Consider the following 60,948-nt stretch of genomic DNA (forward strand, 5'->3'; position numbering starts at 1 on the left):
TTTAAAGTGAGTCAGGGGTTACATATAATTGCTTTCTATCTAATGTTTTCAATCAATTTCATGTACACATCCATGTCTTTATCTCTCACAGGAAAGTCAGAGAGTTTGTCCTGCACTCATCACTGTGTAGTCCTGGTCAAATACTCGTGTCAGCCAAATGTGTCTTTTATTCAACAAAATAACAAAATTGTCACCAGAGCACAAAGTATGAAGGAATGAATACAGTACAAAGTACAATAGTCCCTTACATGGTATTACCCCAGTGACAGCAATTACAATGGACCAGACAGTCAGTTAGTGTTTCTCTGTTCTCACTGACAATTTAACACATTTAGAACTATGAACCACATTTAACAATGTGGCTGTGAAGCAGTCTCAGGCTACGTTCACACTGCAGGCGAAAGCGCATCAAATCCGACTTTTTTGACCCTATGCGACCCATCTATCCGATCATGGCACAAATCCAATATTTTCAAATCTGACCTGGGTCACTTTCGTATGTGGTACTGAATCTGATACATATCCGAGGTTGTAGAAAGCGACTGCTGTTTGATGGTCACGTCGCATTAAATCCGTCTTTTACGTCACTGACACTAGACAGACGCCAATTATCAGAAGACAAACGAGAAAGCATGGCGGCCATTGTTAAAGCAAAGGCTCTTTTTTTTCTCAGTGTCTTTTCTTTAATTAATTTGTCAAAATTCTGTCGGTTACGACTGTGCAGAAATTGATCGACTGCTGCAACAACACCTACTAGCTCTGTAGCCGCCATTTTTACTTCTGTTGTGTGTGACGTCTTCTTTTGCGCACGTGTGACGCTTTGAGGGCCGTGAACCGTTCACACTGGAGCGCGTTTGCTGTCACATTTTATTCGTAGTGTGAAAAACAGACAAAGAAAATTTGGATTTGATCAAAAAATCAGAATTGAGCATTAAGACCTGCAGTGTGAACGTGGCCTAATTCATATGATTTAAAGAACTTTGCATCAGCATAAAACAATCTTTCCATCATCAGCTTGAAGACATAAAATAAAGTGCTGTGTGAATGGATCAATGCTTTGCAGCAGGAAGCACTTAGAAAGCAACTAACGTGCACTAAAGGGTGAATTGACCTTTTTCAGAACAATTATCCCTTCTTGACTTTGACCATTACAGATGATGTCAAACACGTTGCCCTCATCTCCTGGAACAATGGCATACTCCACCCGTGCGTTGCTGCCTACATCCAAATCCTGGGCTTGAATTCGTCCCACAGCTGCACCCAATGATGCTGACTCTGGTACATGAAGATTAAAAATACCTTAAAGAGTAAGAAAGATCAGTAAAAAGGGACAACCAAAACCAACAAACGAAAAACAGCACTTTTCGTTATGTATTTAAAAAGTTAAAAAAAAATTCCTTTCTAGGAAAATGCTTCCTAGAAAGTAGGTAGTGGTTATTTTCCAATTCAAGCTACACTTATACTTTTCCAGCCAAAGGTTAATTATAATTTCTTTAGAATGATCATTATTTTAACTTCTAATTAGAGTTGATTGGGATAAAGTGATCGATAGAGGAAATTCTACTTCAGTGGTTAAACAAAGTGGAGGAAAGGCGTTACACTCAGTAACTATCCAGCAGGTAAATAAAAGAAGATAAGATTTAATGTATAGACTATGGAGCAGTTATCCTGCACAGGTCAAATTATTATGGTGACGTATTCACAGGGTGATCTACTAGCAGTGTGGTGTAATTTAGACGCAAAGACCCAGCAAGTTCACGTCAGTAATGTACAGTGTTCTGCCAGGAGGAGCCCAAACTAACATCTCAAAACAATGAGCAGACCAGGTAAGGTCGCTGAGGGAGCAAGTAATAACCTATTAACAAAAAAAGGTTTAATTCAATTTGATTCAATTTTTTTATACAGCACCAAACCACAACGACAGTCATCTCAAGGCACTTTATATTGTAAGATCGACCCTACAATAATATAACACAGAAAACCTCAACAATCATATGACGCTATGAGCAACTATGACAAGTAATCATGGACTCATATTAATTTAGTGAATAAAGAAATGCAAAACACAGAAAATAAAAAATAAAAAGATTTATATAGCAAAAGAGAAAATGAAGGCTCAGTGACGCATTATAAGAAATCGTGCTCATTCATTTATATTTAGAAATTAAAAAGCTGTTGCGTACCCTTTTTGTTTATATGCACAATTGAACACAGGGTGTGGTAAAGTGCGCTAGCAGAATGATTTGACAATAGAGGAGATGAATGTCTGAATGTTCATGCTGTAAAAATGTAAACACACCCAATCCTGAGCTCACCTGTTCAATATATAAAGTGTAGGAGTGCTCCTGAGATTTAGTATCACAGTCCAAGGAAACTAATCTGCAGAACTGACCTGTTCATCACAATGAAGCTGACTGCTCTAATTGTCCTTTGGGCACTCTCCAGCACAGGTAACTGCTCTTTTCCTTATCATTCAGGATTTAATTTAAACATTTAAAGTCTAAATTTTACAATAAAAGAAAAAGAAAACCTTAAAGTTTATTTTATATAGATATTAAATGTCCTTTTCCAAGAACATCCAAGCAGTTTACAAGATTAGGTAACTACATGAGCATCACACCAAAAACATAACTAAGTTTTCTCTCAAAGCATTATCAGGAAACCAGATATCTGTCAGCATATATGTAGAGAAAATAGATCAATGAGCGTGATACAGCCAATTAAAAACAAAGAAACCCAAGAGGCTCTGAGAAAGATATGCCATACATTTTGTTTTAGTTTATAAATTCTGTTTCTGAATCTGTTTGGCAAACTGATGTGGAAATCTTTTACTTTCGCCAAATCATTTCACTGAGTGGATAAGTTCTACTTCATGCTGAGCAAAACTGGGAAGTGGACATTTCTTTCAGTGTGGACATCTTGATGGATGGCTTAACACTTTGTTCAGTTTGTGATGTGGATGTCACAACCTGTTATCACGTGAACTGTTTGTGATTGGGAAAACAGGTTTAACCCAGAGATAACTGGCGGTTAAAGTCCACCTTAAGATTTCATATTGCTGATCGCATCTAGTGGTCACATTCTTTTCTCACACTTTTCTCACACTTTTCTACACATGCCATAAAAATTATAACATTTTAAATATAGTTTCACATACTGTTAAATGTTGGAAGGTTTTTAGAGCAGGCCTCCATGGTGTAAATTACCCTTAATAGATTAACCTTAAATTAACTTTAATGTAGTGTTTCATGTCGACTTTATTAAAAATATTTATACACACACACATGTTAAAGAGATTAACTGCATTTTATCAATCTGTGTAACAGTGTAAAGAAATCAAAGAGATAACGATTCTTTAATTATGCCAGTATACTGGGGTATTTTAAAACCTTTCATTTTTCATTATAACTTCAATCCTTTTATTGTTTCTCTCCTGATTGCAGCTGGAGCCCTTGAGTGTCAAACCTGCACAGATCAGACGTGTTCAAGCACAGCACTACTTCCATGTTCTTCAGAGACCATGTGTGTTACAGCTACTATTTTAGGTAATCTTCTCTTCATATTATGAAATTTCCCCTTGTGGGACTAAAGGTATATCAAATCAAATCAAATCAAATATTATGTAATAAACTTCAGTAAATTTCAATGACTTTGAAATTATGTGTACTTTCCATCAACATTAATAAAATACACTTTGAATTTGCAGCTACTTCATCTGGAAATACGGCAACACAAATCTACAAGGCATGTGCATCTTCCTCCCTGTGTCCAGTTACGAGCTCTCAGATATTTTCAATTAACATGGGTGTTCAAAGTGCTCTTGCATCTGCCACGTGCTGCAACACAGATAACTGCAACTCACAAACTCTGGATGGTAAGTACAAATCTATAAGTGTTTTATTAAAGACGCAATAAGAAACAATATTCTGATATTTGCTGAAATGTTCTCAGTTCTGAAATGAAATGATGCTCTTTTCTTTTACAGCTCCTGCTCCTCAGTCAAGTAATGGCCGACTATGTAACATTTGTTCCACCCCTCTGTGCGACACTCCAATACAGTGTCAGGGAGTGGAGGACCAATGCTTTCAATCAATGAGTGAGTCTTCATCATATATACTTTAACAAAGATCATCTTTAAATTGGCTTTTATACCTAAAATAAATTCACAAACATATTATTCTTTTTTCTTTAAAAAATTAGTCAGTGGCAACATTATGAAGCATTTCATCAGTATGTGTAAGACATTTTATTTTGTACCTTAAATCTTTGAAGATGAAGGTCAGGATTTGATAATTAGTTCATGAAATTATATATATGTATTAGTTAACAAGTATTCCCCGCACGAAAATAGAACACCCAGTGTAGGTACACTATTCACTAAAAGGGAATCACAGTGGCTTCTGAAATTGTAACTACATGTTTTCATAAACGTGAAAGTCACTATAAAAATTGACTGAAAATCAGGCTCTGTTCTTCTCTCTGATTAAAAAATGTTTACCAGTGGCATTAGAAATGTTAAACAAACAACTACACCCTTTAGTGGTGTTCTCGGGTCACTGCAGTGAGATTTTGAGTTTCAGCAAACAGAACACAAACAGATTTTAGATTACTCTTTATGTGAAAGATATTGAAGATAGGTACAAAGCATTTCCCTAACCATTTGCAAACCAATAATGATGGTCAATGCCCACAACTCTACAGTTGATCTACAGTGTAGCGTCATGATTTTCTTTTGACTAAAAAATAATAAGAAGCTCTAAATAAAATGTAACAGAATATATTTATTAATAAATTGCTGTGACAGGAGTGTTAGTGCATAAAAAAGGAAACCATTTTAATTATAATACTCTGAGTGCATGTTTGGATTGTCACAGGCTACTACACAGGCATGTTTGTCTTCTTATACATTTTTTGGTTAGAATTCACATGTCAACATGAAAGATTCTGAACATCAAATTAACCTCATGCATTATAAGTGTTGCGCACAACAGTTAGAGAGCACAAAAAAGGCTAACTGTAAAACTGCTGTCTGAGTTTCAAGTTTTATTGTCATGTACATATAAACAGTGTAGCCACATTTACCTGTAGTGAAATTCTTTGGCTCGTGCTCCTCAGCTTTATATGAACATATATAAGTCTGCAGTTATATTTTAAAAGAAAATAACCACAACAACAGCAATAATAATAATAATGATAATAATAAAGATAACAAATAACAAAATACTAAAGTATTAATATTAACAGAATTTGAGACAGTTGTTCAGAATTTACAGTTTCGTATTTAGAGTTGTGCAAAAAGTATGCAGTGAGGATATAAAGTGGCAGTGTGTAAAGTCTAGTAATTGTAGGGAGTGTGTAATGGTCAGATATCAGAATCTTTATTGTCATTGTCACAGGTACAATAAAATTACAAATGGTTCCCAATCAATGCATCAACCCTAACAATATCAAAATATAAATAAAACAATAAAATTCAATAATAAAATAAATAGAATACTTAAAGTACTAATAAGAAGTATCAACAAACATTCACATACATTCCCACATACATGCTTCAGTCAGCGCATAGATTAATACAAGAGTGGCGTGATGGACATTTTTTTTGTAGCAGTATTCAGATGTGTTATTGCAGTTGGATAAAAGCTGTTTGAGTCTATTAGTCCTTACACTGATTGCTCTGTACCGTCTGCCTGGGGGCAACAGTTCAAACAGGGAGTGGCCAGGATGTGAGGTGTCTTTTATGATGTTTTGGGCTTTTTTAAGACAGCGGGTGCAGATCTTCCAGTGTGGGGAGAGGGCAGCCAGTGATCTTTTGGGCGGTGTTAATGATCCCTTGGAGTGCTTTCCTCTGAGCCACTGTGCAGCTAGTGTACCAGATGCATATGCAGTAAGTTAGAACACTCTCAATGGTGGCTCTGTAGAAGGACACCAGCAGTCTCTGTGTGATGTTATTCCTCCTGAGAATTCTCTGGAAGTACAGTCTCTGTTGGGCCTTTCTCAGCAGCTCGGAGGTGTTCACACTCCAGGAAAGGTTCTCCTCTATGTTGACTCCCAGGAAGCGGAAGCTTGCCACCCTTTCTACACAGTCCCCATTAATGAATAGTGGTTGGGTCTCCGCCTTTTTCCTTCTGAAGTCTATTATGAGTTCGTTGGTTGTTGTTGAGGAGGAGGTTATTGGCCTTACACCATGACGACAGCTGGTGTAAGAATGTCAGCAGTTCAAAAGCCTGGTGGCTTGTGGGTAAAAACTATCCCTGTATCTGCTAGTGCGGTTCTGAATGCTCCTGAACCATCTGCCGGACAGCAGGAGTGTGAAAAGGCTGGGGTGCTTGGGATCAGAGAGTATCCGCTGCGTCTTCCTCATGCAGGGCTATCTATTTAGATCCTGCAAAGCATGCAGCTCAGTCCTGGTGATGCGCTGTGCTGATCTCCCCACCCTCGGCAGAGCTTTGCGGTCGGGAGCGTTACATCTGCCATACCAGGTGGTGATGCAGCTGGTCAGAATACTTTCAATGGTGCATCAGTAGAAGTTTGTAAGTATTCTGGAGTTCATGCCAAATCTTCTCAGGCGCCGGAGGAAGAAGAGCTGTTGTCTTACTGCTTTTGTGATCACACCAACATGGTGTGACCAACTCAGATCCTTGCAAATGTAGATGCCTAGGAATCTGAAGAAGCTGACTCTTTCCACCTCTGCTCCTTCGATGTGAATGGGCGTGTGCCTTCTTCTCTGTAGTCTCCTGTAATCCACAATGAGCTCCTTGTTTTTGCTGACATTAAGCAGGAGGTTGTTGTCATGGCACCATGATGTCAGGGCTCTCACCCCTGCCCTGTATGCTGTCTCATCTCCATCAGAAATGCAGCCAATGATGGTGGTGTCGTCTGCAAATTTGATGATGGTGTTGGAGCTGTGTGTTGGTGTACAGTCGTGGGTGAACAGGGTTTAAGCAGGGGGCTAAGCACGCATCCCTGGGAGGCATCTGTGCTGAGTGTGAGTGTGGATTAGGTGATGCTGCTGATCCGAACCACCTGAGGTCTGTCTGTCAGGAAGTCCAGGATCCAGCTGCACAGGGAGGAGCTGATGTTCAGGTCACGGAGTTTCATGATGAGTCTGGATGGTATGATGGTGTTGAAGGCAGAGCTATAGTCTATGAACAGCATCCGCACATATGTGTTTTTCTGGTCCAAATGCGAGAGGGCAGTGTGGAATGCAATTGCTATTGGGTTGTCTGTAGATCTGTTTGGCCTGTAGGCAAACTGGAGGGGGTCGAGTGAAGCAGGGAGTAAAGGTGTGATGTGAGCTTTAACTATGCGCTCAAAACACTCACACAATGGATGTGAGTGCTACTGGGTGATAGTTATTTAGGCAGCTCACATTAGTTTTTCTTGGGACAGGGATGCTGGTGGCCCTCTTAAAACATTTTGGGACAACAGACTGGAGCAGGGAAAAGTAAATGTGTGTCTGAACTGGTAAATATGACTTGGTGGAAAAATTAAATTGGGGGCTTTATTAAAGTAGAAGACAACAATAAATGTATCAGTTGTTTTACCATTTACCATGACTTATGACTTACCAAAAGGCACTAAACCAACATAATAATGAATATTACTGGTGTAAGATTCTTATTTTATCATATGTTATCCTATCCCTATAATCGAACTGTGTGAATCATTATACTACTGTAAGCCACACCCTACTCCATATTATAGAGAGTATAATTAGTATGTAGTTTTAATTTGCATTATACCTCTGGATTAAGAAATTGTGAAAATCATTAGATTTATTAGATATGTCTATATTATCCTATACTGTTGATTTACTGTGAATGATTTACACTGTTTCATTGCATGTCATACTGCTGAGTTAAGAAGAGAATATTGTGCGCAGAAGGCCTTGTTTTCTGATAGTGGAGGAGACAGACCACATTCCAAAGAAGTTCTACCCCCACCTTTCTCTATGTCAGAAAGACAGGGAGCCAAGGTCATAATACAGGCTCACTGAGAGTTAGAGGGTATGTAAGTTTAGGCTTTTTGAGACTAGGTGGGTGTCAACAGAGGCTATAAAAGCTTTGGGTAACGCTCCACCATTTTGAGATTTGCTGTGCCCCTCTGCATGCATGTCTCCCCATCCGGATGGTTTGTGCTCATAAAGTGTTGAATTGTATGGAATAAAACATTGTTGATTGAACATTTATACACCGAGTATTGTCCTTCCTTCAGCCCAAAGAATAAAAGAATTGGGAGGATTTAACACTGGATATCAGAAAAATTATTTTTAAGATGTCTTAACTAATGCTTTAAATATGATATGTAATGACATCATGACAAACATTTTTCATCTGCAGTGACCGACAGCACCAGCACTTTCCCAGCTTACGGATGTGCATCTACAAACCTGTGTGCAGCTGCCTCAAGCTTGAAATCTCTACCTTTCATGAAGAGCATTGGTACGATAACAACAGGACCAACCTGTAATTCACCCTCGACCACTCCAGCACCAACCACAACCACCGCTGCTCCAACCACAACTACAGTGGCAACAACAACAGTTGCTCCAACCACAACAACAGCTGCTCCAACCACAACAACAGTTGCTCCAACAACAACAACTGTGGCACAAACCACAGCAACTGTGGCACCAGCAACAACAACTGCTGCTCCAACCACAACAACAGTTGCTCCAACAACAACAGCTGCTCCAACCACAACAACAGTTGCTCCAACAACAACCGCTGCTCCAACCACAACAACTGTGGCACAAACCACAACAACTGTGGCACCACCCACAACAACAGCTGCTCCAACAACAACAACAGCTGCTCCAACCACTACAACTGCTGCTCCAACAACAACAACAGCTGCTCCAACCACAACAACAGCTGCTCCAACCACAACAACAGCTGCTCCAACCACAACAACAGCTGTGCAACCAACAACAACAACTGCTCCAACCACAACCACAGCTGCTCCAACCACAACAACTGTGGCACCAACCACAACAACTGCGGCACCAACCACAACAACAGCTGCTCCAACCACAACAACAGCTGCTCCAACCACAACAACTGCTGCTCAAGCCACTACAACAGCTGCTCAAACCACAACAACTACAGCTGCTCCAACCACTGCTGCTCAAACCACAACAACAGCTTCTCCAACAACAACACCAGATGCTCCAACCACAACAACCGCTGCTCCAACCACAACAACAGTTGCTCCAACCACAACAACTGCTGCTCCAACAACAACAACAGCTGCTCCAACCACAACAACAGCTGCTCCAACCACAACAACTGTGGCACAAACCACAACAACTGTGGCACAAACCACAACAACTGTGGCACAAACCACAACAACAGCTGCTGCAACCACAACAACAGCTGCTCCAACCACTACAACTGCTGCTCCAACAACAACTGCTGCTCAAACAACAACAACAGTTACTCCAACCACTACAACTGCTGCTCCACCAACAACAACAGCTGCTCCAACCACAACAACAGCTGCTCAAGCCACTACAACAGCTGCTCCAACCACAACAACAGCTGCTCCAACAACAACAACAGCTGCTCCAACCACAACAACTGCTGCTCCAACCACAACAACAGCTGCTCCAACCACAACAACTGCTGCTCCAACAACAACAACAGCTGCTCCAACCACAACAACTGCTGCTCCAACAACAACCACTACTGCTCCAACCACAACAACTGCTGCTTCAACAACAACAACAGTTGGTCAAACCACAACAACAACTGCTCCAACAACAACAACAGCTGCTCCAACCACTACAACTGCTGCTCCAACAACAACTGCTGCTCAAACAACAACCACAGCTGCTCCAACAACAACACCAGATGCTCCAACCACTACAACCGCTGCTCCAACAACAACAACAGCTGCTCCAACCACTACAACTGCTGCTCCAACAACAACTGCTGCTCAAACAACAACCACAGCTGCTCCAACCACAACAACTGCTGCTTCAACAACAACAACAGTTGGTCAAACCACAACAACTGCTGCTCCAACAACAACACCAGGTGCACCAACCACAACAACAACTGCTCCAACCACAACAACAGCTGCTCCAACCACAACAACTGCTGCTCCAACAACAACAACAGCTGCTCCAACCACGACAACTGCTGCTCCAACAACAACAGCTGCTCCAACAACAACAACAGCTGCTCCAACCACGACAACAGCTGCTCCAACCACAACCACAGCTGCTCCAACCACAACAACTGCTACTCCAACAACAACAACAGCTGCTCCAACCACAACAACTGCTGCTCCAACAACAACAACAGTTGGTCAAACCACAACAACTGCTGCTCCAACAACAACCACAGCTGCTCCAACCACAACAACTGCTGCTCCAACCACAACCACAGCTGCTCCAACCACAACAACTGCTACTCCAACAACGACAACAGGTGCACCAACCACAACTACAGCTGCTCCAACAACAACAGCTGCTCCAACCACAACAACAGCTGCTCCAACCGAAACAACTGTGGCAACAACCACGACAACTGCTGCTCCAACAACAACTGCTGCTCAAACAACAACAACAGTTACTCCAACCACTACAACTGCTGCTCCACCAACAACAACAGCTGCTCAAACCACAACAACAGCTGCTCAAGCCACTACAACAGCTGCTCAAGCCACTACAACAGCTGCTCCAACCACAACAACAGCTGCTCCAACCACAACAACGGTGGCATCAACAACCACAACTGCTGCTCCATCCACAACAACAGCTGCTCCAACCACGACAACAGCTGCTCCAACCACAACAACAGCTGCTCCAACAACAGCCACTGTTGCTCCAACGACTACAACTGCTGCTCCAACAACAACCATAGCTGCTCCAACCACTACAACAGCTGCTCCAACAACAACAACAGCTGCTCAAACCACAACAACAGCTGCTCAAGCCACTACAACAGCTGCTCCGACCACAACAACAGCTGCTTCAACCACTACAACAGCTGCTCCAACAACAGCCACTGTTGCTCCAACGACTACAACTGCTGCTCCAACAACAACCACAGCTGCTCCAACCACTACAACAGCTGCTCCAACAACAACCACAGCTGCTCCAACCACTACAACTGCTGCTCCACCAACAACAACAGCTGCTCAAACCACAACAACAGCTGCTCAAGCCACTACAACAGCTGCTCAAGCCACTACAACCACTGCTCCAACCACAACAACAGCTGCTTCAACCACTACAACAGCTGCTCCAACAACAACAACAACAGCTGCTCCAACCACGACAACAGCTGCTCCAACCACAACAACTGCTACTCCAACAACGACAACAGGTGCACCAACCACAACCACAGCTGCTCCAACAACAACAGCTGCTCCAACCACAACAACAGCTGCTCCAACCACAACAACCGTGGCAACAACCACGACAACAGCTGCTCATACCACAACAACTGTGGCACCATCCACAACAACTGATGCTCCAACAACGACCACAACTGCTGCTCCAACAACAACAACAGTTGCTCCAACCACCACAACTGCTGCACAAATAACAACCACAGCTGCTCCAACCACAACAACTGTGGCACCAACCACAACAAATGCGGCTCCAACCACTACAAATGCTGCTCCAACCACCACAACAACAGCGGCTCCAACAACTACTGCTCCAACAACAACAACAGCTGCGCAAACCACAACAACTGTGGCACCAACCACAACAACAGCTGCTCCAACAACAACAACTGCTGCTCCAACAACAGTTGCTCCAACAACAACAACAACAGCTGCTCCAACCACTACAACTGCTGCTCCAACAACAACCACAGCCGCTCCAACCACAACAACTGCTGCTCCAACAACAACAACTGCTGATCGAACAACAACAACAGTTGCTCCAACCACTACAACTGCTGCTCCAACAACAACAACAGCTGCTGCAACCACAACAACAGTTTCTCCAACCACTACAACTGCATCTCCAACAACAACCACAGCTGCTCCAACCACAACAACTGCTGCTGCAACCACAACAACAGTTTCTCCAACCACAACAACTGCCGCTCCAACGACAACCACAGCTGCTCCAACCACAACAACAGCTGCTCCGACCACAACAACGGCTGCTACAACAACAACCACAGCTGCTCCAATCACTACAACTGCTGCTCCAACAACGACCACAGCTGCTCCAATCACTACAACTGCTGCTCGAACAACGACCACAGCTGCTCCAACCACAACAACTGCTGCTCCAACAACAACAACTGCAGGTCCAACAACAACCACAGCTGCTCCAATCACTACAACTGCTGCTCCAACAACAACCACAGCTTCTCCAACCACAACCACAGCTGCTCCAACCACCACAACAACGGCTGCTACAACAACAAAAACTGCTGCTCCAACAACAACAACAGCTGCGCAAACCACAACAAATGCGGCTCCAACCACAACCACAGCTGCTCCAACCACAACAACAGCTACTCAAGCCACAACAACTGCAGGTCCAACAACAACAACAGCTGCTCCAAAAACAACAGCAGCTGCTCCAACAACAACAGCAGCTGCTCCAACCACAACCACAGCTGGTCCAACCACAACAACTGCTGCTGCAACCACAACAACAGTTGCTTCAACCACTACAACTGGTGCTCCAACAACAGTGACACCTGCTCCAACCACAACAACAGCTGCTCCTCCAACAACAACAACAGCTGTTCCAACCACAACTCCAGTGGCAACAACAACAACAAAAACAGCTGCTACAATCACAACAACTGTGGCACCAACCACAACAGCTGCTCATCCAACAACAACTGCTCCTCCAACCACAACCACTGCTGCTCCAACAACAACAACAGCTGTTTCAACCACTACAACTGCTGGTCCAACAACAACCACAGCTGCTGCAACCACAACAACTGCTGTTAAAACCACAACAACAGGAGCTTCTCCACCCACCACAACAACAGCTGCTCCAACCACCACAACAACAGCTGCTCCAACCACAACAACAGCTGTTACAACCACAACAACAGCTGCTCAGAATGCAACAATATCTGCTCAGAAAACAACAACGGTTGATCCAACTACAACAGCAGCAACTCCAACCACAACCACAGCTGCTCCAACCACAACCACTGCTGCTCCAACCACAACAACTGCTGCTCCAACCACAACCACAGCTGCTCCAACCACAACAACGGTGGCAACAACAACCACAACAGCTGCTCCAACCACGACAACTGTGGCTCCAACAACAATAACAGCTACTCAAGCCACAACAACTGCAGATCCAACAACAACAACAGCTGCTCCAACAACAACAACAGCTGCTCCAACCACAACAACTGCTGTTACAACCAGAACAACAGCTGCTCAGAAAACAACAACGGTTGCTCCAACTACAACAGCAGCAACTCCAACCACAACCACAGCTGCTCCAACCACAACCACTGCTGCTCCAACCACAACAACTGTGGCACCAACCACTACAACTGATGCTCCAACAACAACAATAGCTGCTCAAGCCACAACAACTGCAGGTCCAACAACAACCACTGCTGCTCCAACAACAACAGCTGCTCCAACCACAACAACTGTGGCACCAACAACAACCACAGCTGCTCCAACCACAACAACAGCTGCTCCAACAACAACAACAGCAGCTGCTCCAACCATAACAACAACAGCTGCTTCAACCACCACAACAACAGCTGCTCCAACCACAACAACAGCTGCTCCAACCACAACAACTGCTATTACAACCACAACAACAGCTGCTCAGAAAACAACAACGGTTGCTCCAACTACAACAGCAGCAACTCCAACCACAACCACAGCTGCTCCAACCACAACCACAGCTGCTCCAACCACAACAACGGTGGCACCAACAACCACAACAGCTGCTCCAACCACAACAACAGCTGCTCCAACCATAACAACAACAGCTGCTCCAACCACAACAACAGCTGTGGCACCAACCACGACAACAGCTGCTCCAACAACAACAACAGCAGCTGCTCCAACAATAACAACAACAGCTGGTCCAACCACAACAACAGCTGTGGCACCAACCACGACAACAGCTGCTCCACCAACCACGACAACAGCTGCTCCAACCACAGCAACAGTGGCAACAACAACAACATCAGCGGCAACTCCAACAACAACAGCTACTCCAACCACTACAACTGATGCTACAACAACATCAGCTGCAACTCCAGCCACAACAACTGCTACTCCAACTACAACAACTGTGGCACCAACAACAACAACAGCTGCTCCAATCACAACTACAGTGGCAACAACAACAACATCAGCAGCAACTCCAACAGCAACAGCTACTCCAACCTCTACAACTGATGCTACAACAACATCAGCTGCAGCTCCAGCCACAACAACTGCTACTCCAACCACAACAACTCTGACACCAACCACAACAACCGTTGCTACAACAACAACTGTTCCAACCACAACAACTGCTGCTACAACAACATCAGCTGCTGCTCCAACAACAACAGCTTCTCCAACCACAATAACAACAGTTGGTCCAACCACAACGACTGCTTCCACAACAACATCAGCTGCAGCTCCAACAACAACAACAACAACAGCTACTTCAACCACAACAACAACTCCTCCAATCACAACTACCGTGGCAACAACCACGACAACAGTTGCTCCAATCACAACTACAGTGGCAACAACAACAACATCAGCGGCAGCTCCAACAACAACAGCTGCTCCAACCACTACAACTGATGCTACAACAACATCAGCTGCAGCTCCAGCCACAACAACTGTGACACCAACCACAACAACTGTGACACCAACCACAACAACAGTTGCTACAACAACAACTGCTCCAACCACTACAACTGCTACTCCAATCACAACAACAGTTGTTCCAACAACTATAACTGCTGCTCAAACAACAACCGTTCCAACCACAACAACAGCTGCTACAACAACATCAGCTGCTGCAACAACAACAACAGCTTCTCCAACCACAACAACAACAGTTGGTCCAACCACAACGACTGCTTCTACAACAACATCAGCTGCAGCTCCAACAACAACAGCAACAACAGCTACTTCAACCACAACAACAACTGCTCCAATTACAACTACCGTGGCAACAACCACGACAACAGCTGCTCCAATTACAACTACAGTGGCAACAACAACAACATCAGCTGCATCTCCAACAACAACAACAACAACAACAGCTACTTCAACCAAAACAACAACTGCTCCAATCACAACTACCGTGGCATCAACAACAACAACTGCTCGAACAACTACAACTGCTGGTACAACAGCAACAACAACAACAGTTGCTCCAACCACAACGACTGCTGCTACAACAACAATAACTGCTGCTCCACCACCACCAACAGCTGCTCCAACCATGACAACAGCCGCAACAACAACCACTAAAATGCCTTCAACAGCTATATCATCCACGACAACAACAAGTAACGCATCTTCTGTCAGAATTAATGTAATCCCTCTATTAGTCGCACTCTTTGTCTTTACCATCTATTAAATGGTAAATCATGGAAACCCCATAAAAACACTACAACTGTGAAAGGATTTTTTTTTATGTTACTGTTTACTTCTTCTTTTCTTTTTTAGTTGGGATTTAAGTTAAAAAGTGTAATATCTATTTAATATTTACCCACAAATATATTTATCTATTTATTAAACTCATTATGCAAATGTCTTGAAAAAATGTACTTGGGATTTTTGTTATATGTGATTCAATGACAGCATTTCTTAAACTAGTAACTGTAATTACACCAGAAAAAAAAGCCAAAGGATTACAACTATGACCATGATAAAGTTTTCAACAGACAGTATGACGAGATTTGTTTTTTTGCTTTGGAAATATCCCATTGATGGCAAGGGGAATAAAGAAAGCTACGGCAGTATATTTGTTTTGTATAATGTTATGATTGTCCCGACTGTCACTATTTTCATCATATTGATGGTAACACATGGCCCTACTTTTAACATTTATAAAATTACAGAATATTAACCATATGTTATTTAAGATGAGATACTCTGGTGTCCCCTGAATGTAGACTTTTACTCTCTTCACCCTAATAAAACTATTAATGCAACCAATTGTTTTTCTACATGAATTACCGTACCTATACGATATTTCAAAGTTTCTTTAATGAAGTGATATATTTCACGCTATTCAACAATATTTTATTATTAAGAAAGCTAATGTTTTTTGCTGGCTTTTCTAACTACCAGTACATTTCCCTCATAGATATACAAATTTTGATAATTGAAAAGGAAGGGGGATGTGTTGAATTATATATTCTTTTTAAACAAATGTAATCTCTGTTTCTAGTTATCAGGTTTCAATTATAATGTCGTCCTCGGATCTTTAGTGGTTCTAACAGGCACTAACTATTTGTTTCTTTTTATAAAGTCTAAATGGCTTGGAGTGGTTGGTAAGATTGGAAATAAGCTTCCTAAATGCTTATCGATCACATAGTAGTACATATCATGTCACAAGTGTCATGGTTGGCTGTGTGGCAGGCAGGCAGAAGTGGTGGACCCAAAATTGCAGGACTCTTGGAGATGGGAATTAGCTGAAAACGCAGCTTTATTCCTGGAGGAATGATTCACGAAATAAAACTTACAAAAACAAAACTCTACACCGAGGTGCTGGAGGACAGGACATTACAAACACACAGCAAGTTGAGGGTACAACGCGACACTGACACAGAGAAACACAGGGCTTAAATACACAGATGGCAGTAATCAAGGGATGAGAGACAGGAGGGGAACACACCTGGGAGAAATCACAGCTGATGAGACAGGGGAAACGTAAACTGAGCACACTCACATACGACACAGACCTTCACAATAAAACAGGAAACTCAGACACATGGAACCAGACAAGACATTGAACTAAACAGACAGATTCACAAACAGACGGGGTGACACCATAGACCAGGGGTGCTCAATCCCGGTCCTCGAGAGCTACCGTCCTGCAGCTTTTAGATGCATCCTTGTTCCCACACACCCGAATCAAATGAATGGTTTGTTATCAGGCCTTTGCCAAACACGATGGCATGCTGAAGAGGTAATCAAACCATTTGATTCAGCTGTGTTGGAGTAGGGATGCATCTAAAAGCTGCAGGATAGTAGCTCTCGAGGACTGGGATTGGGCAGCCCTGCCATAGACAGACAGATACAGACGCAGACTCAGAGGCAGACCGAATATAACACGTAGAACTCAAACAATAATAATCATGATAATAAATTGGAAAATGATAATAATAAACTTAAAGCGCTGGGTCACCGACCCAGGACGATGACAACAAGAACCAAAATTAATTGTTGTAATGGAAGTAATAACTAATATGAATTTAGGCAGGTTTGCAACCAAGCAGAAAAGTCTTTCAAAATCCCAGATAATGAATATGAAATCACCACACTTGGAGAATGTTCATTTTGCTTTTTTTACTTCATTCCGCATCCCGCATCCCGCCGTGCCTAAAGTCAGCCACAATTGTCCCACTGCCAAAGCGTACTAACATTAGCAGCCTCAACGACTACCGACCAGTTGCTCTAACACCTGTTATAATGAAGTGCTTTGAGAAACTGGTCCGACGTCACATCATGTCCTGCCTGCCACCCACACTCGACCCGCTCCAGTTTGCATACAGAGCTAACAGATCAACTGAAGATGCCATTGCTACAACGCTCCACACCACCATCTCTCACCTGGAAGTGCAGGGCCGTTACGCCAGGCTGCTCTTTGTTGACTTTAGCTCTGCTTTCAATACGATACTCCCGGACAGACTAATAGATAAACTGCTGGAAATTGGACTTCCTTCCACCACCTGCCGCTGGATCAGAGACTTCCTCTCAGACCGTGTACAGAGAGTTAGAGTGGGGCCTCATCTTTCCTCAGCCCTCAGCCTCAACACCGGCTCTCCACAAGGCTGTGTACTGAGTCCCCTACTGTACACTCTGTACACACATGACTGTGTTAGTTCCCACCCAGACAACACAGTCATCAAGTTTGCAGATGATACCACTGTGGTGGGGCTCATCTCAGGGGGAGATGAGACTGCATACAGAGCTGAAGTTCAGAGGCTGTCAGATTGGTGTGCAGACAACAACCTGGACCTCAATACCACCAAAACAAAAGAACTGGTAGTTGACTTCAGAAGGAGGAAGTCCGAGCTGCAGCCTGTCAGCATCAACGGGGAGTGCGTGGAAAGGGTCTCCAGTTTCAAGTTTCTGGGTGTGCACATAGACACAGACCTCCAATGGAGCTCTAACACCTCTGCGGTCTTAAAGAAGGCCCAACAGCGTCTCCACTTTCTGAGAATCCTCAGAAAAATGGACCTGAAGAAGGAGCTGCTGACCGTCTTCTACCGCTGCTCCATTGAAAGTGTGCTGACATATTGCATCGGTGTGTGGTTCTCTAGCTGCACCACAGCACACAGAAAGGCACTCCAGAGGGTCATCAACACGGCCCAAAAAATCATTGGACATCCTCTTCCCTCCCTGAAGGACCTGTACAGCACTCGCTGTCTCAAGAGGGCACGCAGCATCCTACGGGACTGCACACACCCAGGACACCGGGTGTTTAAGCTGCTGCCATCTGGCAGGAGGTTCAGGCTGCTGAGGTCCCGAACAAATAGACTCAAGGACAGCTGTTACAACAGGGCAATAGCCCTGATCAATGTAAATAGCTGACCTGACTGGATACCTCCCTGGACTTTTTAGGGGGAGGTAACAATGTTTAAAACAATAACAATAATATTTATATTTATAACAAGGTGCAATAATAATTAATGTGCAATAATAACAGTGTGCAATACACATACACTTATTCTTCTTTTTTATACTAAGTTAATATACTGTGTTGTGTTGTTTGTTACGTTGTGATGTGTCATATCGTGTCGTGTTGTGTTATATGTAGTGCCGACGTAGGACAGTTTTTCCAATTTCATTGTACTACTGTACTATGTATGACTGTGCAATGACAATAAAGAGTTATCTTATCTTATCTTATCTTATCTTATCTTCAGAATTTGAATGGCTTTCCCCTTTTTAAAATTAAGTACAGAAAACTTTATGTAATGTTACGATATAAATATATATTCTTAATGCTTATTTTCTGATTATATTGTCTTTTGTACTTTGCAATAGAGGCATAAGAAACAACTAGGTCAGAGGGTGACAGGTCGATCTGGCAACAGACTTTAGAAAGGGGAAGTTTAGTGCAGAGCTGCACAGGAAACCAGACACAAAAAAGAGGAACTAAGTAAACGGTGTGTCGGTGTGACGTAGTGCAGAAATATATATATATATATATATATATATATATATATATATATATATATATATATATATATATATATATATATATGGATTTAGCTGCAGAAAATTCAGACCTGAGCATGTGTGTTCCGTCTCCATTTCCAGAAATGTAAAATAAAGATTTTTTCATTAGCAATAGGCCACAAAGGAGGTGGAACTCTTCTGAATCTGGAGAAGGAAAATTCAGTGATGCAAGCTCTGACAAAGTGTCTGGTGACTTAGGGGCAGACTCCCTAAAAACATTCATAAAACATACAATTTAATGTTAGTAGCTCTTGAAAGGTGTGAGGGACCTAAAACACAGGAAAAAAAATACAATCCTGTCTTTGTGTTTGAAAGGCAAGCACAATCATAGCCCCTCTCATTTGCTGTCATGTTATTAACTGTTATTTTTAACTGCAATTTTTGTTTTATGTTATTTTAAACCAGTAGTTTTGTAAATAAATCACATTTTTCAAATAATAATGAGCACATAGAAGTGGCTTCGGTGGCTGTGGTTCTGACTTTATTTAGGCGCACGATTGAACATTTCATAAAACAATGAAACAAATTAATATGAGTTAATAACACATTTACCTTCCAGTCTGGATTTTTAGCTTACAGGTCACACACATGAACTCATTAGCACTAACCCACTGAGATGCATCTGGAGTTAGATTCAAAGTAACATTTAGCTCTTTTTGTAAAATAAATCACCAATCTGGAACATTGTTAAATGGAAAAACATTACTGCTCATTGACGTATGACACTTGAAAGTAACACAAATGGTCGTTTTATAGTAGCTAAAACAAAACCCCACTCTAAACCTGTATGGGTCCTTACTGACCAGTTAAGAGGTTTACTTATATTCACTTTTGCAACCTACTTGCCAGCTTGTCCAAACTAAGGTGAATCCAAAGATGAACCAAACCAGGTTCCACTGGGAGAATGCTTGAAAGCTGAGACTTGAGAGAAGACAGAAGACAGACCCTTGGATGATGTGGAAGCATATAAATACTACCGACGTGAACAAGTTTGGTTTTATCATTCTGACAATTTTTACATCGTTCTAGTGTCTGTCACGTTTAAAAATGTATATTTCAGGCATCTGACGCCTCCTTATTGAGGTTTGCAGGCATGTCCCACAGGGAAGAGCCAGGAAACGCTGGAGAGATCATTGTTCTCAGCTGATCTGGGAACACCCTGGTGTTCCCCTGGACACGCTAGAAGAAGTTGCTGGAGAGAGGGAGGTCTGGGCTTCTCTGCTGGGGCTGAGGCCCCAGATAAGTGGAAGAAACTGGATGGTTGAATATTATGCACACATACACACACATCACCAATTGTTTAACTAAATATATTTCTCAAGGTGCCGTTAACTTGAAATTCCCACCAGATTGCAGCAACAACCCATCCAGTCCACACATGCAGAGAAACAGACGTAATAATGAGAAAATGACATGGGAAAAAAAACTACTTACTGAAATGTAACAACAAGCCTCTGTTGAGATCACAGCTTCAAGACACCTTTTGTATGAAAACGTCAGCAGCACCTTTAGAAATACATTGACAAGTGACATGTTCAATAATATTTGGCCTAACTGAACTAATATTCAGTTCAATTTCCTCTCAGCTCTCGTTAAAGAGAGACGGTGGCTGCTTGTCAAGGATGCTAGCCAGTGTTTTAAATGGCTGCCCCCAGTCGCCAAGCGAGCTAAAATCCCCTAAACTGTCAAGTACAAAAGAGTCCTCTATGGATGAGAGAGAACGCGCCTCTGAGCCATCCCCCTCGTATGCGTAGGTTGCCAGTGAATCAGCAGGTAGGGCCGCGTACCCCTGCTGGCTCTCCTTCAGTCGGTGTTCAATGACCTCTCTGATCAATTCAGCATCGCCTTGGGTCGCCCTGCCGTGGCAGAAGAGTGGAGGCTTGTTCCCGGTGGCGATGAAGCTGGCTGTTTGCAGATGGATGTCAGGTGACCTGACATTGTCACAGTGGGTGCTGAGATGCATCAGAATGCCGTCGCCATAGCCATTTTTCTTCTTGTTGGAGATGCTGCTGTGGTCTGTTTTGCACAAGGTGCCCATGTGAAACGCGTCAGTGTCAGCCTCGCCACCTCCCTCGTCGTCATAGTGAATGACATTATCACGGATGTCTTCTTTTGATCTCATCAGCGTGTCTTTCACTTTCTGGGGCCTCTGACTCATGTATAACACTGACATACCTGCAAGGCAGAAAACAGAGAGAAGCACTGGTTACCATGGTGACCACACATACATGATCCTTAAAAATATAAATGTATAAAACATTACATGGTGCAATCAAATCTGCTGGATTTTAGATCAATGTTTGGACAATACTTTAGGAACGTGTTGCAATGCAGTATACCCCACTGAGGTTCAAACACCAGGATGGGCAAGACAGGCACCATAAGGGGTCATCCACCCAGTGTTTTGTCATTTTTCTGCATTTATTGAGTCGTTTACTATATTGTATCTAGTTTCAGTTTATTGCTTGTGTCCTGTTGTATTCATGCCTCCTATTGTTGTTTATCTTGGTCTCTGTGTTTTGTCCTTTAGTCTCGTGTGTGAAGTAAGTCTTGTGTTTGTTCACGGACCTTCGATCTGGTGTTTCCTGTGGTTGTCGTCCCTCTGTGCCTTTGTGTCTCATTTTCCCTGATTTGTTCTCTTGTGTCCCCGATCTCATCCGTCTCTCTGTGCTGTCCTGTCTGGTCCTCCTGTTAAACTAACCATGGTTCCTTGTTCAGACTAGTGGTGTGTTTATTGCGTGTCTCATCATGTTATAGTTTCCAGCTGTATCCCACCCTTTGCATCTTTTGTTGTTATTCTTTCCAGTTTGGATTCAGGAGACAGACACTATCTCTACTTTCAAGATTAGGCTTCAAACTTTCCTTTTTGCTAAAGCATATAGTTAGGGCTGGACCAGGTGACCCTGAATCCTCCCTTAGTTATGATGCAATAGACGTAGGCTGCTGGGGGATTCCCATGATGCACTGGGTGTTTCTTCTTCACTCACTGTGTGTTAACAGACCTCTCTGCATTGAATCATATCTGTTATTAACCTCTGTCTCTCTTCCACAGCATGTCTTTATCCTGTCTTCCCTGAGTCTGGTTCTGTCGGAGGTTTCTTCCTGTTAAAAGGGAGTTTTTTCTTCCCACTGTCGCCAAAGTGCTGCTCATAGGGGGTCATATGATTTTTGGGTTTTTCTCTGTATCTATGAAGCGCCTTGAGGCGACTTTTGTTGTGATTTGGCGCTATATAAATAAAATTGAATTGAATTGAATTCTGGTAAGTATATATTGTTCGAGTCGCCCCTTGCTCTCTGTCGTGTGGTCCCTCACACCTTCATGCTGTGTGTCCTGTATGGATCACTGCAGCCCTCCATCCATCATTACATCAAAACTCTTCCACATCCTGCAGGTTTTCTAAACAATGTTTCTTTGCTTTTCAATAACAGTCTTGTAAAAGCAACATTGTATTCAAAGCCATCCAGTTCTGTGTACGCAGTAAAAGTGATGAAGTTCTTTATTTATTCATTTATCTACTTCAGGTTTATTATCAGCCCTAATTTAAAACATCAGATTACCTGAACAGGCTGAGAACCAGAGTAATATGCTCAGGTTCAGCATCAGTTTGTCATCATCAAGCTCAAAACCTTAGAGCTCCTTATATTCATATGGAATTTGCACATTGTATTTTCACCTGTATGTCCAATATAAACAGAATGTTTATAACAAACAATAAATACATAAATTGATTTGCTTGTGACCTGGTGGGAGGTTAATAAAATATTAACTGATCTGTTGTGCCAAGAATGATTTTCTTCATTAAACAACATTAAGAAAGATTTTTAGGCTACCTAATGTCAACAGTGCAAAAAGTAAAATTCAGTCAGAACACACTGCACATAAGACTGCAGTTTGCAGTGCTAACCCCAGAGTTTGAGTGTTTATACATGACACAACATTATAGCGAGACTAGCTTACCAATCAGCAGAGCAATGCTCAGAAGAATAGCCAACAAAGCTTGAGCACTGAGCTCAGCGGGCAGGAACATGGCCACTGGTGAGCAGGTCAGAGGTGAGCCCACAGTCTCACAGGAACACACTCTGATGGTCAGGGTAGCTGTGCTGCTCTGAGCGGGGTAACCGCTGTCCTCAACTACAACAGGAAGGATGTAGACATCCTGCAGCCGCCGCTGGAAAGCTGAATGTCGAGTCACAATCCCAGCAGTGTTGTCTGTAAGATCAACAGGGATGCTGCGTTATTATTACATTACATACAACAACTATGTACAACATCATGCATAGTAACATAATAATTACTGCTAATTAATAATTGGACTGGTCAGGTAATAATTGGTATGTAAGCCAGGTATAAACACTCTCAGGCTTGCTTTCATTGAAATGAAACAAGTAAGTTGGCAGTTTGGCTTAAATTAGTCCTAAAAGCAAAGCATAAGAGGGACCAGAGGGACAACTGGGACCTCTGGTATCATTTAGCATTTATACAGACAGTAGATAAAATGTTATACTGTTATACTGCATGCTGGTCGACATGCAGAATTTACAATAAGTAACAGTACGCAGCAGTAACAGCAGATGGAGATTTGTGATTTCAAGGCAACATTAAATAATCACAGGACAGCATTACAACTGATATTATTCATACATTTTTAATGTAAATACATATTAGCCGTCAATTTTAATCCTTCTGGTGATTACAGACTCTGGAATGTAGTTCATATGTTTTTTTGCTCATTACCAACTTCTTGCCTTTTATACAAGTTGGTAATATAATTTGAAGTAACGCAACTTCTGTATGTGTGTCCACTTCACACTTTGAAGAGGCACACGGTGGACAGGCATGTTTTCCTGTGAGACGGGGCTACTGTCCTTAACATCAGTTTCAATGTGGTCTCATGCACCATTATTCACAGGGCCCATGATTTGACACACTGTATTTCTGTAACACAAGTTTTATTTTTAGACATTAAAGAAGCTTCTTCAGTTCTAAGAGTCAAATGGTGGAGAGTCCCAGATTTAAAACGCAGTGGGAGTTTCCCTCCAAAGAGGGACAAAGGACCCCCTGATGATCACATGAGCTAAGGTGTGAAAATGGGTGTGGGTCCCAATCAGGCAGGATTTCAGGTGAGCTCATTGTGAAACCTGGCCCCACCCTGTTTGGTCTCTCCGATGTAGAGGTCTGGGCATTCCTCGCTACACTGTACAGCATACACCACATTGTTAAGTTTGTGTTTTGGAGTTTTGTCTTTCGGGTGAACCAGTTTCTGTCTGAGCGTGTTGCTGGGTCTGAAGTACACCGGGATGTCGTGCTTGGCGAAAACTCCTGAGTTTTTCCTGATACACCGGCTACATAGGGGATGACAATGTTGTTGGGTCTGTCTTTCTTATTCTCCCTCGCTGGTGTCTGGTCTTCTTTTCTGTGCCTCTTTGCTGACTTTATAAACTCTCAGTTAGGATAACTACATGTTTTGAGTGCTTCCTTTACATGTGTGTGTTCCTTCTTTCTCCCTTCAGGCTTAGAGGGAACATGTTCAGGGAACTGAAGAAGCTTCTTGGATGAGAGGTGAAACGTCTTCAAGCAACTCAAAGAAGTCCAGACGCTTTTTTTTTCCAAGCTCCTTAGACTACGATGACCTGGATGACTGAGAACCTTCACAGACATATTTAGACATTAAAGTGTTATTTAGGTTGACACGCGTTTTGTTCCAAACCACACTGGTATCTCACTAAGGGGGAAGTGCCCTCTGGCGTGAACAATCACAGAAGCTCAACTACCACCATGCCTGTCCAAGACAGACCAATCACTTCACAGACACAGGGTCCCTCCTTTTCCAGGAGTGGGAGTGGTGTTTGCGAGTGGTGGTGGGCCCAAAAATCGATTCTTTCCTTTCCCATCGATGTAGGAAAATCCCAGTGGCTAATTCGGCAAAGCCACTGCTTGCTAGGGGGAAATGGTCAAGGACCTGGAGGCGGAGTTTACTCCTCTCTTCAATCTGCCCCTTGACTTTAAATATCTGGTTGAAGAGAGGAGAAAACCTCTTGAACTGGAAAAAAAGAATTAAGATGAGGAAGAGGATGTTAATATGGATATCCTTGGAGATGAAAACAAGCAGGACAAAGTTAATGCCGTTCTGCCTTCTACCCAGGCATCGCAGCCTGGCAGCTCCACCGGCGGGGAAACTGAGGTCGATTTACATGAGATAGGTGTCATGGTCCTGGGCCATGTGGGCCCAGTATTCTTAGTTTCTTGTATTTTTGTATTTCATTCCTTATTTAGGCCATGTTTCCTAAGTTGTCCTGTTGTGTTGTTCCTTATTTGACTTCCCCTTGTGACTTTTATCCCCTGTGTGCCCCTCTATGTATCTGTGAGCCCTCATCTCCCCTCCTTGTTTCATTCCATGTTTCCCCAGCCCACTATGCCCGCGCTCTCTCTCTCCTCCTGTTTGCACCTGTGTACTTCCTGTTTTACTTTGACAGTCTCCCGTCAGTGTTGTTTACTCCTGCCATGTCTTGTTATGTTTATCTGTGTCAGCTGTGTTCCCATGTGTGGCCACTTCCCCTGATCATCCCTCTTGTGTATTTAGTCTCTGTGTTTCATGTAGTCTGTGTCGCGTCGTCTGTGTTCTCACCCCCATGTTTTCACGATCAGTCTTTTGTGATCATCTTCGTCTCAGAGTTCTCTTAGTTTGTCACAGTATTAGTTTCCCCAGTTTAGTTATAGTTTAGCCACGCTATCCCTGCTGTGTTTGTATTCCTGGTCTTCAGTCATATTAAAGGCTCGCTTTCTGTTAAACTCACTCCCGTCTACTCACTTGTGTACGCTCCTGGGTCCATTACACACACCACCGCACGACCTGCCTCTGCAGACCGTGACAGTACGACGCGACCATGCCGGACCCAGCGACACAAGAACGGGAGATCATCCGGACAGTGGAGTCGCTATGCGGCAAGTGGTTGCGGTGCTCCAGAGAGGAGGAACGGAACGAGTTAGCCCGCCAAGTAGGGGTATGCGTGTCCGTATTCCCTTGGTTATGGGAGGCGCTGCATCCCCTCGTCATTGACTTTCTCGTTTCCTCTCTCCAACTCCGCCCGCAACTGCAGCGGTCCTGTGTGCGTGAGCCGTCGCCAGAGTCATGCGGTAGCTCAGTTTCCCCGCTGCCTCGTGAGCCAGAAGCCGTCAGAGTCGGTACGGTGAGGCTCACCGCCGCCACACCCTCGGCTCACTCTCCATCGGCTTCCACATCCTCGTCACCACCTGACTGCACTACGCGGATCAAGGAGATGCCAGCTGCTATTGACTTCGGCGAGGAGGAGTGGCAACAGGTATTACAGGCGTATCGCGAGGACGAGCTCCGTTGGAAGCCCTGGCTCATCCCCGAGGAGGAGTTCTCGCCAACCGCCTCGCCTCGCACCTGCCGCCCGCCCTCGCCGCCTCGATCGGACTACTCGTCTCCTGCTGTCTTTCTGGCACGGATGTGGTTGGAGGACGAGGAGCCGGCCGCTATGGAGAGTCAGGTTTTGTCCACAGCCGCTTCAAGGAAAAAGCGGCATTCTTGCCGCCGTCGCGCACCGCTACGTCCCGCCTCGCCCTCCACGGAGCATCACGGGCATGCTGTGGGGGTCCTGGATGTCGATCTCGAGGAGCAGCAGCACGCCGCATACATACAGCTAGAGGAAGAGTTCGGGAGGGAGCCGTGGCTCGCCCCTGATCGTGATGAGCACTCTTTCCGGGGAACTCGACTGGCTCTTGGGGGTCCCCGGAGTTGCCAGGGACTTCCACCGCTCACCCCGCCCGCTTCCACGGATAGAAAGAAGCGGCACTCTCGCCGCCGGCGCTCTGAGCCCCACCCTAAGGAGGTCCCTCAGTTAATGCCATCTGAGGCTTTAACTCCCATCAGCCATCCAGCCGTGAGTACCCCTGACTCAGTTTCTGACGTCGTATCTAGCCCCATAGCCAGAGACCTCAAGTCAAAGGGATTTTCTGAGGTAACTAGTGATGAGGACGTTACGTCTCACACAGTGAGCCTGCAATCGGTGGGTTTTTCTGGAATAATGAAAGATGCTGGGAGTAAGGGGTCAGACTCAAAGTATTCTGTATCAGACGACTTTCGATTTAATGTGTTGACATCCTTAGCGAGCAGTCCTAGTTGTGTGGGTGATCAAGAATTAAATCCTATTACCTCTGACAATTTAACGATTACCAAGCCACCTCATGCCAGGTTTGAAACTTTGCGTGAACCATCTACCGAGTCTGAAGAGAGACTGCCTAGCTTTCCTCAAGGAGCAACTACAGACTGTTTGTACTGTGCTGAAGTCTCTGAAGAGGTGGGGGCAGCAGCTGTCCAGTCAGCACCCGTCCTAGTTTTGCCCCAGACTCCTCTTATAACGGAGGTGAGTGACTGTGCTTTTTCATCTCATGAACCTGATATAGTGGAGTGTACTGGGTTGCCCTTTTGTGGGCCCAGCTATGAAGAAACTGGTGCCAAAGACTGCTCTACCATTAATCATGATTTCATAGACACCCATGCTGTGACTGACCTAACTCTAGTTACGAATGAGGGCCAGTCAGAGCAGTGTTGTGATAATGAAAGGACTGTGTGTAACTGTTTTGAAAAACCACACAACGAAATCACAGACAACGTTCTTGACCCTGTAGAATCCAGGACTTTTTCTAGTGTTGCTCCCATAGCCGCACCACATGGAGCCAAGGTTCATGAGACAGCGAAAGGGGTTCACACGTCGGCTGTACAGTCTGCTTCTGAGCCTGCTAGGAATGGCGTGAGCTTTCTCTCTGCCTCAGACTGTTTTCTACCGCAGCCAACTCGTACAGCTGAGACGGAGTGTTACCCCCGCGTGCAGATTGTAGTGGAGTCTAGTACCGTATTCCCTGATGGTGGGATTGCAGACAGTGCTCAAGACCAAATGCACAGGAACGTGAGCTCTGATGCTACTGCTTCTCAGTCGCAGACTGTTAGGCCAGCCATAAGCATGCCTGCCTCTTTATGTGGCTCTGAATCCAGCTACGGACTTATGTGTAATCCTACCATGAACTATTGTGTTGACAATACCGACAGGGAGTTGGCATCTACTACTCGAGTTACCGAAAGTGTTCATGACCTGAGAAATTATGTTTTCAAAGCTTGTCATGCTAACAGTGTTCTATGTGCTGCCTCACCAGTCGCTTCTGAGCTTAAGACTCTCCCCAGGGCCTCCTCAGATGCCACGTCAGCTGGAGGGTCCGAGGGGCCCGTTCAGCCTCCCGTCTCCGCTGGAGGGTCCGAGGGGCCCGTTCAGCCTCATGCCACGTCAGCTGGGGGGCCCGAGGAGCCCGTCCAGTCCCACGCCACGTCAGCTGGAGGGTCCGAGGGGCCCGTTCAGCCGCCTGTCTCCGCTGGAGGGTCCGAGGGGCCCGTTCAGCCGCATGCCACGTCAGCTGGAGGGCCCGAGGAGCCCGTCCAGCACCATGCCACGTCAGCTGGAGGGCCCGAGGAGCCCGTCCAGCACCATGCCACGTCAGCTGGGGGGCCCGAGGAGCCTGTCCAGCACCATGCCACGTCAGCTGGAGGGCCCGAGGAGCCCGTCCAGCCACCTCCTGCTTCACCGTCGCCTGGTCCAGCTTCGACTCCGGCTTCAGCCTCATCTTCGCCTGGCCCAGCCTCAGAGTCTTCGTCCTCGTCTGGCCCAGCCTCAGAGTCTTCGTCCTCGTCTGGCCCAGCCTCAGAGTCATCGTCCTCGTCTGGCCCAGCCTCATAGTCATCGTCCTCGTCTGGCCCAGCCTCAGAGTCTTCGTCCTCGTCTGGCCCAGCCTCGTCTGGTCCTGCCTCGTCTGGTCCTGTGCCCACCGGGCCATGGCCAGCACGCCTAACACTGGAGAGCCGCCGCTGCCTTCCGCGCGGCCGGCCTCCTGAACTGCTCCGTCGTCTCCTTCGCCGCCGCCGCCGCTGCCTTCCGCGCGGCCGGCCTCCTGAACTGCTCCGTCGTCTCCTTCGTCGCCGCCGTTGCCTTGAGCACGGCCGGCCCCCTGAACTGTTTCCACGTCGTCGCCGTTGCCTTGTGCACGGCCGGCCCCCTGAACTGAGCCGTGCTTTCCTTTTTGTTTTCTGTTCCTGCTGTGTTTGTATTCCTGGTCTTCAGTCATATTAAAGGCTCGCTTTCTGTTAAACTCACTCCCGTCTACTCACTTGTGTACGCTCCTGGGTCCATTACACACACCACCGCACGACCTGCCTCTGCAGACCGTGACAATAGGTAATCGTGCAGCAGCCACGCTGTCCATTAGACGGCCTGCAGCGCAGAATGACAGGGGGGAGGAGAGGGATCTGTCTGACAGGAAAATATTGCCTGCTTGTCAGACACTCTCCAGTCCTCCACCAAGCGGCTGATTCCTGCTGTCGTGGTATGTATGCAGGAAATGAGGGGTTACTGGGATAAAACCTTTCACCACAGAGTTTCCATCAAGTCTTACTCTGGTCTGGAGATCGCTGACGGTAAAATTTTGGGGCTCGCTGAACTCCCGGCGGTGGAGCAGCTCGTGCATTTCATCCCCACCAAACCGCCCACACTCACCTGGGTGGGTCTAACCCTCCCAGGTGAGACGGAGCCTTTCACAGCCTCCATGTATCAAAATGTTTATAAATCAGCAGCTCAGTCAATAAAAATTCTGACACGGTCACACTGGACATGAGCCACCTGCTTGATAAGGTACCCTGAGTCCTACTGTTTGCAAGGAGAAGTGTATCATCGCTGATATATCTGACTGAAGACTCTCTGCACCATAAACATGTCACAGGTACAAAGAGCACTACAAATGGGAAAAACTCTGTTTATGGTTGATCTCAGAGATGCATGTGCATCTCCCACACAACACAAAAGCTGTAGTTACTCTTTAGTAGCCGCTACTCTTTGACTTACTTCCATAATCTCTGACAGTGAAGTTTCTGTTTCGGAGCTCCTTGGAGGACTTGAAGAAGAACCTCTGGCCTACAGGGGGCTGGTCCTCGTCCACAGCGCCAACTGTCTGGATCACCTGCTCAGCAAAACAGGAAGATTGTGTGCTAAACACACTCAAGAAAAACACAGAACAACTTGTGAACTGAAAATATCTGGATTCACCACACGGGTTTAGTCTGTGCTGATGCAGTGCACACCTACTCCCGATGACAACCTCACACTACCCCCACGAAACAGAAATATTCTCAGTTGAGTAAAAACAATTGTTGTCATCACGTAGTTACAGGACATGGTTGCTGAGTGCTGAAGCCGGTGCTCAGTTCCAAACCTCCTCTTACACCAACATCAGCACAAACACTGCATGGGGAGCTTCATGTCAAGGATTTCCATGGCTGAGCTATGGAAATCCTTGACTATTGCCCAGTTAATGTATTTAACAAATACCTGTGATGAAGATCTTTGTATGTGCTGTAGCTCAGCATACCTGTCCAGCTCTGGAGTTCTCACAGACGAATGTATCTGAAGGAGCAGTGAGCTGAGGAGGGAATTCATTCACATCCAGGACGTTGACCTTCACTAACACTTCTGCAGACAGCGAAGGATTATCTGTGAGGGTCAGCATGAAGCCGTGTATAATTAGTGTGACAGCCAAATATATTCATCACAGCCAGTGTGACCCGAACATCCTGTGGGCTTCAAACTACCATTAGCTTGGCTCTGATTTTTGAGTAGGTCACCTGCAAAGAATACATTAGGTAACAATTGTGGGCGTGTCCTGCAAACGTTTCTTTACTTCCAGCTCCACATTTTTTACTCAACTCTAATCAAGTAACTCTGCATGAATCACAATGTTGCATATATGTGCAACAGCACAGGGAACCGCAGAGAAAAGGCAAACATCGAAAAGCTATTCACTGATTTGTTAAAGATTATCGAGTAGCAGCCCACTTTAATGATATGAAACATGATGCAGCATCATCACAGTTTTGTGCCATTGAACATGTTCCAGTGCCTCCAACAGTGGAAACCATGACTTCCATTCTGGGTATTCACCTTACAGACGCTGTCATCTAAAGGACTGAATCATGAACTTGTTCTCAGTGTTATGTTCTAGTTTCTACATGATCTTATTTTTTTCAATACATGACAGTGATTTTTATAAGCTGTGATGACTGCGGTTTTTAATAAGTAGTAATTTATGGATGTTTTCGATGGTCCGGTTCTATACAAAAATACACAAAAAGAGAAAATGAGGAACCCTTTTCCCACATCACTGTATGTAAAGTGTGAATCGTGAGGGGATAGTGTTCTGTTTTGTTCACACTGCATTTGTTTCTTGTCACTTAATACAGTGAAGACAAATATATAACACGCAAAACACTTATTGGCTAGAAGAAACAATTATTGGTACATTTCTGTTGCAGGGCTAACTCAGTGAGAAATACCAAGAATCTAGAATAACCAATGAACCCATCTCCACTAACTGCATGTCTTTGGAGTGCAGAGTCAAAGTGAACCCATGCAGCCACACGGAGAACATGCAGACGATACATTAAACGTCCCGATGGTGGATTTAAACCTGGGACCTTATAGCTGTGAGGCAGCAGTGCTAAGAACAAGCTTTGAAAAAAGAAAAAAGGAAGGATTCGTGTTTTTTACGTTTGTGAGGTCTGAAAAGTAAATTAAATTTGTATATTATACTAAATCCCTCATTCTAAATCGACTCCTGGGTCCTCGCAAAGCAGGATTTTCTATATAAGAAAATGCAGTCTTAGTGAATAGTGTGCCCCCTGATAAGAACACTTTTCTTATACGAGTTTTCTCCCATTGATAACTTATCACTCAACATTTATGTTGGAATTTCTAACTAACATTTGTTTAGTTGATGAGATGGTTATGAGATGACCTGTTTGCACAGTTAGTGTCTGTACAGTTTCTGACACACAAGTATACTGTTGGTGGTTGTGTGTAGTTATTGGTGTGGAATACTTACTAAGTTTGGTTGCCACCACAGTGATATTGTGCTGAACAGCTGTCTCTCTGTCCAAGTATTCATTAGTGGATATGATTCCTTCCACCGTCTCAATGTCAAAAAAGCTGTCAGAGCCAGTCTGCCACTCCAGAGAATACCTGCACACATCAGACAGTCCATGGACTTTAACTTCATTTTACATTTTTATAGAAATTTAATTTGGTCAACCAGACATAAAAACTAATTGCATGTATAAACTCATCAGTCAAATAAAAAAGAACTTTTAAAAATATTACTGACTGGTTTTAAAAGCTTTTTCTGCCTGAAAGTTATACGTCTGCAGTGATCTGTCAGTTCGTGGTAATTAATCAATAGTTTCACTTCAGAGTTCTTAACGTGCTTTTTATATGGAATCATATTTGATTATTTAACAAATTAACTCTCTTAATTGGTTAAACTGTTACTTGGTGAACAAGAATCCAATTCAAACTATGATGTAGAACAACATCGTTACAATTTCCAGCCTTCCAGGAAATGAATAATACTGTTAACAATACTTAAAAAAATAAACAGTCTGTTGACATAATTCCACAGATCTGTGAAGCGCTTTCCACCTGACAGCACTGCTACTAGCATCCAGGTCATAAGCGGTCACTGAGCCAATGATGGTTCCTGGGGGAGTGTCCTCGTACACGTCCAAAGAATAGTAAGGCGTGGTGAAGACAGGAGGCTCGTCCACATCCAGTACGTTAATTTCGACTGTCACAGAGTCCTTGAAGGGCCCCAGATGGAGGAAACGGGGATCTAGCTCTGCATTAAATGCTTCCACCTTGAAAGTATAGGACGCTTGGGTTTCATAGTCAAGAGTCTGGAAAACATGGGAAGAAATACACTGAGATGAAGCAAAAAATTCAGAGCAATCCTTATATTACCTCATGTCTGCAGTGAGAGGATGCCCACAGGCCGTCTACAGTGATTTTAACTAAAATACTTTCTGAAGTATAATTTTAGGACCATCTGGGAACTTTTTAAAAAGATAACTACGGAAATTTTTGTTTTTGCGGTCCAAACAAAAATATCAATCCAGCGCAAAGAAGACTATTACAAAGCAATGCTTCTGTCCTGACATTTGTATGGAATCATTCTGGAGACGATGTCTTATCCGTGTTATTGGTTTTGAACATACCACAGCAAAATTAAATAAAGCTCGACCCACGACTGTTGACGCTTGGAAAACCTTCTCATCCAGAGTTATCTCCTGGAAGAGGCAATAATTGGTTTTAACTTTGTGTTGTTGTGTCTTTTCTTTGCTGTCCCTATGCCTTGTTTGCTAATGTTTGCTTTGCTACTGCAGTTTACAGTTGTACTGTATATGTCTGTACCCCCCCCCCAATCCCGTTTTAAATCAATAAAATGTTGATCACAAAAAAAAAAATCAATCCAGTATGAAAGTTAAATAAAAATGACATTTTATTCATGTATGTGACTGTGATTGTTTAAAAGGTATTCTGCATGCTTTATTTCACAGTAATTGTGTTGTAAAATGAAACTATATGCCATTAAGAAAATGTTTTTACTTCCCTTTTGCAATGTGAAGTTTTTTATTACGTGTGCTCAAATATGGGAGCACTGAACTTCATTTTGATGGCATCAAAGACGAGTGAAAATCTCTGGCATTTATCTTTAAAATTTGAATTTAACAGTCCAATCAAATTCCTGTATTTTAAACCACAGTATATGTAGAATTAGTCAGTCGGCTGACATGTTTATCATCTCATTGTACAGGACAGAAAAATGCCCCCCCCCCCCCCCCCCCCCCCCAGAGTGTGAATGTTGGTTAGTTTACACTTGAGTTTAGAAGTGGGTGTAAATGAGGCTATACAGCGCTTTGAGTACTCCGGGAGAATAGAAAATGGCTATATAAAAATCAATTCATTTACCAAACGTGGTTCATAGTTCTAAATGCTTTAAATTGTCAGTGAGAATAGAGAAACGCTTTTGGCTGACACGAGTATTTGACCAGTCCACACACACCGTTGGCTGCTGCGGCTGCCTGCGTTTACCTGGGAGTACAAAAGGCTGAGGATTCTTCACTCATGTTCGACTCTCTTGAACAGACGTAGGCTGTCCCTCCTGCCTCTGCCTTTGTGCTGCTGCCTTTTGAGCCTCTGTTTTTTGAGTTGTGGCCTTTGAGATGACTCGTGTTCTATTAGTGTTCTTGTGTTATTTGAAAATTTGAGAGTTGTTTTTTTGTTTGAATTGCCTCAGTGCCTAGTGAGTCGTTTCACTATGTGTTTTCAGTTGTGGTAATAAACCTTGTGTTTTTTTAATCTGCCCCCCCTCGTCTCTGGGCTCATTTATGTTACCTCCCCTTGAAAAAGAGCCGAACACAAGCGCTCTGACATTTCCTGTGAGAGATAAAGAAATGGAGGCGTATACGAAGTCAAAGAAACCAAATTAGAAATGATGCATCTGAGAGGGTAGTTGTTTTTTATGAACACCTGCCTTGACTGGTTGTGGAATAAATACAATGAACACAATGTGAAGAGCTTACAGATAGCTTTTAGGACTTAGGATTATTTAAAAGGGAATCAAAATGGTTCCATCCATAAATGCATGAACAATTTTTTTCAATATCACTCTTAGACACCGTGTTTTTAATTTTAGCAATATTATGCAGATCAAAAATGCAGTCTTAGACACAAAACAACTTCAAGGTTTCTAATGGTACTATAGATCCAGGTAATGACAACTATGATAAATTGACTGGTTCTTATATACACTAGCACTTCTCTGCTCTACTTAACCACTTTACACACAAGTGTATGTAACCCAGTAGCTTTTGTTGTTATTCTTTCTTGCTTTCTCTTTATTTGTATAAATGTATTTCCACTCTCTTATTTTGAAAAGACAAATTTATTTTGAAAGAAGTGTGATCCTCTATCAAACTTTATTTTTCTTTTTACGGATCACATTGGGTAATGGCCATTTCATTTGTTGGAAGCGGTTTCAGTCCCGCCTTCCAAGCACCGGACCACCATTACACACGAGCTTGGTTTTTCGCACGTGGAAGGTAGACGAGACAGGCTTCGGATGGTCTGTGCGGAATTTTCTGTCATTTTGGCTAGGTGTTCTGTTCGTGTGATAAAGCAACTACGATTTTGGATTCTCTCCGGATAGAGGTAGCGAGCCTGTGCCCAGACTAAACTAATCTCTCCCTCAAGAGAGGCATAAAAGTGGTAACACACAAACCACAAAACCAAGGAAAAAAGAACTAGACTAGTAAGAAACCCTGACTAGAATAATAAGGAATCCAGACCTGACAAATGACCAGAAATTGAAATATTGAGCTCAGTAGGTTATTTTTGTTATGCCGGCTTATCATTACTATTACTGCTGTTATTGTGGAATTTGTGTCTGATTTACTGGGGCGATCGTGGCTCAAGAGTTGGGAGTTCGCCTTGTAATCGGAGGGTTGCCAGTTCGAGCCCCGGCTTGGACAGTCTCGGTCGTTGTGTTCTTGGGCAAGACACTTCACCCGTTGCCTACTGGTGGTGGTCAGAGGGCCTGGTGGCGCCAGTGTCCGGCAGCCTCTCCTCTGTCAGTGCGCCCCAGGGTAGCTGTGGCTACTTAGGGACTAGTAAAGTGCTATGCAAATACAGGCCATTTAATTTTCAATTCTGTACAAAATAATAACCATTGTTGCTCATTTCCTGTCTCCAGCCATTTCACTCCACGGTCACCTCATTTCCTATTGTAATCCTGCTAAACCTAGTCTGTAGTTTTGGCTGTTCTAAACTATTTAAAGTGAGTCAGGGGTTACATATAATTGCTTTCTATCTAATGTTTTCAATCAATTTCATGTACACATCCATGTCTTTATCTCTCACAGGAAAGTCAGAGAGTTTGTCCTGCACTCATCACTGTGTAGTCCTGGTCAAATACTCGTGTCAGCCAAATGTGTCTTTTATTCAACAAAATAACAAAATTGTCACCAGAGCACAAAGTATGAAGGAATGAATACAGTACAAAGTACAATAGTCCCTTACATGGTATTACCCCAGTGACAGCAATTACAATGGACCAGACAGTCAGTTAGTGTTTCTCTGTTCTCACTGACAATTTAACACATTTAGAACTATGAACCACATTTAACAATGTGGCTGTGAAGCAGTCTCAGGCTACGTTCACACTGCAGGCGAAAGCGCATCAAATCCGACTTTTTTGACCCTATGCGACCCATCTATCCGATCATGGCACAAATCCAATATTTTCAAATCTGACCTGGGTCACTTTCGTATGTGGTACTGAATCTGATACATATCCGAGGTTGTAGAAAGCGACTGCTGTTTGATGGTCACGTCGCATTAAATCCGTCTTTTACGTCACTGACACTAGACAGACGCCAATTATCAGAAGACAAACGAGAAAGCATGGCGGCCATTGTTAAAGCAAAGGCTCTTTTTTTTCTCAGTGTCTTTTCTTTAATTAATTTGTCAAAATTCTGTCGGTTACGACTGTGCAGAAATTGATCGACTGCTGCAACAACACCTACTAGCTCTGTAGCCGCCATTTTTACTTCTGTTGTGTGTGACGTCTTCTTTTGCGCACGTGTGACGCTTTGAGGGCCGTGAACCGTTCACACTGGAGCGCGTTTGCTGTCACATTTTATTCGTAGTGTGAAAAACAGACAAAGAAAATTTGGATTTGATCAAAAAATCAGAATTGAGCATTAAGACCTGCAGTGTGAACGTGGCCTAATTCATATGATTTAAAGAACTTTGCATCAGCATAAAACAATCTTTCCATCATCAGCTTGAAGACATAAAATAAAGTGCTGTGTGAATGGATCAATGCTTTGCAGCAGGAAGCACTTAGAAAGCAACTAACGTGCACTAAAGGGTGAATTGACCTTTTTCAGAACAATTATCCCTTCTTGACTTTGACCATTACAGATGATGTCAAACACGTTGCCCTCATCTCCTGGAACAATGGCATACTCCACCCGTGCGTTGCTGCCTACATCCAAATCCTGGGCTTGAATTCGTCCCACAGCTGCACCCAATGATGCTGACTCTGGTACATGAAGATTAAAAATACCTTAAAGAGTAAGAAAGATCAGTAAAAAGAGACAACCAATTAAACACTATTATTAGTCCAACGTAACTGAATGAATGAATGAGTAGATTTTTTTAAACAATGAGCAAATTAGACATTGCTAAGAGTTTGTTACTCTTAGTGAAGCGTGGAGGGTTGTCATTGACATCAGTCAGGGTGATATTGATGATGGTGGTGGAGGCCAGTCCCCCCAGTTGACCACCCATATCCTTGGCCTGGAGAAGAACCTGGTATTCCTCTTTCACCTCACGGTCCATGTTGGCCAGAGCTGTCCGAATTATACCTGAAAGGATTTGATTTAACATTTTAGACCTCACTATAACAAAGAAGAAAGACAAAGATGAATCTGGCTTTAGTCTACACACGCTGTATGCCTATGCCTAATTTTGCCTCAGTGTATCTAAGTGCTTCCCACATTTGAATATTTTTTGTATATTTGTCACAAAAAATGTAAATATTAGACAGAGATGATGCAAGTAAACACAAAATGCAGTTTCTAAATGAAGGTGTTTATTATTAAGGGGGGAAAAAGCCAAAATGGCCCTGTGTGAAAAAGTGATCCCCCTCCCCCATAAAACTGCTACAGGCATCCCCAGACGAGTTACAAACAACAGTGACGTCTCTAACTGGTGAAAAGTTTGAATGGTTGACTGCAGCCAAATCCACCATTACAAGACCAAAACCAGTTGCTCCTGCACTGAACGATGACCTTGAAAACCGCTCACAGAGAGTTAATCTCTGTATACTAAACATTCCTGAAGGGAGCAAACATGGCAGGGACCCTCTAAAGTTTATGTTGGAGGTATCAATGCAGGCAATGGGCCCCAGTCTTCCCTACGTCATCTGAACTGGAAAGAGTCCAACAAACCCCGACCGACCTCCAGATCCAGTGAAAGGTCATAACCCCCACACTATCCTGGTCAGCTTCTCCGTATTCCCACAGAAAGAAGCTGCACTGCGCTGGGCCACAAACTACAAGCTTAAACATCAAGGTACCACTAAAAGGGTCTATCAAGACATCAGTGCACTGTTCAAAGCAAGCCCTGTATCAGAGAAATGTTAGACTCCACCCAGCATGGCTGCGTGTGATGTGACCTGATAGGCTCAGATGTTTCATGACCAGAGGATCAGTAAATAGTAAGACTACATGTATGGCACTCTGATTTAAACAGCCTGAAGATGATTAATCATCTAAGCTTGAGTATGTGCTCATTTTCATCCTTTCATAGTAATCAGTGAAACTCAAGATCCGGACACTCATTAACGTTATTGTTGGGTTATTCAGCATCATCCTACATGCAGGTGCGTACATAATATAATAAGGTTGTATACCTTATTATATTTGACTTTTGATCTAAAACAAGGCAAAACATAAAATTATATATACAAATACTCTGTCTACTTGGAAGGCTTTCTTAAATTAATAGAAGGCAAGAAGAGTGCTGGCTATGAGGGATTTTGTGAGCTATCTAATTTAAAGTTAACAGTTCATGTGTATAATGTCTGTTTCTTTACAGTAGATGTTTGCTGTGGTGGATGAAGCAGCTACAAAGTTTGCTTTTCTTCACACATGAGTTTAACCTGGACCAGGTGACCCTGAATCCTCCCTTAGTTATGCTGCAATAGACGTAGGCTGCCGGGGATTCCCATGATGCATTGAGTTTTTCCTTTCCAGTCACCTTTCTCACTCACTATGTGTTAACAGACCTCTCTGCACTGAATCATATCTGTTATTAACCTCTGTCTCTCTTCCACAGCATGTCTTTATCCTGTCTTCCTTCTCTCACCCCAACCAATCACAGCAGATGGCCCCGCCCCTCCCTGAGCCTGGTTCTGCCAGAGGTTTCTTCCTGTTAAAAGGGAGTTTTTCCTTCCCACTGTCGCCAAAGTGCTTGCTCATAGGGGGTCATATGATTGTTGGGTTTTTCTCTGTATCTACTGCACAATATAAAGCGCCTTGAGGCGACTTTTGTTGTGATTTGGCGCTATATAAATAAAATTGAATTGAAATTGAATTGAATGAGTTTAACGTGCGGTTTGATGAAGGACGCCCGGCAGCTTTTTCCCAATAAAGGTCTTTACAGGAACAAAAGCTGCTGTTTTTTCACTATATGTGTGCTCCTATGTTTCTATTGCAGGTCTATATTTACATTGACCTGCAATAGAAACAGTCACAACGTAAAGCTCATGTTTCCATGGTAACTTGTCTTTGTGGTGCTTGTTTTATCAGGGGTAGGACTGGGGAGTAACTCGTGAGGTATCATGAAGTGAACTGAATTCATGCGACGTCTGAGTTCTGTTAGTACAACTGTATCAATTATTCTTGCTTTGTAACAGAAACGTTCCAGCTGCTGTCCTGTCACCTGTTTTGGGGTCCACAGAGAAGTAGGGCTGGCCGTGAAGGATGCTGTAGACAACGCGAGCACTGTTGCCATACGTGGGGTCATCTGCATCTGTGGCAGTCACCTGTGTCACGTAGGTTCCTAAACAAACACAAACATGTTTGCACAGATTATGTTAATACAGATTACGTTTCTCTCTAGAAACTGAAAAGCAGCGACGTCTGCGTGCTACACACCTGCTGACTGTGCTCTGTGACTTTACTTGGCCTGTCACTTTGTGGCTGAGCTGTTGTCACTCCTACTCTCTTCCACATCGTTATAATACCACTAATCACTAACTGTGGAATATTAAGTGGTGATAAAATTTCACAGCTTAACTTGTTGCACAGATGGCATCCTATCATGGTACCTCGCTGGAATTCACTGAGCTCCAGAGAATGACCCAATATTTCACAAATGTTTGCAGCCTGTTTGATTTTATGCGTCTGTGGCCGTGGAAGTGAACCACTACTGAGGTTCACCATATGTAAGAGGACAATACTGACATTTTTTTTAAAATTCTCCTATAAAGGAAACAGAATGTGGGAAAAATGGGCACAACTTTGCCATCACTGAGTTCACTGACGTAGTTCAATAATGCAGTAATTCCTTGGTGGCCCCAGGGGTGGGTGACATTTGCCACGAGTTCCTGAATATTGTAAGGCTGTTCTGGTTCACACACTTCTGCAACATCACATGGAGATCTAAACACTCCTTAGCCTCCCTGGGAAGGTCTGCCCTTTGTCACTGATTCGGTTCATAATCTTTACAGACAGGATCCAACCAAGTGGTGGAAGGCTTCCAACTTGGTAGCCTCAGAATGTTATATCTGCTTTTTGCAGATGATGCGCCCTGTAGGCTTCATCATGCTGTGGCCTCCAGCTTGCAGTGAAGTGACGTGATTGAAAATTAGCATCTCCATGTCTGAGGCCATGGTCCTCAGCTGGAAAAGGGTGAAGTGTCCTCCCAGGGTCAGGGTAGAGTTGCTGCCCCAGTTGTTAGAGGAATTTTACAGGGAGATTGTAAGATGGGGTCGTGGGTACAGTGAGGAGGACAGTATACCATTGTAGTCATTTGAGATGGGCTCAAAGTAGAGCCACTACTCCTCCACATCAAAAGGAGCCAGAGTTGGTTTGGGCATCTGACTAGGATGCCTTCTGGGTGACCTCTGGCTAAGGTGTTCTTGGCATGTCTCCACGAGGCCCCAGGATAGGAATGGAGAGATCATATCACTCTGCTGGCCTGGGAACACCCCAGTGTTCTCCCAGATATACTGAATGTGATGGCTGGGGAGCAGAGGATTTTCTGGGTTAAGCTGCCCATGACCTGGTTCGGATAAGCAGAAGAAAATAGATGGATGGATGGATGGAGGATGGATGGATGTATGCCAAGACTTTGGAGAACAAAAAAAGAAAGATCAGATAATTTGATCTTGTAAACACACCCTAAGAAAGCAGTCTTACATATTTGCTTAATATGTGCGTTGAAGGACATGTCCTGGTCAAAAATGACTCCAAGGTTCCTCACAGCGTTACTGGAGGCCAAGGTAATGCCATCCAGAGTAAGAATCTGGTTAGATACCATATTTCTAAGCTTTTCAGGGCCGAGTACAATAACCTCAGTTTGATCTGAATGAAGAAGCAGAAAGTTAGCGGCCATCCAGGTCTTTATGTCTTTAAGACATTCCTGCAGTTTAACTCATTGGTGTGTGTTATCTGGCTTCATGGACAGATAGAGCTGGGTGTCATCAGCATAGCAGTGTAAATGTATGCTATGTCTTCTAATGATGCTGCCTAAGGGAAGCATGTATAATGTAAACAGAATTGGTCCTAGCACTGAACCCTGTGGAACTCCATAACTAACCTCAGTGTGTGAAGAGGACTCTCCATTTACATGCACAAACTGGAGTCTATTAGATAGATATGATACAAACCACTGCAGCACAGTACCTGTAATACCTACAGCATGTTCTAATCGCTCTAATAGGATATTATGGTCGACAGTATCGAACGCTGCACTGAGGTCTAGCAGGACAAGCACAGAGATGAGTCCACTGTCAGAGGCCATAAGAAGATCATTTGTAACCTTCACTAAAGCTGTTTCTGTGCTGTGATGAGCTCTGAAACCTAAAATCTGATAAATAGGTTGATCATAGCCTGAAGAAGTAATTAATTTTAGGACGTCTTATAAGAATGGGTTCTAAAAGACACAATGATGGTTTGGGGGAAGTAATTACTGAAGTTAATTTAGAAAGATGGAGAAAAAGAGTCTAAATGAATATCAGTGGTGCTGAAAGTAGCTAAACATAAATCTAAGTCTGTGAGATGGTTATGAATGGTTCAAATTTTATTTGTGAAGACTGTTACAAGATAAGGTTAAATGAATGCTTGGTTCAACAGAGGTCTGACTTTTTGCGAGCCCTGCTACAGTGCTGAAGAGGAACCTGGGGTTGTTCTTATTTTCTTCGATCAGTGATGGATACTAAAACGTTCTAGCTTTGCAGAAGTTTTTTTCTGTAGAGCAGCAAACTGTTTTTTTCAGGCTAAATGATGATCTTCTAAATAAGATCCCAGTTTCTCTCCAGTTTACAAGTTTTCTGTGTTAAGGTGCATGTTTGACGGTTACACCAGGGAATCAAGAATTTCTGATTTCGGGCTTTCTTTTTCAGAGGAGCTACAGTAGTGGTACGCAGGGAAGATGTAGAATTATTAAGCTCTGTGGGAGTAGGTAACCGCTCTGCATTGTTTTGGCACATGGCACTGAAGAAGAAAACAGTAGAGAGACAGTGGCGCTGTCACTTGGTGTTTGCTCTCTGCAGCAGAGTATTGCTTCCTGTTCCACAGTGTGTAGCTTATCTGTGGAGCCAGTTGATTTAAAAACTTCACCTGCTAATTACATTCACAGTATTCACTATCCCCTACCTTATCGGACCAGGGGTGACATATTCAGCTGCACCTGAGCCAGCCAGCAATCTAAGGAGATCTCCTTAGATTGCTGGCTGGCTCAGTTGTGTCTAAAACACAATGTAGATAACTGGAAAAGTTTCTGGGAAAACCTGGTCTTGTTACGAGAGACTGTCCTGTCTAAAAAATTGGTTTCATTTTTAATATATTTTTGTGCACTGTGTATTTTTTTATACCTAAAATATATTTTCCTTGATAAGGAGTGTACACTTTCATTTATCTTTATGAGTTCTGCTATCTAAATTCTTCATCCACCTACTGCATCCGAGCCTGTAGCTGTCTTACCTGTTGGGGACATCTCTGGGACGCTGGCGCTGTAGGGTCCATCTGGGAACTGAGGTTCATTGTCATTAATATCCTGCACCTTGATGATAAACTCAGACTCTGGCTCAAGAGGGATGCCTGTATGAACGTCAACAGCCTGGGCCTTCAGCGTATAGTACGATTTTTTCTCCCTGCAAAACATCAAGTATTAAATTTACACACACTGAATTCACTGGCACATACTCAACTGATATGATTATGTGTTCAGGCTATGAGTCTCATGGTGTCTCAGCATTGATTCCATGTCAGGCTGCACTCATGCTGCCAAACAGACTGTTAAAGAAAATGGAAATATTAGATGTGCTGTAGATCAAGTAGTGACTCAATTTTGGGACAGGAAAGTGTTTTGTCCATAGAAATGCTCGTCTATTGATGCAAATGCATGAATAAAGGTAGACTTTTATTGGCATAGTCACAGTTTTATACTTACGGGGGTTGTTCATGTGCAAAGCTTAGTTTATCATTTTAGTTAGTTTATCATCATATCAAAGAGGAACTTTCTTTTATGATATGATTTTCTGAATTTTAATGTGACATTAAGATATCCAACAATATCTTATTTATTTAATTGTGGAGGGGTGTGGTTTATGGCTCAGCTGCAGGGGAGGGGTGGAGCAGTGGGTTCAGGGTGTGGTGTCGGGGGAAGCGGACCTGCCCATGCCTTTCCTATTTCAGTCAGATACGGGGACCTGACGAGAGAGCTGCGTGTGGTGCAGAGCCGATGAGGACAGCTGGAAAGCTGCCCCACTGTTAATAAAAGATCACTGCACTAGCAACGCAGCTACAAAAGTAAACATGTGATAAAAACCTGCAATTGCAAAAAAGCAACAACAACAAAACAACTGCCACTGTTGAATGTGTCCTGTTTAGGTGGAATGGGTTCTCTCTCTTACACACACACACACACACACACACGCGCGCACACACACGCGCACGCTCGCACGCACACACACACTCTTTAGAGCGTGCTGATTTTGTATAGAATCAATTTATAAATTTGACAGTTTTACTGTGTATTGTATGCAACGAATGACTGCAACACAATGTGATGGCAGCATGTGAATATTATCAAGCCCTCGAGCCGCAACGGTAGAAACTCTGAAGGCAGATGCTACTCATGATTGGTCTTTTTTTCAACGACTCCCAAAGTCTCCAAACAACAGGGCTGGCCGCCCGCAGTGACAGTTCAAGAGAAAGCTGTAATAACACATCTGCAGTTTTAAAGGTAATGCATATGTTCAGTGATGTTTTCTGAGGTCAGCAGCTGTTTCAGGTCTTGAACATCAAACATTCTTGCTCAGGTGACTCAGCTGAAGTTGATCAAGCCTCAGCCTGTTTTGTGGAAAAAAAAAATCGCCTTCAATCTTTTGTGCGTTTTTAAAAAAATCTCAGCCAAAGTCAGCATCTCTGTGGACACAATCATCTCTCTGACAGAAAAAGCTTGATTCTGATTTGTCCAAGTCTCACTTCCCCGTCCATTGCAACTCCTGAGAAAAACAGTTTGGGAGGATGTGCCTTCTCTAGGTTCCTACTTAGATATTACTGTTTTCAGGTGCTTAGTCAGTTTAGACAATATTATTGGGAGGTACTGACCTGTCAAGCACCACCTGTGCATGTATATCTCCTGTCATTTGGTCAATGGTGAAGACAGACCCCACTCCCTCTCCTGAGAGTGTATATTTCACTGCATTATCTCCCTGGTCCATCTCAGTGTGGAGCTGCAGAGGAAATTATGTGTCAGAAAAGCATCACAAATACTGTATTGTTTTCTTATTTAGGAGATGATATGCACATTAACTGCATCAGTCTTCATTTGTTGTCTATGAGAACGATATGAATACACTGACTAGCTCCTGCATTCGGTACACCTGTTCAGCTGCTTGTTAATGCAAGTATCTAATCAGCATGACATAGTGTGTAATGTGTATCTGTTTGTAAGCATGTAGACTTGGTCAGTATAAGCTGCTGAAGTGGAACAAGAGTGATCTAAGTGACTATGAAGGTGGCATAGTTTGGGAGTGAGGTGGGCTGGGCTTATTTCAGAAGCAGCTATCTGCTGCAGGCCTCGAGGGCCGGAGTTTGAAACCCTGATCTGCTGGGAGTTTCCTGCACACGTTGATGCCAGAGGTCAGTGTAGAATAGTCAGACTGCTCTAACTTTGGTTAATGATTTTTGTTTGCAAATGAAATCATCATTTAAAACAGTTTTTTTTTTCATTTTTTGGGGTTTATTTGGGTCATCTTTGTCAAATATACATTTTTCACTAACATGCCATTTTTAGTCCAAATCCCATGCTAACTAGAAACATTTGGGTTTAACACTGTAACAGATGAATGAGTTCAGTGTTAACAAGCGTTAACTGTGATTAATTAATTTGAAAAATATAACGCATAAAAAAATAACGCATTTAATAACACTGGCTTGACATATTTGCATTCCAAGCAAAGAGGAACGTTTGTCAATGCACCATTTCCTGGTAGACTGATTACACTGATGCACACATCAGAGCTACAAAGAATAGTGATGGGATTTCCGGCTCTTTCAGCTCCGAACCGGCTCTTCAGGTTGTTTTGTTGCTTTAACTAATTTATTTTTAACAATAATATAAAATTATGCAAAAAAGGAATTACTAATGTAAAAAAAGTATTTTTATTTATATATGTTTATATATAAATATATACGGTGGCCCCTAGAGACAAAGCACGTACAAACTCCAAAACACATTTCTAGCATGAACTGAACTTCCAAAACAGAGCTACTAGATCACTTAAATTACACAATTGAAAGCATATTCAATTATTTTGTTTGTGTATTTATACACAAGCACTCACATATATTCAAATAATTTAAAAAAAATGTTTATTTACCTGTTACTACCACACACCAAATCCGGTCGTTGGTACTTGCTGGCTTGTGTAGCCACCAGGTAACACTGCGCCTAGCGTCCTGGAGCACTTCTGTTGTGTTTTGTACGTGCTTTGTCTCTAGCGGCCACCATAAATATACTTTTGTTTATTCACTCCACATAAAATGTAATAAATAAATCATATAATACAAAAACCAACTATTCACATTTGAACTTTTAACTATTTCAATTTTCAGCTTTTTCCTTTTAAACAAATTTAAAGTGAAACAACACAAAACACTGCAAACCACAACACAATTAAATATAAATTATAATATGAAAACAAAAAGAACATGCATATTCTCTGTCATATGGACCTGCATGAATAAACTTTCTGAATCCTTTATCATCTGCAACTGAAAATAGTTGTGGATGATTACTATACCTTTCTAATGTGACGTTGTTGTCCCTGGCTCTCTCTCTCTCTCTCCCTCCCGCTCTGTTCCTGTGCTACTGAGTGTAACTACCGCCCCTCCCCCCTCTGCCCAGCACAAAGCACAAGGCTCACGTGCGGAGTGAAGCGGAAAAAAGTGCGAGAGAGAGAGAGAGAGAGAAAGGAAAAAAAACCCATGGCTCCCAATAAGGAGCCGGCTCATGTCACCTCAGACTGATCAGAGGCTAATTTGATTTCTAAAGACTATCCAATGGAACCTTGATAAAAGCGTGGTTATGTGCAAACTGTGCAAAAAGGAGTTTGCATACCACCGAAGCACTTCAACCTTACGGCATCATCTAAATGCAAAACATGTTGCAGTGAGTACAGAAACTGTGGGAGCTGTTAGCGCTAGCAGTCCCAGTAACAAGAAAAGGTGTCAGCAGCCGAAACGTGATGAAATACCTGGCATCAGGACCAAAATTAGCAAGTCAACATCGGACAAACTTACAAATTCTCTCACAAAATGGATTGCTCTGTCTGTAGACCACTATCAGTGGGAGAAGATAGCGGGTTAGAAAATGTGCTACAGTTGGCGTCAGGTGATCCAACTTTCCAGCTGCCTATTTCAAGTAAAGTTCAACAGCTTTATGACACTGAAAAGCAAACAACATGAGATTACAGACAGCCCTGCTAATATGGAGGAACTACACCAGGAGCAAACAAGACTGGGGCAACACAAAGAGCCACTTGAGCCATGCAGGTAAATAAAACCATTTTTTACTTATTGTTACTGTTTCTTCAAAAAGCTCTACAGTTGACAGTTATTGTGTAGATAATAATTACTTTGTTGAACTGTCTACTACAGGTTCGTGACTGAGCTTCTTGGAGGTGAGACGTCTGTCTGATGTTCAGTGGTGTTACCTGCTTTCTGCCACCTGCATCACAACATGGAGGTCTCTGATGATGACCCATACTACATGGTGAAGTTTAAGACTGCCTTCACAAAGGTGTAGCTACACTCAACCATCAGTGAGCTACACACCAGATAGCTGCTGTGCTTGACCCACTTTAAGGATTTAAAGTGTCCTGCAAGGAGAGAGCGAGAGGAGGTTTGGAGCAGCCTTGAGGTCCTGCTGCAGGAACAGTGTGAAGATGGCACCACAAAGGAGCCAGCAGAGACAAAGAGCCTCCTCCTCCCCTCTGATGAGGAAGAGTTTGCACAGAGCAGAATCCACCATCAGCCAGACAGACTGCCCGCTGCAGTGGTGGTCCAGTCGAGCAGGGACCCACCCACAGCTGTCTGTGATTGGTCCTGCCACTTCTGTCCCATGTGACAGACTGTTCTCACCTGCAGGTCACATAGTAACAAAAAGCTGCTCTGAACACGTGAACAGGCTAGTTTGTAACTGGCTGAAAGAGACGGACAGTAAATAAGCATGGAGGTACTGTGAGTAAATGGACTGGTTCTTATTTAGTGGTTTTCTACTCTGAGCATCAAAGCGCTTTATACAACTAATTCATTCACCCAATCACACAAGCACTTTTTCTAAGCTGTTAGTGCCTATCTAACATTAACATACAATGGATGAGCAACAGGGGGTTAGTATCTTTCCCAAGGATATTTGGCATGAAGACTAGGAGGAAGCCAGGAATCGAACCACCAACCTTCCAATCATTAGATGCTCTACCGCCGGAGCTACATGTTTTATGTTCACTGTTTTAGCCTAATGTACAAAATAATGTTGGCTCAGGTTACTCAGAGTTTAAAGGTGAAGCTGCTCAAATAACCTTTTATGTTTATTTTTTTAAGAAGATTAAACTTCACTCATGTTGAAATTATTATTATTATTTAAAAACAAAGCCATTTTGAAAATATACTTAAAGTACTTAAAACAGCGCTTCATTTTTAAGCCTGCCCAGGGATTTTTTTTCCAGAAATGTAAAGAGCTTGAGTTTCCAATATTCATGTCCATGTTTATTATTTGATTCTGTCGCCCACTAAAACCCTTTTAAATTAAAAAAAAAACATTTGCACTTTGAGGAATATTTTCTTGTGCGATTAAATGTGATTAACCGAGATGATTAATTACAAAGCCTCTAATTAATTAGATTATTTGTTTTAATTGAGTCCCACGCCTAATAATAATACAATGTATTAATCAAACAACATAATTTCTCATTCAACAGAATAATCTCTTGTTTGTAGAATATATACTACAATTACTATACTAACTAACACTATTTCCAAATAAATCATCCATAATAAATATAAAGTCAACAAATATTTTCAAAACAAGCTCTACTGTGCAGGGCATTACACTTATCTAAAAGGGGTTCAATATATGAAATATGAAAGTCAACAACTAACTGACCAGTGGGCTCCAAACATTGCAATGAGGATCTATTTAGACCTTTTGTAGTTTAATTAATAACCAGTCGGCTAAGATGTTGGCGTAATAAACTGTAATAAGTTGCAACCATTGCAACAAGTCAGTTTGTGAAATGAAGTCCCTCCTAGATATTCAACGATCAGCTGCAGGTGATTTTTAGCAGTAGAAATGTGACGATGTTACAGAGCGGGGGTAGACCAGTACTGAGGCACACGTTCCAAACACTGATCACTGTGTCAGACAAAAACAGTTCATGCATGAAACTCAGAGCAACACGAGCTAATAAAGCAACCACTTACAACCACATGTCCAAAAAAGTTGTAAAATGTAAATCAACCGAATGCAATGATAAAAACATGATATGTTTATCTGTGAATTGTTTCTTCTCTCAACAGGAAAACATATACAATATTTATAATGAGACAATTATAAGAAATCATAAGTAATGATGGACAGAAGTGAACCAATCTGAAATAATTCTGCCTAAAAGTTATTTTTGAATCATTTAAAATAGACATCAAAGACGTTAAAAATCTCATCATCTACCGTACAAAATGACATAAAGAGTCCAAGAATCTTGACGAGGCTAAAAACCAATACTGAAAGCCGTCAGGCCATCAGCACGATTCCAGCATCAGTTATGAACACAGTTTGCTGTTTAAAGCTCTGCTGTGGTATCAAGAAGTCAGAGATCAACATTATCCAGAAATACCATCGTCTGCTCTGGTACAAAGCTTATGTGGAAAATAGTTCAGTGATCAGACAAATTCAAATTCTCTTTGGAAAACTACAAAGGAGAGGGACTATTCGGCTTAATACCCAGTGGTGGTGTTGATGGGGGGGGCGGGGGGAGCTGGTGCGCATCAACGCCTATGTAACTGACAACTATAAGTGCTGACAGGTATATACAAGAGCAAAGAACACTACTTTTTCAGGGAAGGCCTCACATTTTCTCCTCTTACAGGAGCCTGGATTTTTAGAGGAGAGCTCCAAATCAGTGCTCACCAATTTCGAACATTTGATGCACTGAAATGAAGAATATGACCCAAAATCCGTAGAACAACTAGAATCCAGTTGTTTTTTGTTTTTTAGGCAAGGCCTTGTGTATTTCTGCAAGGACAATTAAATTAATATTAACTCAGGTTTGTATAACCCCTGTCAAGAACCTCAAAGATGCTTCACAAAAAAGTATAAATAAATGAAAGTATATAAATAAACACAAAGGTAAACAACTCCAAAGGAAAGCAGAGTAATACAAACTGATGACCAGAGTCCACTGACATCTGCTGCTAAACAACACACTTAGTGCACACCCTCCCCAATGGGAGTAACACGACAATCAGTAGTGTTCTTACACACACACACACACAGTGTGAACACTGCCCAACAGCTCTATTTGCTCCCCTCTTCTTCTTCTTTAAAACCCGCAAAGCTGATTATGAGGGGAGACACCTGCTGTCACTGGGAGGAGCACAAATCCTCCAGAAGAAGGAATGCGCGCGCACACACACACACACAGACACACACACAGCACTACAGCTTTAACTACATATCAGCCAATAGCTGGTTAGCCAGAACTGTAATCTAAACAATCTGTATTCAAATCCTATGTGCGAAGTGGCTGGATTTATCTTGATGAATAAATACATAAAAGTATGTGTGTGTGTATATATATATATATATATACACGCACACACATATATATACACACACACACACACACAAATATATATATACACACACATATATATATATGGTAAATGGCCTGTATTTGTATAGCACTTTACTTAGTCCCTAAGGACCCCAAAGCGCTTTACACTACATCCAGTCATCCACCCACTCACACACACTCACACACTGGTGATGAAGTTACATTTAGCCACAGCCACTCTGGGGCTCACTGACAGAGGCGAGGCTGCCGGACACTGGCGCCACCAGGCCCTCTGACCACCACCAGTAGGCAACGGGTGAAGTGTCTTGCCCAAGGACACAACGACCGAGACTGTCCGAGCCGGGGCTCGAACCGGCAACCTTGCGATTACAAGGCGAACTCCCAACTCTTGAGCCACAATTAACAGGCTGGTGTGAAAGATTGCTGCCACACCGCCCCCTCGGCCTGTGCTTCGAGGTTTCTGGTAGTTAGAATGACTCGGGGGTGTTGATTCATTTAAACTAACATAGTCATCCTGCTGTAACCAGGTTTCTGTAAGGCAGAGTAAATCAATTTGTTGATCAATTATTAAGTCATGTACTAACAGAGACTTGGAGGAGAGAGACCTAATATTTAATAATCCACATCTCACTGTGTTACTCTTTGGTTCAGATGTGGATACTGTATTGTTCTTTCTTTGTAATTGTTTATGTTTAAGTTGTTTGTTGCTGGTTTTTAGTTTGTTCTTTGTCTGTTTGGGAGCTGACACAGTCTCTATGGAGATGGGTTTTTGGGGGGGTAGCAGGAGGAGAGAAGCTGCAGAGAGGCATGTAAGACTGCAACTCTGCTTCCTGGTCCCAACTCTGGATAGTCATATTTTGGGGGGGTTAATAAATTTGTCCATGTTTCTAGAAATGAGAGCTGCTCCATCCAAAGTGGGATGGATGCCGTCTCTCCTAACAAGACCAGGTTTCCTCCAGAAGGTTTCACATGTCTGAGAACAGAATCACCAATTACCAGAGTTTGACCCCCGGCGGGTGGGTCACCGAGTGGGGAAAAACAGACACATGGTTGGTGGTGTACCTGGGGCTTCTGTTTAAGACTACGCTTCCTCCTCACCATCACCCAGCCGCCCTCTTTCCCCAGCTGCTCAGGACAGTCTGCCGGGGAACAGCTAGCGGGGCCTACGCTGTCTTCAGCTGCACCGTTACCAAACAAGGCTTAGAAATGGGCAAATTTCATTTAGACAAGAAATGGTGCAACCTTTTGATACTATTATGTTGTAATGAAGCAATGTGTTAAAATCAGCTTATTCTATTGGTAACCAGAGTGATGCACTCAGCCACAGAGGACCATCTCCATTAAAGGAAAGAAAAAGACAGAGAGATGGAGATCATCTGTCATAATGTTCTGTGTAAGTAAAGTTGGGCTGCCCAGCTCTGTAGTAGTAGTTATAAAGTAGCAGGAGTATAACAAATCTCCAAATACATGGTTTAATTATCTTCTTGGTTTTTCACACGTTTACCCCTGATGTGGACTTCAAGTCAACAAGGAAGGGTGTTCATCATCTGTACTGGCTTCTATTGTGCATCACCAGGTTGTCTTCATTATGTTTAAATACTTACATGTATTCAGTTTCTTCCATGTGATTTGCTGATTAGATAGAATTTGAACAGGTGCAACAGCAAAGAGTTTTTTGGTATTTGTTGTTTTTTTTAGTAGTACTGGAGTAGTAGCATAGCTTAGCTTAGCTTAGCTTAGCCATCTGCTCTCATTTTTAAGTATCTTACTGTGTTATACTACAAAGTTTGGGAGTTTGTACACTTTAGTTTTATCTGATTTGATAGTTTTCCTCTGATATTTTTAGAGTTCTGTGAGATTTTTTAGTTTTCATGCCTTTTTGTTTTCTTCTTATTTCAAATAAAACATCTCAAAGCATTTGAAATGAAAGCATATATTTTAGCCTTATCTGGATATTTTCTAAAGATTTCATCCAAATCCACTTCCTGGTACAAGCGAGCTCCAAGCAGAAAAATGTAAAAATGAAGCAACATGGACGAGCTAAAAACATCAGGTCTTTTCTGTTAAAATTAACAGAAGGTAAAGAGTCAGTAATGTTGGTAAAGTTGCTGTTTAAAGACAAGTACAGAGTACACACAAGCTCTCTCAAAATAATCTGGTAACAGCATATATAACGATCGTATATAACGATTTTGTTTCGCTTACCTTTCCAACATACTGAGGTTCAGATCCCATGTACTCCTCCAGGACAAAGAACTGGTTCCACACCCATCCTCTCTTAATCCGGTGAGTTCCCAACCTACCCTGCCTCCGCCATCTCCTCTTGCCCTCCACTGATGGAACTTCCCCCAAAGAAGGCCTCAAACTCAGATTTTTCCTCCCTCCACCAGAAAATGTAATGGCACCCCTGCTAGTTCTGTTGTGGAGGGAAGTCTGCAAAGGGATTTGGGAGGAGTGGTCCAATAACAAGCAGGATCCCACCAGGAATATAGTGACATATCTCTTTGTTATCATCAGTGAATGTGTTTGTCAAAAAAAGGGAAAGCAATGTTAAAAACAAACTGGGTTAGTTTGAGGTTGAGAATGAACGTCCAAAGCTGGATTTGACCTGCTGGCACGGACTGGGCAAGAATTCCACTGTATTCCCAGATAATTCATATACTGTCATTGCTCAATCAGGCAAATCTCTGAAGGTCATTGTTGGTTGGCCTGGGTTTGTTGGACCATGAGTTTCGTCCTGTTCTGTGACTGCAGAAGAACCACCTCGTGTTCTCCTCAGTTCCTCAGCAGAGACACCTGGAAGAACAGGTTTAAATAGCAGCATTATAATGTAGACTTGAACAAAACAGTTCAGCTACAAAGTCTCACTTTTGTTACTTACATTTACTTATAAACTTTAAATCTATTAATGCTTTATTACATTTGAAGCTTTAGTGGAGACAAAGTCAGAGAACAAACTATTATCCCACCTGTAATCCTGACACTGCTCTGCAGCGCTGATTGGACAGGTAGTGGAGTACCTGCTGTGACACAGATCCACTGGCACAAGGACATACAGGAAATCTTAATCACACATCAGGATCACTGGTACTGTCATTTTAATGTTTTATTGCCAATTTAAATTGTGTTTGCTTTGTTTTGCATTAAAAGAAGAAAATGGATAGATGGGTGGTCTCAGCATACATTTTTACTTATCTTATTAAAACTTAAGTACTATTACTTAAGTGGGATTATGAACTTTTTTTTATGTAAGCATAATTTTTTTCCCTTCCTTCCTGTCTCAATGGTTTTCTAAAGCAGTTCATTTTGCCTTGTTTGAACCATTAAATACAAGCGGGAGGTGATGTTAATACCTGATTAGTCTTGTCATGCACCTGCTTCACAGACTTACAGTGAATACATAACAACACCTACGCTCACATTGTTGTACGCTCCGTCAGAGGGGCAGTGTCTGAACAGCTGCCATCACTGTGACATAGGGCCAAGGACCTGGTATGGACCCCCCCATGATTCAGTGACTGAATCATCGTTGTTCTTATGATGGGGTTGATGATTTTCTCTCACGTGTTTTTAAATAATTCTTACTGAACTTTTTTGTCTACACACTGTCAGACTGCACGTGTAAAGGCTTCCACAAAAATCACTCACAATCTTCTGGCAGCGCTCTGTCATTTTGATTATTATTATAATAATCTGGGCAATGAGAAAAATGATGAGTACTGAATTACTAAAAGAAACAGCTGACTACTGAAAACTGGGGCATGCTTGATTTTGAAAGTTGCTTATACGAATATAAGTTACGTCATATCTAAAGTTGAATGACGTTTCATTATGAGGGCGACTCATCCTTAACTGTTGTGCTGAGCACAGCAACTAAATATCTCCAAACATTTGTACTTCTGATGCCCGAGCTGGACTAAGTTTTTGGTTGTTTATTATTTGTTTTTCTTAAATTTATTACAAGAAACAGTCAAATAAAGGTTCCATTTAAAAAAAAGAAATCACTTTTAAGTAATTGTAGAACGACCCTCTTTCATCTTTAATTATTCATTTATTTTTTCTTGTTCAGTGACAGAAATCGAATTCATTTTGGGCTGAACGCAGTGTCTTAAAGTCCCATTCAGTCACTGAGAGAGGATCTGCATCCAGACTCTTCTTCATCACAGAGGATGTTTGTTCACACACAGTCCCGATCAAACGTTTAAACCAAAGTTAACTTTCAAACATTTGTTGCCACCATAAAAAAGTCAAACCCATCTATATCTTGTTCAGGCAATTGATTAGGTTTTTTTCATGATGTTGTTTATGTTTTCATTAATTGAATTCATTTATCCACTTGATGGCTGCTCGTTCTCGTCAGAATGCTGTTTTTTGGTAAACAAACACACACTGAGGTTTTAGTCATTGTACCTCATGTAACACAACTATAACCAGTAACAATCTAACATTAGCATTTAATATTTTAGTGTATCAGAACTGCAACAGTGATGCCACCCTCACAGTACACCAGTATTTAAGTTCAAATGTGAAAGCTGTCCAACCCTTTTTAACTGAATATTGTGGCAGAATAATCCACTCATAAAACCAGTCGGTGTTATAACTCTGATTGGAGCACTCTCCAGCACCCCACCCTGTGACTAACAACACTTGGCACTCTGTCATTTGGCCGATAGGCACAAATAACAGCCAGAGCCTGTTCCAACCTGAAGATGCAGGGAAGCAACTCTTTTGTCCACTGGGGAAAGCCAAGGGGCTGCAGGTATACCTAACCCTGGACAACTGCACAGTGCAAGAGAGTCTAACTGCTCTCCACCAAACTGGAGCTTTGTGTTGAGGTGAGCCAGACTATATCTAGTCAGCATCTTCCAACCTTGTGCACCAGCTCGAGCTCCTTCTGCACCAGGGGACACTACATGTACCATAAGCTAGTTTTGAGAGTGCCAGAACCTCTGCCTCTGACTGCTAAGTCTAGTAAGCACCAAACTACGGCCTCTTCTGTGGGTGGTGGGCCCACAGGAGGACAGAGCTGTGCCACTTTTTTGCACCCGGCCCCGTGGGCTACGGCCGGCCACCAGAAGCTGAGACTCTACCCTCGGCTAAGTTACCCTTTTGTCTGAGTCCTGGTTTTGTGTCCTCATCCTCACCATGACACACCACAAACATACAGTTTGCAAACTCCCCCTGTTTTGCTGCGGTCATTGCTGATATATAAAACAATATATTAATGTAAAGCTGATGTTTAGTCACTCAATACCATTCTTCAGATTTGTCTATTTAAACTGAATTCAACAGATGCCTCATCAAGATAAATCAAAGCAAAAAGATGATAAAGGGACGAGGAACACTGTAAACAGCTGACCAGCCAGTTCTGTTATTCTCCGGGGAATCTCAGACAGTTTGCATGGAGCTGACTGTGAGCTATGGCTGGGTTTGTTCGCTTCCTCCTTGCATGAAGGCATTGGCCCCGAGGCACAGTCGATGCCTTTCCACAGTCCTGTTCTGCTTTCCTCATGTCATAGCCTATCCCCTGGTATCTCTACCGCACTCTTGAGGCAGTGCTTGGAGACAGACCAAACCTTCTTGCAACTGCATCTATGGACGTGCCGTCCTGGTAGAGCCAGACTACCTGTGCACCGTTTCACAGTTAACCTAAACTTTACCTGAAATTAACTGCACTCAGATTCAAACATATCTTTGCTGTTCAAGCATCTCTAGGTGCCTGAATCATCAGGGAAACTTGCCACATTCAGTGTGACTCTAAATTTAGGGTTTAATGTTTTTAATTTTCATTTCTGTTTTTAATGGCTCATTAAAAACCTTTTTGAATAAGTTATTCTTTTTTAATATCAAATTGTTAGGGTTTGTTTTTTGTTGTGGTCTATTTGTTAGTAATAATTAAAAAATTAGGGCACAGTAATTTAGTGTCCTAATTGCTTAGGAGTTGTCACTATAAAGTAAAATCTCACCATTCTCTAATATATACTACTGGTCAAGTTTTAGAACATCCTAATTTTTCCAGTTATTTGTTGCATTTTAAGTCCTATGAATAGCTTGAAATTGTACAAATTTAAGTGGTGAAATGCCAGAGGTTAAAAACAAAGAATAAATAAGGTACATTTCAGAATTAGACAAAAAGCCTTTTTCGGGGAACACAGCGTGGGTTAACAACCTAAAGCTGTTCTGCAGCGATGGAGGCTGAGCAAGCCTTGAAAGCTGGTGCTACTCAATCCTACAGCTGTTTCAACTTCTCTGGATTTTCTGCATTACTTCCAACCCCCTCTGTCTGCATAAAGCAGTGTTGGAACACACTGTGGTACCCTCGTCAGCATCAGTTGAACAGTACTGTACTGCTGAGAGTAGTGTGTTGGTACAAAATCGTGAGATTAACAGTGGAAGAGAGACAGACCAACATAACACTTATAAATGTCGGTCTGTCCTACAGAGAAACTGCAAAGAAAGTCAAAGTGTCAGTGAGTCCAGTTTCCTTCAGCATCCAAAGGCTCACAAACTGTGACAGGAAGACGTCTGCAGACCCAAAGACACGACTGAATCAGAGGACAAGTTTCTGAGAGGTAACAGCTGTGTGATGGCGGCTCACAGGACAGCAGCTTCAAGCAGCTTCATAGTGGTCGTAGTGAGAAAGTCTCAGTTCCAGCTGTGAAGAGAAACGTTGAGCTGCAGGTTTGACAGGACGAGTTGCAGAAAGAAAGCCAGACGTCAGAATAAGACAGAGGTTTGTCTGGGCCATGAAACACCGACACGGGACGACTGAAGACTGGAAGAAGGTATTATGGACCAGAGATGGACAGTAATGCAATCGGATTACTTATTTCATGTAATGAGTGATGTAAGGGATTACTATTGCAAAAAAAAAAGTAATTCGATTACTGTTACTTTCCTGTAGTCACGCTGCGTTACTGCGTTACTAAACCGTGATTTTGTTTGTGAGAGTGTCTCATGACAATGACGTACGAGTGTGCGACGTCCGTGGCAACAGCTGTGTGGAGATCAACAATGGATCATATGGAGTGATGGAGAGAGTACGACCATGCAGCGTTTAAAGTGTGGAAGTAATCACATTACTTTGAGTTTGATTCTGTAAAAAGTGACAAAAACATTAGTGTCCGGTGTTCACTCTGCGTGGGAAGAAAACTTCTTTTTACAGCGAAAAATGAAACTTGAAATCTGAGCGAGCAGCGAGCGCGCTGCCACAGGAACGTGACATTCACCAAGAAACCCCCGGATCCTCCCACTGACATGACCACTGTGGGCAAACCTCCACCCGCCCCACTCCTGATAAACACAGACAATAGATTTAAGAGCTGCTGAGTCTTTGATTTTATTTTATTTTTTTTACTTGCATCTACTTAAAACATGATTTGACTTTATCTGCTGGAATGTGCAGAAAATAGCTTTAAATGTTGAACACAAGTCAGAGAATGTTGCATATGATTAAATTCTTGCTCGATGCAATGTGCTCAAAGTTCAAAGATTAAAACTAATAAAACATTTTTTTAGGAAGAGGCTTTCTGTTGGATTACATCTTATATGATGGATTATGCAGAAAAGTAGAATTGGGCTGAAAGGTCTGTTGCTTTACTACATATTCAGGTTGTGCATCATGTTTTTAAAAGTAACTATTACGTTTGAAAATAAGTAATCAGCAATGTAATGGGATTACTTTTTTGGAGAATAAGTAACTAATTACTTTTTTTAAGTAACTTGAAGAACACTGTTATGGACTGATAAATCAAAATTTGATATCTTCGGGTCATCAGACAGGATCTTTGTACACCGTCGAGTGGGTGAAAGGACGGTTCCATAGTGTGTGGACTGTCAAACACGGAGGAGGAAGTGTGATGGTCTGGAGTCAGCGCTTTCAATATTCACACCATTAGTATCTACTTGATGTGATCTGTAACAAACTATATTATAATTACAATACCGTTTTCTGGCTACTGTAAAAGGCTGAATCCATCTTAGAATACATGGAAAAATTATACACGTCATATGCACAAAGATGAACATTAGATTACTGTCATTTCTAAACCCAGTTACTAGTTTAATAAAAGTATTTTGACTTAAATTATGGAATAAAAGTACAAGATTTTGTTTTACATTAAATTTCATAATAAAACCCAATAACAGCGCATTTCTGCAATATTAGGTTTATGTAAATGTAAAGAACTGTGTTTGACCATATTATTAGTCATTTCATTGTTTCAACTTTATTTACTATATAAAATCTCTTAAAATACACAATATTTTGTGTAAATTTAAAACTAAAACAACCATATTTAAATTATTATGACATGAGGACATTTACTGTAATTTAATTATGGAAACTTTCTTTACTTTGATGTGATGGTACATTTCTGGCACTTGAATATTACTGTTTTTGTTTGTCTGTTTGCTTTTTGGTTTTCTGATGGGGGGGGGGGGGGGGTCTTTGCATTATTGCGTGGTCTTTATTTTACAATATGAAGTTTCTTGAGGTGACCGCTGCTGTGATTTGGCACTACATAAACCTGATTGAAATGAAAAACGCTGCTCGGGTTTGTGTGCGTTCAGTTGTCCACAGCTTACCTGAGGTCCTGACACATCATGCCAGCTGGGTTGAAGTTTAGACTTTGGCTTGATTCTTTTCTCTTTTTAGCCATTTGCTGTAGATTTGCAGGCATGCTTGGGATCATTGTCCTACTGCATGACCCGATTTGGGAAAAGCTTAAGCTGACGGACAGATGGCTGCAGAATTAACTCCAGAATACTTTGATACACAGAGGAGCTCCTTGACAAACTAATACTAATTAAAGGTTCAGGACGAAGCTTTTACACTAATAAGGCTATGGCAGTACAGTGGTGCAGCGGTTAGCATCATCGCCTCACAGGAGAACGGTCCTGGGTTTGAAGCTACTCTGTGTTCTCCCAGTGTCTTATGGATTCTCTCTGAGTGAACACATTTTTTTAAATAAAAGGGACATAAATGGAGGGCTGCCTTGGACATTACAACAATTGTGTAACTTTTCAACATTTAAATGAGATTTAAAGTGCAGCTCAAGTTGCTTTCATTTTTAATGCCCTGAATTTTTCAAATATGACATCTACTAATTGGAAGGTTGTTGGTTTGATCCCTGTTCAGTCCATGCTCCAGTCTGCATGCCTAATATCCTTGGGCATGATACTAAACCCAAGCTGCTGTCCGATGGACCCATCGGGGTGTGAATGTGTGTGAGTTTTAGATAGACAGTAGAACAAACATCCTGTGTAAATGAGGGAAGCAGTCTGAGTGCTCAGGTATAATGAAAAAGCTCTTTAGAAGAACCAGGCCAAATAAATATCATGTCAGGTGAAAGAGGTTAATCACACAGATGCTGTTAGCTGCTGGGAATGTGGTTCACAGGGTTTTTGTGTGTCTATTATTATTGTTTTACTCTTAATGCCACAATTGAAGCTTCTTTTTTAACAGTCCACATTTGGCAAACGAGTCATGTTGAAAGAATATGATGCACTCTCAAACTATTATAACGTGTATGAATGCAACAGTGCAACAATGCTTGCAGTGCAGTGCAGAAAGTGAACATGTGTTCCTGTGTGGGAAAGCACAACACGGCCTTGTTGCAGCTCCCGTTACTGCAGCTGACACTTCTTGAACTGATTTAAGACAGAGCCTGGAAGCTCCCCCCCCCCGACTTACTGCTTACCTCTCACGCTAAAGCTTGCTAACCTTGATGCTTGTTGACACATAGAAATAAAAGCTTTGTTAAGAAATCACAGAAACTTCCATTTAATTTCCGTGTGCAGAGTCAGCACCCCGTGGTACTTGCAGTGCATTTACCTCACAGAAGCCTTCCAGTGTCCCTCCACGCTGCTGGAAGTTAAGTCCAAATATTTCTCCCTCTGTGGCGAGCTCCTCTGTCAGTTCACTCCACTGAACTAAAACCATGCTCCATGTGCACTCACCCCCTGCCTCCCTCTGTATCCTCCAATCTCTCTGTCTCTTTCCTTCTAAATCCCTCCCTCCTTCTCATCGTACTCTTGACCCGCTCGCTTTCTCTTGCTTTTGTTTCAGTTCAGTTCAGTTGTTCCATATTGATATAATAGTTTTTTAAACCATAATGCCATAGCATGAAAATACAATTTAATTAACCCTTTTACACCTAACATAGAACAAATCCACCAGAGTTTCTTTCACATTTTTACATGCTGTTGTGGCATTTTTGGAACATTTCAAGTTTCAAACACTATGCATCAGTACAAGCATTATATCCCAAATTTTAAAAAACTGTATAATATGTATGTATTCAGTCCACATGTAAGTATTAAGTGTCACAATTTTCTAGTTACAGAAATGTCAAACATACATCCCTCAAAAAAGCTGTTATATTAATTTTTATAAACTGCAGCAAAAATGAAAATAGATATTACTGTGCACAATTTGCAAAAAAGGGAAATGTATCTGTCATTTATGCTGACGTGACATAACATATACGATGGTAACGTCAGGT

The 60,948-nt window shown here is 42.6% G+C and overlaps 1 protein-coding gene across 3 annotated transcripts; it reads right to left on the reverse strand.

The window, feature by feature from the left end:
• Window positions 1-20,636: 20,636 nt before the first annotated feature.
• Window positions 20,637-60,366, reverse strand: LOC113010993 (cadherin-12-like). 3 transcript variants are annotated; one of them, XM_026150344.1, is made up of 14 exons: window positions 60,279-60,366; window positions 53,413-53,482; window positions 52,649-53,239; window positions 44,694-44,818; window positions 43,062-43,231; window positions 39,796-39,915; window positions 37,548-37,715; window positions 37,227-37,414; window positions 32,929-33,182; window positions 32,336-32,472; window positions 30,827-30,948; window positions 30,304-30,418; window positions 23,354-23,605; window positions 20,637-21,570 (listed from the first exon to the last, which is right to left on the reverse strand). In XM_026150344.1, exons 3-14 carry the CDS (start codon window positions 52,955-52,957, stop codon window positions 20,978-20,980), a joined length of 2,553 nt encoding a protein of 850 aa, XP_026006129.1. In that variant the 5' UTR covers window positions 52,958-53,239; window positions 53,413-53,482; window positions 60,279-60,366; the 3' UTR covers window positions 20,637-20,977. The 3 variants fall into 3 exon arrangements, with proteins under 3 accessions (XP_026006129.1, XP_026006130.1, XP_026006131.1); XM_026150346.1 differs by lacking the exon at window positions 20,637-21,570 and adding an exon at window positions 21,965-22,091; XM_026150345.1 differs by lacking the exon at window positions 53,413-53,482.
• Between the last annotated feature and the right edge of the window lie 582 nt (window positions 60,367-60,948).

Source organism: Astatotilapia calliptera, chromosome 18 (genome assembly GCF_900246225.1).
Source record: "Astatotilapia calliptera chromosome 18, fAstCal1.2, whole genome shotgun sequence".
NCBI classification, from domain to species: Eukaryota; Metazoa; Chordata; class Actinopteri; order Cichliformes; family Cichlidae; genus Astatotilapia; species Astatotilapia calliptera.

What these genes read in the sequence shown, in the direction of transcription:
- LOC113010993 (XM_026150345.1), bottom strand. Translation starts at nt 52,957, where the DNA reads ATGATAACAAAGAGATATGTCACTATATTCCTGGTGGGATCCTGCTTG. An exon ending in AACCTCAGTATGTTGGAAAG is followed by an intron (nt 44,819 to 52,648) that starts GTAAGCGAAACA and finishes TTTCCTCTGCAG; the next exon opens with CTCCACACTGAGATGGACCA. An exon ending in GGATAATTGTTCTGAAAAAG is followed by an intron (nt 33,183 to 37,226) that starts GTCAATTCACCC and finishes CATGTTTTCCAG; the next exon opens with ACTCTTGACTATGAAACCCA.